The sequence below is a fragment of the Siphateles boraxobius genome, unplaced genomic scaffold, assembly GCF_051911475.1.
Source record: "Siphateles boraxobius isolate OS27281-9 unplaced genomic scaffold, OSU_SipBor_1 19, whole genome shotgun sequence".
Lineage (NCBI taxonomy): Eukaryota > Metazoa > Chordata > Actinopteri > Cypriniformes > Leuciscidae > Siphateles > Siphateles boraxobius.
In genome coordinates, this window is record NW_027508799.1 from 2,376,074 (window position 1) to 2,448,162 (window position 72,089).

Here is a 72,089-nt window from a genome sequence, read left to right on the forward strand (position 1 = left end):
GGACGTTTTTGAGTACTTTTATTTTTTTTTAATTTTGTGACATAAACAAATGTTTATCATACCAATGTTTGGTATCATTTTTTCAGCACAACATCACCTATATGACCAAACAATTAGTTTTTCACTTTGATGTACTGTATCAACATACTGGACCCAAAATTACACTTTTCTACTACAAAAAACACAAACGTGCTCAACGAAGCATTTTAAAAGGTTTAAAATGTAAACACAAGTTGTAAATGTCAACATATACAGGTACAATTCAGATATAATCAAGCTATATACAAAAAAAATATGATTTACAAAAAAAATGCGGGTGTAGCCATAGGCTTTTTTTCTTTCTTTTTAGCTTAGCCACTTTTTAAAAAATGTTGTGCACACAATTATACACAGAGCTATATTTAAGGCCTTGCATTCCCAGAGTATGAGGGTTCACAAATAGTGCAAATACAAAATAGTGCAAAAATAAAAAAATTAAAATTGAGATAAAATTAAACTATATACACCAAAAAGCAGATGTGTCAATAGGTGTTTTTTCTTTTCTTATTTGCTTAGAAACTCTACAAAACACTTCATGTACAATTACACAGATAGTTACATTACAGGGCTTTCATTCCTTGAGTAAGAGGGGTTCCTCAATAGTGCAAATATACCATACAAAAGGTAAAATGAACACTAAAGCAAACTATACATACAACTATTTACAACAAATATCAGGTGTTTTTTTTTTGTTTTTGTTTTTTTTATCTGTGCCACTCCTCAAAACAGTTTATCTAAATCTACTCCTAAACTACCTAAACTATCTACACTACTCCTAAACTACTCTCAAAATCTACTCAAACTCTTCCAAAAACTAGCAATAATATCTCTCTATATATACATATAACGTAAATGTCTCTCTTTGTCAACTCCGTAAATCCTCTGCCTTTCAATTTCGCTTCTTTGCTCAGTTGGCTCCTCCTCCATTCCCTAAAATGTGCAGCCTGAAGAGCAGAGTCAGCAGATTCACACATTTTTCTCTGTTTCGTTTTATGACAAAAACCGACAAAATTATTAGAATAAATGCAACGCCTGTCGCATCCCATCTGGCGTTCTTTTACGAACGCGTCAGTATTTTTTTACATAAAGTTTAAATGATCATATCTCCGTTTTCACTTGGTCTATCAACACAAAACAAAAAGTAAAGTAGAATTTCAAGCCAGCACTTTCGACAGAAATGGACGGCAGCTCTCAACGTGACTTTGTTTTTATGCTTCGACGTCTTAAACTGGTCATGTAACTTGATCACGCCGGCGTGATTGGCGACCCCGGAGAGTTAAAAGCAGAGCTATCCCCTTCTGAGAGCATCTCAGTCAGTGTACCGCAGCCGGTGGCGACTGACTGATCTAGCCCACATCCTCTTTGCTGCCTCCTGTTCCATTGCCTTACTAGACCCTGTGAAATTCTTTGCACAGTCAGTGTGCGTCTCCCTCCAGCTGTCAAATTCCTTCAGAGTAATCTTCCCCTCATTCTTGGCACTTTGCATTAGGACACAAGCATGACAGTAAGAGTATAAGACCTCAAAGTCAATGACCAGTCCTGTAAGAATGTCAATGCAAACACCAAGTGAAGCCTCTTTTTTGCCAGGTGCCATCAAAAGAGACACCAATGTTAATGACAGCATCAGCATCCTCCCTCAGCAACACTGCCAACTCTGGATCAACGTCTGCATAGGCCTGCCAGGTCTGCTCCATAGTCTTGTGCAGTAACTCCAATCCTCTTTCAATTTCCGCCACTAAAATTAAAATGCATGTTGTGTAAAGAACTGTGTCTTTTTTTGTTGAGTTTATTGAAACAGTACACTTGAGTGGCAAAACCCCAATTTCTTTTGGAAAGGACCAGGGAGTAGACCATGCACTCATAGCAGCCAATCGGACAAACAAACAGTAAATGACTATAAAGAATAAGGCCATCATATACTGTTATACCATTACAACAGATCCATAATTGTACGTGCGTGTGTGTGATGCAGCCTACTGTTAATGTGTGTGTGTGTCTGTGTGTGTGTGTGTGTGTGTGTGTGTGTGTGTGTGTGTGTGTGTGTGTGTGTGTGTGTGTGTGTGTGTGTGTGTGTGTGTCTCTCTCTCTCTCATTGAAAATATGTTTCTTCAATGTCCATAAGTTGATAAGGCTGCATTATTTCAATGTCTTTTGTTTTTGCCACTGAACTAATAACTCAAAAGTTGTACTGCAGAAGTAAAACTGACTAATACAACACAATGAATGAGATGACATTTAATTCTACTGTTACGAATCCATTCTAGTTCCATTCATGAAAATATGTTCACTGTTACAACAACACTATGATAAAATGTAACACTGTCATTAGACCTCCAAAATCAACATCCCTGTCCCATCCCTATTTCCAAAGCCTACCGGTCACTCTCTTGTCATGCCTCTGGTATGTTTTCAGGTGAAGGGAAGGGATCTCCAACACCTTGCTGACCTTCCTCAGTGCAGCATATCCCATCCCTAATTCAGGGGCCAAAAGCACCATGCGGACATTCACGTCAAAAGCGACGTCACCTCTCGTCTCGCTTTGCAGCCGTGTGGATGTGTTGACACTTCGCCTATACCCACTCTCTCCTTTGCAATTACTGCACTCTAGAAGCAGACTGCTACAAAATCCATGGTTCACTGGATCAATGTTAATAAATAGATCCGATGCAGTACAATTAGGGCACAAGAGATAATTTATTAATTCGTTCAGACGTGTGACATGCATAATCAGCCACTGCTGTGTCCCACAGTCAGCGGCACGTGATTGTCTCCTTTGGACAATCACGATTGGTTAATGATAGAAAGGAAATGACAATATATGGGTTACATAGCGTTGTGCATGAGACTCAGAGCTTTACAATACCGGTCATGACAGTCTTCAGTAAACAGAAGGAACTCGGCATGTCGCGTTAGAATACTAACTTTTTGGTAAATTCGGGAGAAATTTACTGCCGCAAGTAAACAAAATTTAATAAAATAAACATCTTAATGTATATTTTTAACGTTTTCTTTAGTGATGCACCGAAATGAAAATTCTGGGCCGAAAACGAAACCGAAAATTTAGGATGCACTTCGCCAAAACCGAAACTGAAGCGGCTTCTTTTAAAAACTTATACTAATATATATATATACAGTACAAAACCTAAAATATTTTTAACAATAAATTTAAATAATTATACCAAATAATTTATTCTTCAAGTTTTATGTTCCATCAAATAAAACAGTTTTGAACAGTTGTGCAAAAAGATCCACAATTATCTGAATAACTGCACACAAAATCACAGGATGGCAGTGGGCCTCTATTCTGCTGCTGCATGTAAACAATTTTTTACATTTTAAATTGCTGTGCAAAACAACAGTGCAAAAACAGCACTAGAACTTAATCCAAACTCAAACTGTAAACAACATGTAAGCCTATGTAGCCTTAGGAAACACAGTTGTGCAATGTTACGCAAATTTTAATATAACTGCTATACACACAGAAAATTGGACTGTGGGTCTAACATAGGCTTCATGTGGCACACTAGCACACACACGCAAGGTCTCTCGCTCTCCCTCTCCCTGTCTGGCGTGCGCGCGCTACACTGTTTGGAGCACGAGCTCTTGCTCGCTCGCTCTTGCTCGCTCGCTCTTCCGGGAGATTTGAACTAATTTGCGGGCATCAGTAAGCCGCTATCAATATGCGTTAGACATCCCTATCTTTGATAGGCAGACGCGTGATAACAGCTTGACCGTGAGTGAAACCTAAGCGCTTGTGCACGGATGGGAGGGGCGGGTGACATTCATTTTCGGTTTACATTTTCGTCTGTTTTTTTTTTTTTTTTCGGCCCGAAACCGATAATGCCATTTTCGGCCGAACATTTTCGGCGGCCGAAATTTCGGTGCACCCCTAGTTTTCTTTATAGCAGCTTGAAAGAACACATATTGAAGGAGTAAATTAGCCCAAAATCTCGAAACTGATCACTGCATGAAAAATCTATGTTTTTGCCTGCCTTGTCTCGCCTTAATTGACATTAGCCCCACTTAAGTTACAAAGTGGGTTAATTACTGCTGTTTTGTAAAATGTCCCTTTGCGTCACCTGACGGTCATTTCACAAATGACTTTGAAATGCGACTGGTTTATTTTTGTTGCGGAAGCTAGCACGGCGGTAATAGGCATTCTGGTTGACTACCTACTGTACATGGTACAGGTGCTGGTCATATAATTAGAATACCATCAAAAAGTTGAATTATTTCAGTAATTCCATTTAAAAAGTGAAATTTGGATATTATATTCATTCACTACACACAGACTGGTATATTTCAAGTGTTCATTCCTTTTAATTTCGATGATTATAACTGACAACTAATGAAAACCCCAAAATTGGTATCTCAGAAAATTAGAATATTGTAAAAAGTTTCAATATTGAAGACACCTGGTGCCACACTCTAATCAGCTAATTAACTCAAAACACCTTCAAAGGCCTTTAAATGGTCTCTCAGTCTCTTGACAGCTTTCCAAAAGACGACCATTGACATCTTGCACAAGGAGGGCAAGACACAAAAGGTCATTGCTAAAGAGGCTGGCTGTTCACAGAGCTCTGTGTCCAAGCACATTAATAGAGAGGCAAAGGGAAGGAAAAGATGTGGTAGAAAAAAATGTACAAGAAAATATTACAAGCTCTATGACCTAGGGTCAAAAAGAGGCAACATTGAGGTTGTGACAAAACTGTGTCGGATTAAGAGTGGCAAGAGACAACACGAAACAAAGTAATACGAAAGAAATATAATTTATTTTAACAGAAGTGAAATAATTATACGACAAAATGTAAAATAATAATAATAATAATAGTAGTGAATAAAAACAAAGAAAAAAATAAACAAAATATTTACATATAAAAAAGATGTCAGATAACTAGATCATCCAGGAGGAAATGGGACGTAACTAGTGAAGCCAAAGAAATAAAAAGAACAAAACAAAACTCAGTCTAACTTGTGGTCAAACCTCTAATCTAACTAATAAACAAAAGAAAAGAAAAGACATACATCTTCAGCGTCAAACGCCCTCACTAAATTACTCTGACTGACAAACAAAACATACAAAGGGTGGCATTCACTTGCTTACCTGGTGTCTCTATACATCGAGTTTCCTAGGTGTTGTTTTATGTAAGTCACGTGACATTTTTTTTTACTCTTTGTATCCTCAAACCACGCCATCAAAAGGGCAGAAAACAGTACTCTTTGTATCCTCAAACCACGCCATAAAAAGGGCAGAAAGAAAACAACCAGATAAAGGTAACAAAAAAACATAAGGAGCAAAAAACAGAGCGACAAAAAAACAAGGTGCCCTCGCGTTCCTTTCAGCGTCCTTTTAAATGCTGGCGGGAAACTTGTTTGGCTGCGAGGGAGGTGACATCACGCCATTGATGGAAACGGACAGCTCTCTCAGCCAACAGCAGATCAGCAGTGGAGCGGGCCTAAGAATATGAGAGAGAGAGAGAGAGAGAGAGAGGAGAGAGAGAGAGAGAGAGAGAGAGAGAGAGAGAGAGAGAGAGAGAGAGAGAGAGAGAGAGAGAGAGAAAAGATAAACATCCACGCACAACCACAGGGACGTAACAATAGGGATAACCGCACCCTGGACAGGATTGTGAAACAAAACCCATTCAAAAATGTGGGGGAGATTCACAAAGAGTGGACTGCAGCTGGAGTCAGTTCTTCAAGAACCACCACGCAGACGTATGCAAGACATGGGTTTCAGCTGTGCCAAGCGTCAACTGTGTCAAGCCACTCTTGAACAAGACACAGCGTCAGAAGAAGACAAAAAGGACTGGACTGCTGCTGAGTGGTCCAAACTTATGTCCTCTGATGAAAGTAAATTTTGCATTTCCTTTGGAAATCAAGGTCCCAGAGTCTGGAGGAAGAGAGGAAAGGCACAGAATCCACGTTGCTTGAAGTCCAGTGTAAAGTTTCCACATTCAGTGATGGTTTGGGGTGCCATGTCATCTGCTGGTTTTGGTCCACTGTGTTTTCTGAGGTCCAAGGTCAACGCAGCCGTCTACCAGGAAGTTTTAGAGCACTTCATGCTTTCTGCTGCTGACCAACTTTATGAAGATGCAGAATTCATTTTCAACAGGACTTGGGACCTGCACACAGTGCCAAAGCTACCAGTACCTGGTTTAAGGACCATGGTATCCCTGTTCTTAATTGGCCAGCAAACTCGCCTGACCTTAACCCTATAGAAAATCTATGGGCTATTGTGAAGAGGAAGATGCGATACGCCAGACCCAACAATGCAGAAGAGCTGAAGGCCACTATCAGAGCAACCTGGGCTCTCATAACACCTGAGCAGTGCCACAGACTGATCGACTCCATTCCACGCTGCATTGCTGCAGTAATTCAGGCAAAAGGCGCCCCAACTAAGTATTGAGTGCTGTACATGCTCATACTTTTCATGTTCATACTTTTCAGTTGGCCAACATTTAAAAAATCCTTTTTTTGTATTGGTCTTAAGTAATATTCAAATTTTCGGAGATACTGAATTTGGGATTTTCATTAGTTGTCAGTTTTAATCATCACAATTAAATAAACAGTGGTGGGCCGTCAGGGCCAGCAAGGCCTTCTCTGCTGGCCTAAACACTATCAGAATCACTGACTTGCACTTAAATATATTTTTTCCATGAATGAGCATTAAATTAAGTCCATTCTCTTAATCTCACAGCTTTTCTCTTTGTTGCGCTGCTTCCAGTATTGTATATTTATTTTAGCGCTTTTATCAAATATGTCAGCCATCATGTGTTGCCAGGGTAAAATAAATCTGCCTTGAGGCCTTCAGAATCGACAGTGCAAGCGCCTGTAGCTTAAAATGAATGGAAATGAAACCGTTGCTTTAAACAATCAGATAATCCGTCAGATTTAATCAGCCAATCAGATTTCGATTTGAATGGACCGTGGCCATCTAGCAGGCGTACAATAACATCGGCATTTTCACGTCCTTTGATTGGGTGGTCAGAGCGCATACTATTACTGGTAGTCAGAGGCTGAGCTAGCTTACCGCATCTGTAGCAAACTGCAGAAACTAAAATTCATTCCTGTAGATTTAATAGTTTTTCAACCCACAAATGAATTTTTCTTTCCCTCCTCGATCCCCAGCAGGTTGAATTCAACCGGAAAAAATCCCTTATTCAGCCTTAGCTTAACGCAGAGTCATGGAACTCTATTCGATACAGATAACCTGTACACCAGAGTAATTAAAGTCTTTTTGAGGAAAGAAATTAGGATGGATTTTGTGTAAAACATAATCAGTAGTTTTGGTGAGTATAATGCTTTTTTGCCCCCTTTTTTACGTGGAGAATAGGATTTTCTTCTTATTTTTTCTTGTAAATTTATGATCTAATGTTTTTTCAAACATTAAAACTATTGTAACGTCTGACAAGGGACTATTGTAACCCTTGTAGGACAAGACAAGGGAGGCTCCGTTTCTGAACTTATAATCGGAACGCAAGAACCACTGTATAATCCTACACTAACGCACACGCCGAACTCACTCTCTCGTTTGTCTCTACCGGCCTTTTCCATATTGCAAGATATTGCAAAATCTTCATATTTCCACAGCAAGATCAGCAGCGCCTCTAACACACGAACACTTTTCAAGACATTCAACTCTCTCCTCTGTCCACCTCCACCACCACCCACCTCCTCTTTAACTGCTGATGACTTTGCTAACTTCTTCACCAACAAAACAACCTCTATCAGCAGTAAGTTCTCAACTCCACACACACAGGAACCCAAACTATCCTCTCCCACTACCAGAAACCTTCTCTTTACCTTCTCTCCGCTAACCGAGGAAGAAGTATCTAAACTTCTCCTCTCCAGTCATCCTACCACCTGCCCTCTAGACCCCATCCCCTCACACCTTCTACAAGCCATCTCTCCCACACTTCTACCAGCACTCACACACATCATCAACTCATCCCTCCACACTGGCATTTTCCCTACAGCATTCAAGCAGGCTCGGGTAACTCCACTGCTTAAAAAAAAAAACATTAGACACATCACTTTTAGAGAATGCTCTAAAGATTTGCTTCCAAATCTTCAGTTCTCATTCTGCTGGATCTTTCTGCTGCCTTCGACACTGTGAATCATCAGATCCTGCTGTCCACCCTCTCATCACTGGGCATCAAAGGAACTTCCCTCCACTGGTTTGAGTCCTATCTCACAGGTAGTTCCTTCAGGGTTACATGGAGAGGCGAGGTATCCAAAGCACATCAACTGAACACAGGGGTTCCTCAGGGTTCAGTTCTTGGACCGCTCCTCTTCTCCATCTACACCACATCATTGGGACCCATCATACAGGCACATGGTTTCTCTTACCATTGCTATGCTGATGACACACAGCTCCACCTCTCATTTCAACCAGATGATCCCACAGTAGCTGCACGTATCTCAAGCTGTCTGGCGGACATCTCGGCATGGATGAAGGAACATCACCTGCAGCTCAACCTGGCAAAGACTGAGCTTCTCATTCTCCCTGCCAAACCGTCCCTACAGCACGACTTCACTATCCAGCTAGGTCATCCTCAATCACCCCATCAAGGTCGGTCAGAAATCTTGGAGTAATATTTGATGACCAGCTGACCTTCACAGACCACATTACAAAGACAGCTCGATCATGCAGGTTTGCAATTGCATCAGGAAGATCAGGCCTTTCCTAACTGAGCATGCAACACAACTTCTTGTCCAGGCCCTGGTTATTTCTAGGCTTGATTACTGCAATGCTCTTCTGGCTGGACTTCCATCATGTGTTACTAAACCTCTACAAATGATCCAGAATGCTGCAGCCCGCCTTGTCTTCAACGAGCCCAAAAGGGCTCACGTCACTCCTCTGTTCATCTCACTGCATTGGCTACCACTCGCTGCTCGCATCAAATTCAAAGCTTTGACGCTTGCTTACAGATCTACCACAGACTCAGCTCCGTCCTACTTTTACTCCCTACTACAAGTCTACGTCCCTACCAGAAGCCTACGATCGGCCAAAGAGCGACGGCTCGTGGTGCCATCACAGCGAGGCACTAAATCACTCTCCAGATCATTCTCATTTACGGTTCCATGCTGGTGGAATGATCTCCCCACCCTCGTCCGTAATGCAGAATCCCTGACAGCATTCAAAAGACAACTGAAAACTCATCTCTTCCGCGAGTACTTAACATGAAAAAAAAAAAAAAAATTCTTCTCTTTTAAATCTCTCCTTCCCTTTTAAATCTTCCCTTGTCTGGCTTTGGCTACTCTGAGCAATGCCTGAACTTTGTATTTTGAGCACTTCTTGCGTTGTTCTTCCCTCTTCACGATGACTCGCTTGCTTTAGTCCTCAGATGTAAGTCGCTTTGGATAAAAGCGTCTGCTAAATGACTAAATGTAAATATAAATGTAAATGTACCGGCCTTTTCCGAACTCACCGCATTAACCCTATAAATGCCGGTGCAAAATAAAAACAGCAATTTCACAACAATTATAGATAGTCTGTGCGCTGCCACGCTATTAAAAGTTATTAATTCACTGAAGGCCTAGGTGTGAAATGCACGGCCCACCACTGTAAATTAAATAAACATTTGAAATATATCATATATCATGTATATATGTCTGTGTAATGAATGAATATAATATCCAAATTTCACTTTTTGAATGGAATATAAATAAATCAATTTTTTGATGATATTCTAATTTTATGACCAGCACCTGGATAAGCTGAAGGCTTTCAATAAAGATTTGACTTTAAGTGAACTACACTTCTGTGTCTGCATCATTCTTGGTCCCTGATAACAGCGTCACTCTCTGTGTCTTTAATTTGATAGGAAAGATCCATAATTATTATCTAACAGCTAGTTTACAAATCAAAACAATATGCTACTATTTAAAATCATAATGGATTGCATTGTTGTATTAAACCGCAAATATTTTACTTATATACATAATATACATAATATATATAATGTCATTGTTGTTGTTTTTTATAATTTTGAAGTAGTTTCGATGTAGCTGGCTAGCTTGATAGTAACTTGTAGTGTAGCTTACTACTTTTTCAGAGGGCTAGCATGACAGTATCTTAAATACTTTAACATATGAGTAGCTTGTAGCTTGTAAAACTGCAGTTTCAGAGTAGCTTCCCCAACACTGGAAATAACTACATTAAAACTATGTTCAGTCGACTTGAACCTAAAACATTAGGCTATATGCTCTATAAAGCTTTGTTTAATTAATTTAAAATATAAAAACTTGCTTTACATAAAAAAATAAATATTTATGTAGTATCGTTTTAAGTTTTTTTTTTTAAATATAGAATATTGACATTTCTGAATATTTGTGTACACAATGTCATGGATGTGTTTAGGAACAAATACGGCTTTTTGTGACATACATTCTCTCTCTCTCTCTCTCTCTCTCTCTCTCTCTCTCTCTCTCTCTCACACACACACACACACACACACACACACACACACACACACACACACACACACACACACACACACACACACACACACACATATGTATAAGGACACCATTTAACAACAGTTCTATTTCACCAAGAATTCAACTTTGAATAGATCTGACATATTTTTATTTGTATGTTTTTGGATGTAAATTTCAGGACTTTTATTTTGAGCTGTCAATATGACATCATATTTCTGCGCCGCACTCCTGAATCTGCACCTGATATCTGATTCGGATGAACAGAGGTTGGTGATATTTTTTTTAGCGTTGTTGTGTTTTAATCGATACTAACCGTTCAATCTATGTCTTTTATGTGATGTAATTGAATTAATTATCAATGAATGTAACATCTTACTGCCATATCTAACATTAATGAACGTTATTTTGGTTAATAAAGCGCATCCACACATGAGTAATAGAAAAGGTGCGTCTCATTTCGCTCTCAATATTGTGAATAAGTTTATCATAAACACGAATTCAGTCACTGGCAAGTTATGATGAGAGAAACTGAAATTTTTGAAAATGCGATTCAACTGAATCAAGTACAAAATGATTCCCTTTCGAAAATGTACCATGTTTTAGTACATTAGCCAGGGTTTCACTATGAATTTACTAGTAAATTCAAAATACAGAAGTGGTTTTACTACTGCATTAGCAATAAACTATAGTAACTACAAAATTAGCCATGATTTTACTACAGCACCTATAACTTAACCATGGTTAACTATGGTTTTGTAGAATAACCATAATAGACACAAAATCAGTTTTGCTATAGTATGTTTACTGACTCATTTATACTGTGGGATAAATAGCATGATTTCATAATGAAAACATACATTATATGTGTGTGTATATATATATATATATTTTTTTTTTTTTTTTTTTTATAAAAAAATTCCCTGCAGACATTCTACTAACTTTGTAACTATAGGCTATGTCAACCAACTCTTATTACAGTATTAGTAGACTGTCTTCTGAGATGGCATCCACACTTCTGATGTCTGGTAAGTTGGTATTCCAGGGATGAGTCCTCATTCAAAATATTGACCACATCTTGGTACTCCACCTCAAAGTCATAATCAACATAATTACTTGACAAAAGTGCACTTTTCATATTTTTTTATAATCATGACTGTCGCTGAGGTTGAGCAGTCCTTCTACTTACTATAAGAAACTTTGCAGGTGCATGTCAATGTATTCTACTAACTCTAACCCCATATTCTACTAACTGTACCCCTAAAAGTCTACTAATACTCAACTAATATTCTAATGCAACGAAACTTAGTCAAAAGAATATCTAAAGGGCACCGTTAAAATAAAGTGTAACCAAAATTTCTTCAATTGTCTGAAATCATACAAATGATTATTAAGCTCAGCAATAAGATATGGTTTATACCGTCCCCTCTTTTTTGGAGGCACATGCATGGTCAATTTAATAAATATTTTGATAATTATGTATCCAGCTATATAAGTATTTCATCATAATAATTTTCTCAACTGCGAACATGCAAACTTAAAGGGACAGTTCATCCCTAATCATGTCATAATTTGCAGTACTTCAATATTTCTTTGTAAAATTGTAGTTCATTCTTCTGAATAATTTTGTAGCGTGAGAAAATGTTCTTACACATGTTACAGTTTATACTCTCATTCAAATGATGAAACTGCTTTAATAAAGTCTTATTGATAGAATAGTAATGTCATTCTGTTTTTATTTTGTAGATGTTTGTTGAAAACCATTTAAATGTAATACAAGGCAAGGCCCTTTAAAACCATGGGTCAACTATGGTGATACAACCATAGTTTGAGCTACATGAACCATGGTTTGCATAAAAAAAACATGGCTACTAAAGTTGTAGTTACTGCAATTTTACTGTAGTATTACCAAAATATTACTATAGTGAAACCATGGTGTCAAAAACACACAACGTATAATACATTTTTTACAAACCCACTGCAAATTTTTTCATGACAGTATAATCTAGTATGTAGGCGAATACACACATTAAATACCATATATAAATCATAACTATTAAGTCTAGAGATCGACGATTCATCGGTTTTGCCGATTAATCGGCACCGATAGGTTATCGGCAAAAATCCACACCGATAGTTTTTCCGTGTTGCGTCCGTTGCTGGAGCGGCTGAGAAGTGTGCGGAGTCATTACACAGTACGAGAGCGCTGAGAAGAGACTGCTGGCAATGGGGCGGTGCTAGGGGTGGGCTAAGGGGGCTGGAGCCCCGAATGTTTTCAGTAAAGCCCCGAATGTTTTTATTACCATGCATTGTATGCACCATCACTGAGTTTTCATGCGCATTAAAATAATTTTTATTAGTGATAATAATCAATATCACTGTCTATGGTCAATATACGCGTTACGTTGTCACATACCACAAGAACCACTCACTCAGGCTAGTGCTTCTGACTGACATGTAAACTGGCCAACCATCGATGAGAAGTTCAGCGTCTGTACGATCCAGCAGCCAATGAAATTAGATATTTTGGAGCCAGGCAGTTTGTTGATGTGTAAGTTAGTCAAATAGATATATCAAAATTCTTCTTCAAAAAAAAAAAAAAGGAAGTAAAACACGCCCAGCCAGCACTAAAACAAGATACAACAGCTTCAGCAGGTATCTGTAACTTTCGATCATAGTATTATATTTCTTATTCGGTTTTAAATTGTGTCTGATTTACATTTTGATCGTCTAACAGTTAATGGTTGCGCAGCACAGTCTATTGGACACACGCGCACACACACACACACATACACACTTTTTTTATATATATGTTTGGTTAGCATGGCCTGCCTGTGTCAGGGCAACAATTCAATAAAAAAGATAATAAAAGTAAAGAAAATATTTCGCTAATGAAAATGGTTTCAAACAAAGCATCACGGTGTTTACTGAATGAATTTGCTTGTAGACGATTCACTGACCCCGCTATTCAAAAAACATTTCTTACTTTTTTTCTAAATGAATCATCTGTTTTGAACGAATTGATTGAATAAACCGACTCACTAATTAAGGCAGTGGATTGCCGCCATCTAGTGGCAATGTACCATTCAAATTTTTTCAATATTTCATTTTTCTGTATTAAAAAATTTGATATTTGATACATTAGTCTCATACGATTATTTATGCAAATTGTAAGTGCTATGTAAAATGCATTTGCAAGTGCTCCTTCAAAAATATAAGTGTATGGAGCCATGTGTTTATAATTATACTTGGCGCTTGTGTGTGTATTATGTATGTGAGTGTATATGTATAATGTAAAAATAAGGTAGCCTATAAAATGTAATATGTGCATGAAGAATGGGTGATGAGGTCGGATTGATGTTTCAGTTTAACTCTGTGTGACACTGTGACTTTTAATTTGAAAAGCCACCTATGGTCCGATCTCCATGAAACTTTGCATGCTTCTTCACCATGTTATGACACATATGCTCATCAATTTTTGTGAAGTTTTGACTTTTCGTTTAGGATTTACAGGCTTTTGAGAGTATTTTGCCCCGCCCCTTTTTTAAATGACCCTGTTACAGCCACCCAAATGCAAAATTTCAACTTTTTTTCGATAATTATTGATCTAGAGAGTCCAGAGGATAGGCCTAGACTGGTTTGGTTCCGATCGGGCGAAAAACCAGGGACTAGTTCGCAAAATAGGTTTTGGACAAAATTCGACATAGTGGAAAAATTTTCTTGCCTAAATCGAAATTGGAGATATACATTTTGTTTGCTTGAGCCAAGGATCACAGTGGTGTAAAAAGCTAGGACCAACGGTCGAGGAGTTAACAGCAATTTAGTACTTTTGGTTGCTGTACTGCTGGGCCAATCGGGGTCATACTCTGATAGGTTGTCCCCAAATTGAGGCCTACCATCTGGCTGAGTTTCAAGTCTCTGGGCCTTACGGTTTGGGCTGCACGATGCGTTTTATGGGGATTTTTTTTTTTTTCAAATAGCAATTACAATAGGTTTTCATCTTGAACACCTAATAAAAAAATTTATTTAAAGGTTATTCCTTGTATCCTGACACATTATGGATTTCTCTGGGCTAAGCCTCGGATATCCACTCACCCTAGAACCGCCCCTGGCTGGCATTATACGGAGCGAGAGCGGCCTCTAGAGGACAAATAACAAACTATCACTGGCTGAGTTGTTTACGTTAGCACGTGAGGCTGCGCGCAGAAAGGAGAGAACATGCATCACAGACAGCGCTGACACTTCAGACGCGCATTTAAAACACCGACAGCGAAACGGTATGAATACATAACACTAACGTATATTGCCATATCATTATAAAGTAGATTAATTCGTTGACTAGATGCTGCATCAGCAGAGAAAGAACAGAAGTATGTTTGCCGTCGAGGCTGAGAGGACTCTAACATTAGTAACGTTACCTCAGTCAAGTGGTTTAAACAATGTGACAAAAACACACGCAGATCTGACCCAAATGTTTTATGTTGCAACTTTTACCGTCTATTTGCATTATTTAATATCCAGCTGGTCACTTGTATGCATTCATTAGCCGACGAAGTTGCATATTTAAAACTAGTGACGTGATTGCTTTCTCAACATTGATATGTTCATGTAAGTTAGCCGACAGACACATAAACAAATCAGAAACGCGGTTGATTTAAGTTCTTTTTTTTATCACTACAATACATCTTGTTATTTTGATTAGATAATCATCAAGTGTTCTAAAATAGAAGCACATCAAGTGAGAGACTATACACAGGCTATATTACGTATACGTAGGTCTTTATTATATTTTAATGGCCATCTTTAAGAATGACTCTTTGGAATTATATGAAATGGTAACACTTTACAATAAGATTCCATTTTTAGCATTAACTAAGGTTAATAAAAGTTGTAGAAGTATTATTCATTGTTAGTTTGTTAATTTCAACATTTATGCATTTGAAATGGAGTTTTAATTCTTATTTTATCTTTTATTACCTTAGTTAATGTACTATAAACTAACATGAATAATAAAGGTTCAATTGTATTGCTCATATTAATACATGCAGTAAAGACGTATATTGCATAATGCATATAGTTCATGAAAGCTACCTAATACATCGTTGTTAACAAATGCGACTTGCAAAGTGTTTCCTATGAAATTTACGTATGTTTCTATGTTATAGATAACAAAACTTGTAATATTTTAATATATTTATTTAATTTAGCACATTTCAGTTCAGCACTGTTTTACTTGTGATTTTTATGTTTGTTTTTAATCCAGTATCCATTGTAAAAAAATACAATAGTATTTACAATAGTAAAAAATACAAATAGTATCCATTTACGGTCAAACCTAAATATCGGTATCGGTAAAATCCACTATCGGTCGACCTCTAATTAAGTCTCTGTATATTTTGTATTAATTTGTAGCACTAGATTTGAGCTCTAATCAGGTGATTTAAGCCCATTAACTCTCACTCTGACTGAGTCTCTTACCAGTGCACTGAACTACTGAACTAGAGCGGATTGAGACACACACAGAGATTTAGTCTGGTTTTTTTTTTGGTTTCTGTTAATTATTCTCATCTTAATCATGACAGATTATCCAAACACACAGAAAAACCCCTGGTTGAAGCGACTGAGATCCACAAGATACACTAATATAAAGATGACGTTTATTAAAGAGGAGAGTGAAGAAATGAAGATTGAAGAAGCATTCAGTGTGAAACATGAAGATACTGAGGAACAAACAGGTTGGTTTCATTTTCAAAAGTGAACTGTCATTTGATCCCAATTAAAATGTCCAGCTCTACAGAAATTAATGATATTTTTGTAGAGTGTCATATTGAGTGTCCTAATTAAAGTGGTTTTATTTGACATGGAGCGGGTCGCCTCATGTGGAAAGAAATATTAAGATCACATAACCATACAAATACTAATGCTGCCTTCAAGTGAACCTGAGAAGATCCCATTTCCATGCTACTTTTTGTACAATTAACGTTGTCATATGTCTTGCACACACCCAATCTATTTTTCTTCATTAGTAATATCTGAGAGATTAATTTGGTGAAAGGCGGCAGCTCTTCACATGCAATTATACGGGCAGTGTTGAATTTCAATTTTAGCTCCTTCCATTCTTTCTCATCTAAACAACAGGTTAAAGTCTCTGTAAAGTCAAAATTAAGTATGTGTGAGTTTGTCACACCACAGAAAAATGTGTTATTAGCCACCCAGCCAAATTTGAATGATAAAAAAGTTTATAAAACTATCCCCTGTAAAATAATCACTACAGAGGCGGGTGTTTGCGGTGATCCTCAGCTCTCCATCAAGGTGTCTCTCACAAAATTAATCCACCTTGATGTGATCGTTTTTCAGAAATTTAAATAAGGATACCGGTCTGTTTTGTACGTGATTGCATCCAGGTAGTACGCATTTCCGTGACTAAGACAGTTAGCTAGCAAACTACGCTGTAGTAACTAATATGACAGTAACTTGCGATTGAGCAGCAAACTGATGTGAATGTGCTCTATAATATTTTTAGGGGAGGGGCCAGCCTCAGTGGCTCCAGTGCGTCATCAAGTAGGGGCTTGTCCAGGAGGTCAGGTGCTTCAGTGCATCATCGAGCCCCGTTTTAGCTCCGCCCAAAAAATCCGGAACTCAACAATGGTGAAAAACTGTTTAACGGTCTAACTCCACAATTCACAGTTCACAGTCTTTGCAATATGTTTTAGCAACACATTCCTCAGATTTATAATGTGTTTAGAAATTTTTTGAATTGCCTTTACAGGGACTTTAAGTAAAAATGTAAGGATTTTGTTATATAGTGCATGTATTTAGCAAAAGGTAATTCTTGTTATTCAGCTAGAAACATAACTATAGAATGGATATTCTATAGTTATGTTTCTAGCTGAATAATGAGTTCATGAGCATTGAATGGCTTTTCTGAGGTAAATTTGACGTTACGTGATACGATTGTTCTCCAGCTGTTTTATACAAGCTCTTTCCAAAGTCGAAATGCAAATTGAACAATCTGTCAGGCCACATAAAGAGCGCTAAAACGACATTTATTGCTTGTATTTTGTGATCAAATCAACAGACTTTGAAAGCTGAAATTTTGGTAACTCTTTCCTAAAATTAACAAACACATTAAAAGTGACATATTAAAGGTGAAAATTAAGGACAACTCTTACTGCGACTATGAATGGCTGCGCTTCAAATAATGTGAAGTTCAGGCAGTAACAGAAAATAGCAAAGATTAAAAGATATTGAGAATAAGAATCCATATCTGTTTCAATTAAAAACAAGGATTATTTACGATTAGTGGGCGTCCACATAGCTCACACATTTATCTGTTGTAGTTCATCTATGTTGTGAGCACGAAATAGACGCTGCCTTCCTGCCTTACAGTATTTTTCCGAATATAAGACAATGTTTTTTTTCTTGAAAATAGAATTTTCATAAAAAATACATGATTTAAAAATGTAAAATGGTACCCAGATTTCAACTACAATAAGATTTCACTTCTACTGTTAATACAATTTTCGAATGCTACATTGTTTTCACTATGAGATGGATAGCCTAATTGTTATATAATTCAGATGGGCTACAAGTAATTTTTATGATATGACAAAAAGTGTTTATTTTCAAATGTGATCGATGGTAAATTTTACCAGTATACTTTTAATACAAAAATTAAAATATGAAAAATATGCAGTATGAAAAATATTTTCAAATAATAGTATTTTTTTTATCTAAAAGCCTTTTTACAAAAGGTAGCTATACGTTGAAAAAGTGGGGGTCGTCTTATAATCAGGGTCATCTTATATTTGGAACAATACGGTATTTACAACATGTCAATATGTAGCCGGCGTGCTGGACTACTGCGTCTTCTGAACTATACCGTGCTGTCGTCTCCGCTGGTCTCAAACCATGTCTCCGTTTATAGGCTATTGTAATTTTCTGTTCGTCCGGCACTTTGCAACAACATAAACTAGTTTCTTAAGCGACTTACAGCATGTTTCTTATAATGACGTCTGAGATGTTTACATTTTAAGTGGCGTGACAAAATCTACAGATTCAAACTTATTTCCAGAAATGCTATTTGAATTGGATTTCAAACGATTTTTTGATGTTCACACAATATATACGATCGGATTGATTTGGATTTGGACTGAACGAGGCTAAAGTTCCCAAGCAAAATATTATCATTAACATACCTGAAATTAAATAGTCGAAATAGTAGTAAATGTTCATTGATACAATCAATAAATAAGTCATATGTCAAAAACACCAGCTTACTAACAAAATAATAAGTTTCAATAACTGACACAGCTTGATAGTTACTGCAAGCTGTCTACATTTGTTCTTCATTTAAAGAGCTTTGATGAGCAAAGAAAACAGCCAGTAGCCAGCAACATAATAGATGGTTTAAATCAAACTAATAATAATAGATAATTTAAATCAATGTTTGTGAGTGACACAAACAGTTCAAATCAAAAACGCAAATTGCACTCTAAATAAACATCTGTTGTAGGGCTAGGCAAAAAAAAAAAAATCATTTTTAAAATGTGGTCAGTTCAATTTCTATTCTCAAAAGCCACACATCTATCTTTTTTTCTATTTGGATTTGTTTCCGCAAACATTGACCATAATATCCGATTTACGTTAATCTCATTACTTGTCCACTGCACTAGATGTAATCCTTTTATTTACCTTGCACGATATTACAGCTGGGACCGTCATTCATTCAGTGCTTAACATGGTGGACACAGGTCACCTTTCAGCGTCAAAGACAATCCAGACAGTTGAAGGAATTGTCACTGTCCCGATCGGGCCAGTGCTGCATGATCACAAAAGTTGATCATTTGCATGCATTTTCAAGCCTTGCCAACTGAAGCATTCAAGTGCAAGAAGACGCAAAAGACAACTTACGCGCAGGGAGTGAAAAGTTTTGTGTGTGCACCCCTTTTGTGAGCGAACGCAAAGTTTCTTAGGACCACGCAAAGGTTTTGCGAGCAAATGCAAAGTTTTGGGGGGGGGGGGGCGCAAAACATTTGTAAGAGAATAAAAAAGCATTGACTTAAAAGCACGGATTATTTCATTTGTATCTTTGTTATATTTAATGTATTTATTTGTGTAATTGTAGTTTATTTATTCTTTTTTTTATTAATGACTGTTTACTTGTCTTTGATAATGTTTGAAATTTATATTTGTAGTTTTGACAGCTGTAATGTCAACTTTTTTGTATTAATTACAATAAAAAGATACATGGGTCAAAAACAATAACTATTTTATACATTTACTTTTGTGTTGGGGCCAGTGGAAATTAAATAATTGAATTCATTGAATCTAATCGAGAATCTAATCGAATTGAGATCTTGTGAAACGGAATCAAATCGGGACATCTGTATCGATATCCAGCGCTACTCGCGACGAAGAAGCTGTGCTCAAGCCTGGTTCTTTTCGCAACTGATAGGAGTCAGGCATCTGCATGGAGTCTCTGTTCATGGGGCACTAGTTGGAGCTGGCTGAAGAGCTTTAGATGGGTATCCCCCTTTCTCTTGCTGCTTCTCCAGACTCTTGTCTGGCAATTTCTTATGATCCAAACGAGGATCTCTTTTCAGCTGCCTCTGGTTTTGAGGAACTAGGCGGCAGCTTGGATGGTTCTCAAACTGCTCAAGGTGGTTACCCATGCGGTAGATAAACTCAGCTTAGAATGGCCAGATAAGAAAAAAAAGGAAAGGGAGTAAGCTAGATATACATTTCTCTTAAGCGGGTGGGGACATCAATGAGTGCCGTTCTGTCAGTTTCTCCCTCTCCGGAGCCAGAAGCTGGTGGCTTTTTTCGAACCAGCCCGACGTTCTCTACGGGAACGAGGGAGGAGATTAAGTCCCCCTCATCAAGACTAGGGTCCTGGGCATTTCACACAGCCACCCATAACAAGGACATATCTGAGGACTGTCATCAGGATTAAGCAGTAGGAAAAAGCAACCCTGGTGGGAATGACCTCAGGGTGTTTAGGGCATCCCCCTTTTTTGGGAGGAGAGCGAAGCACCTCAATGGAGACTCCACCTTGAGGTGGTAGAGTTAATTTTCCAGAGGTACAGCAGAGTGGAAGTGTACCTTTTTTACCTCAGAGGAGTCAACCCACTAACCCCTCTGGATTGCCCTTACATTTCCAGCTTCGTTAGGGCTGGATCCAATGGTACAGATGTGGCCAAGGCAGCATCTGTATGCCTTCCCCCCAAACGCTCTACTCCCCCAGAGTTTATTAGGACGGAGTTCACCTGTTGCTAGTAGCTCTTTTCTGGCAGGCCCAAGTATGGTTTCTGGATCTAATATCTCCCCTGGAAGGCACTCCTTGGGAAATTCCAATAGCTGGTACCTTTTGTCTCAAGCCCAGTGTTCTCAACCCCCGACCAAAAATTTGAAGGCTGCGTCTGGCCCCCAAGGGGTACCAGCTCATAGATTTCCAGTCTTTCAACCAAGGTTGTTGAGACCATTTTAAATGTTAGAGCTCCCTTCACTAACAAACTTTATGCCCTGAAATGGCATCTCTTTGATTCATGGTGCATGCAGCACCAAGCTGACCCAGTGTACTGCCCGACTGGTTCAGTGCTTGAGTTCAGGCGTGCCTTTCTTTGGGATTATCTCGTTGTGTTTAAGGTGTACCTTGTCGCTATTTCTGCTTGCTATGCCCACATTAATTGAGCCTCTGTGGGGAGGCTACCCCTAAAATTTTCCTTCCTTCATGATGCCTGCTTAGTTTTTGCCCCCAAAGGTGCCTTTTTCGACAGTTCTTTCGATCTTCTGCAAGCCTTCTCACTTATGCTGTTTGACTTGCTGGAGCAAGAGATGCGAGTTGCGCCTTTGTAAGAAGTTTGTGCTGCAGCAGAATGGTCCTCTCTGCACACATACCAGGGTTTCTGCGAGTCTTTAAAAAAAGTCTTAATTTGCCTTACACAAGTTAAGGCCTTAAAATGGTCTTCTCTTATCATTGATTGCTGAGTGCTCTCCACTCATGTTAATTATCTGAGCGTGCTCTTCCCGAACTTTGTTAATAAAACATAATTTACGGTGGAAGACTTACACCTGACTCGACGCAAAACGTAACGACGAACGCGGAAGCTCAGAGGAAAGAGCAAAACAAAACACTGGTCTTGAATTAACCATTTTGTAGCGAAATGTTGGAGGATTTCTATATAATAGAAGAGGAGATTCAGTTTGTTGCAAAACCCTATTTGTTTAAACTGCAAGAGGCGTCTCAACTTACGATACTCCTTCATCCTACATCATACATGTGCCATGTTACCCTTGTGGCGCAAGTTGACTTGCGTAGTATGCGATCGGTCATCTAGCAGAAGCTAGTTATTTTAGACTATAAATGTATCAATATGGGAATTTTTCTTACAAAAACCCATGGCTTTGCTTCAGAACACCTTTATTAACCTCCCGGAGCCGTTTAGAGTATTTTTTATCATGGATGGATGCACTTTTTTCGGCTTCAAATTTTTTTCAGCCATTCACTCCCATTATAAGGCTTGGAAGAGCCAGGACATTTTTAGTATAACTCCGATTGTATTTGTCTAAAGGAAGAATGTCATGTACACCTAGGATGACTTGAGTGTGAGTAAATCATGGGCTAATTTTAATTTTTGGCTGAACTAACCCTTTAACTCAAAATTGTTTTAGGACCACAAAAAGTTGTCTTAATCCATGTAAAAGAAGACAATGGCGTTATCTTGATTCTGATTGGCCTAAAGTTTTGAGGCACCGCACCAAAAATGTTTTATTGGGAAAAAGTTTGTGACAGCTTGAGAGACGTCTATGGTCTCACTCAGTCCAGTGTATGGGAAATTAGCCTCTAAAGTCTAAACAGCTCTCAAAACTGTGGTTAGAAGCATGTTTTCTTTTTAAAATGACATGTGGATCCACGTTTAAAATGGATCATGCTCTTTGGCACAATAAGCAAGCTAACATTCTGTACATTCTATATATTTCATCCCATTTAAATATACTGTAGTCAATATCTGGAGTGGATCAAAACCTTTCATCAAGCGTGTCAACAATCAGCTGCGTTTTTGAAGAATGCATATACATAAATGTGTAATAAAACCACTACTCCTTAATATAACAGAGTAAGTGAATCCGCGATGAATCACACACAAAAGAAAAAAAAAGTAGTTCTCAGATGCCACGTTTGTTACAGCTGCATTAGAGAAAATTGCTGACTGAATGAAATGTGTATATATAGCCTACAGGAGTAAAGGTGACAGACCACACATGACAAATAACTTGGGCCTTTTTTATTCTTCTAATAAAACTCAGCTTTTACCTTGTAAATTTTCTTTTTTACATTAGCCACTAAGACCAAATAAAGTGATTTATGAACTTCAAACATTTTCTCTTTTTTTTTAATTTTTTTATTCCCCAAATGAAAAAGTTAAAATGCTATATATATATATATATATATATATATATATATATATATATATACACACTAAAGAAACAAATAACAAAACCTTGTCTTTGATTTTACACAAAAGAAATCATCTTGGAGAAATGCTGATCTGTTCCGTAAAAAAAAAAAAAATTATTCAATCCGAAGAAAAACATTGAGTGTGTTGAAATAGGTTGCTCTGCTTTAGCGTTAACCATTTAGACTGACAGATGAACAAAACAAAAGGAATCCAAGAAAAGGGCAAATTCATACCAACCAGAGTGCGATTGAACACAGCTAACTTTAGGCATGTATCCAAACTCACCAACGGCAATAAAGTGAGGAAAAAGTAAAGTCCTTATGTCGAGCTTAAAGGGTCATGAAACCCTAAACCAAATTTTCTGAGATTTTAACAGAGGTATGTATGTTGAACACCATTCACAGTAGGGTGAAAATGGTTAAATTTTTGTTTTTCCCCACTATTTTCGTCTTCCGGGTTTAAAATCTTCATCGCAGGCTGTGACGTGGCAGAGCACAGTGTAGTGCGTTGATGACTCATCGGTCTCTCATAATTATTAATGAGACTGAGTTTTCATATCCTATGAGAAGACACTGTCTCTTAATCATTCATGACACCACGTGGATCTTTCCACAGACATGTCAAACTGTGATATCGCGTAGTAAAGGAGAGAGACAATCATGGGACACAAGTGTATATTTTTGGGTGCAAAAGTCAAAGTGGGTTGAATATATTTCCCCGCGGTGCTGCCAGGGCTGGACTCTGACTCTGGGCGGTTGGTTGGCCATCAACCACGGACACATCTTATACGTGTGCCGCAAACATTTTACCCGAGAGAGCTTGGAGAACTGGAGAATGGTGGACTTCGGCCTTGTCGATGACCAATGCATTACGTCTTGCGAGTAATGCGGTACCAAGTCCTGGGGACTTTTCTATCCCTTCAGAGGTATGTGTGTCTCTAAAATGTAACCCTGGTCATTTTACTTGCCTTTTGTTAAATAAGCGGTCGCTATGAACATTTTAGATATTTCGATAATATATCAATTGTATGCTTAATGCGGGAGACTTGTGAATGTGGTAGGTGAGCCTGCGAAATTTTTCGGGGTCAGAGAGAGAAGCGGTAGGATGTGTGTTTGGACGAACGACTGAAAACTCTGAAATTATTGTTCATTATTGATCGTAGATTGTACAGAGGTCAAAATTATTGTACAAATACGATAATTATCGTACATCTGGCAACACTGCTGGCTGATGACAGTTCCCCCTCTCCCCTGCCGTGCCACACCCACTCCCTCCCTTCTTCTCACAGCCATCCACTCCCATTTTAGTTGCATTTTTCAAAAAGATTGTGAGCTAGACTTGAGCTGGAAGAGGGGGATTTCATGACCCTTTAAAACCAAAGTTTCCCAACTAGGACTTTTTAGATAACCAGTTCACGGTAGCCATAAAGAAACTTGTGTTCCCTTTACCACAACTGAACTACTTCTTCAGGCAAGCACTCACCTTGTATACAAGCCATCTGAGTCTAACGTGCCTTGTAGTATTACTAGACATAGAATTTTTAATTCCATTCCTCTATGGATATGGAAAAACTGTGACTGATATTTCACTCTGTTACAAGCTACATCACAAATTCAAAACTGCAGCGGAGCCTACAAAAACACATTCAAACGTTCTATATAAAACACATTATTGACAAATAACAATAACGGTCTGTGATGTAACAATAACATCACAAACGGTGTGATGACACATTTCTCTCTAGTATCTTTTTTAATATGTGCAGGAAGAAGTGCTTTATCCTTGAAGGAGAGCTTATTTTGACCTGGGCGAACGGAGCAGATGCTCTATTATATAGAGCATCTGGAGGTGCCAGATTTGTGCCCGTTGTAAATCAACTACTTTTACATTAGGGCTGCTCGATTAGTTGTAATTTTCATGTAATCGCACTTAAACCGATTTGGCTTATCGCGATTTTGAAATCGGAAAAAGGCTGTGATAATTTTTTTTATGCACAGCTTGTCATTGATGTACACTGTAAGTTTGAGTCACTTATAACGTGCATTTGAAAAAGCAGCACGCGTCAAACATCTTTCCAAACATGAGAAGCATTCATGAACCTCTTGTCCAACAACAGACAACATTTAATACCTTTAAATAATGCTTCTACTCCAAACTCACTTCATAACGACAGTTGAGCATCCTTGTGTGAGATGATGTGACGTCTTATACAGAATAAGGCAGTTGTGTGTTTATTAGTCATGTTTAATCAAAGCGTTTCAATCTTCTGTTTATTAAGCTACAGATATAGACGGTGGGCCGAACGCGTTTTTCGTGTTGTTGATCGATCTCCATCGATAGAGTATACGCTTCTTTTATGTACGATATTAAGTCATTATATGTAGTCAAATAAAATTTGTTGGCAATTCTGTTTTGATCATATATTTTCACAAACGTATGTTTTGATTGTCAATCTTCTTAGGCAAATCGCGGGACAGCTCTAGTACCTGAACCAATCGGATTGTAGTTTTTAACTCATTAAAAATACTAACCAATCGCAGACGGCCAGACTAGGACCCCGAAATGGGCGGGAGTGACATAGCGGTAATGTTATTGTAGGCCTATATTTATATATCTAACATAAATAAGACACTTTATCTTGAATATGGAGTGTTGTGTGCATGTCACTAGCTGTACATCAACAAACATCATACCCTTTTCATTAACAAGTTGGATCAAGTTTGTACAATGTTCTTTAGAGTGGGTGAATTTAAATTCAAAAGAAAGCCAAATCGCCCAAAAAGCTGTGGAAAAATATAAAATCACAGGCGACCACATTCCAGATGTGCCAATTCATGTTGGTTACCATAGAGAATGCTACATGCAGTATGCTAACAAAAGAAATATTGAGAGAGCCAGCAAGAAGAAAGAAAAGACAGTACAGGAAGTTGAAGGTTTGTAAGGCAGCTTTATAGTGTAGCCTAGTTGTTTGACCTCAAATGTTTGGATAAATCATGGCATAAATGCTTAGAATCCTTTTTAACCCCAAACGTAAGCTATTGATATTTAAATCTCAGAAATAGTGAAATATATCTGAATACAGATATACCAATATATATTTTTTTTAACGTTAATTATACATTTATTCTTATAAAAGTTGAATATGTATTATCTTATCATGACTACCTTTATAACTAAATGCCAATTCAACTATTTGGCTTTAGTAGTATTACAGGCTTTAGTAGTATTACAGGCTTTAGTATTATTACATGGCAGTAATATATATAATGGTAGAACATTTAACAAACAACAATAAATAGATCCCTCCAAAACTATGCACACAAAAAATAAACTCTGCTCATGTAAACCATGCCAGGCCAGTCCATGGATGTATTAAGAGAAAGGCCAGACATAGCCCTGTGTATTGATAGGCATTTTTGCCGAGGTAAACTAATAAAAGGCTTCTATAGACACATTTTTCAACATGAAATGTGCTCCACCAATCAGATGAGCCATACATTAAAATGGTTTTATGATGAACCGTGAAAAACAAAAGGCATTTTCATTGTTTCAGCAGAATGTGTCAGGGCTTAGTCAGATCAGGTCAAGAAGATGTCTCACAGGAGGGCTGAGGATCTGGGATTACCTGGGGAAACAGATGAGCGGAGTTGTAAACAGTGTAGTAAAATTATTGGTTCACGGTCTAACAAAAGAGGATTTACATTTATGAGGCACTTTTAAAAAAAAGTGTAACTAGATGAGCCCAGATTAAAATGCATACAGTAATCACACCTTGTGTCAATATGAATAATAAAAGCATACCATTAGGGCTCAGCAGTAACTTGAAGTGGTTATCCAACTTGGTATCAGCTTGTAGTTGCTAAAACTCAAAATAAGGTTGACATTTCTAGAAAATTTATGTCATGAGTAATTAATACACTAAACAAAAGGGGAAAAAAAAGCTTTATTACAGTAAACGATATGTCCTTTGTTTTATTTGACAATTTAAAGAATTTGAATCTCAAGTTTTATCTGCTAATAAGTTGGAAGCATTACTACTACAATCCATGCAGTCATCACATTTTTCTGTTTTTCCCTCATCTTTTCCATTACAATATATTAGATGTAGAAACCTACACCACAAACACAAATGATAATACGCCAACAGAGGTTAGGATATCTGCGGTTGATGTAAACCTATTTAATACATGTTATCTCTTCCATGATAGCTAGTAACGTTAGGTTGTGTGTAGTTGATGTAATCATATGTAGCTAGCTACATTACATGTTATCTCTTCCATGACTAGCTATTAGTTGATGTAGTTAGTAGATGTAAACTTATATGATAAATGTTATCTTTTTCACTTTAATCTGTCTATTAATCGTCTTTCATATCCTAATTTACTTTTAATTTAAATAGATGATGTGCTACTACTGCATTTAAGCACTGCATCACACAAGTTGCAACTTACATCCGTGTCATTCTTTTTGGTGAAACCCACACACTAACTTACTTTTCTTTGCACGCTTCATCCTGTCGTCTGCCCTGGCTCTAACCTCGAGTGTTTTTGCGTTTGGTCCACTGTCTATAATTGCCTAAATTAGAGATCACTTTTTTTTAAACCGACTACCGACAACTTTGATCGGTTAACGTTGATACGGTCAACCATCGGTCAAACGGTCATCGGTTAACATCCCTACTCTCTTATCTCCTCAAAACAAATGTTTTCTTCTCTGTGATCTGTATGTCATTTCTAACAAGAGTAACGTTACCTGTAAATACAAACATAAAACGGAATAACGTTAAGTTATATGTTAACGGTTTACAGAGTTCATGCACTAAGCTAACATTAGCTAACGTTATAAGACAGATATAAACAGCTATATTCACCTGGAATCTTGGATGCCACTGTTAATGTTTCTCGACTTCGGATAGGATTCCTGCTGGAAAATGTTTGATTGTGTAGATTTCGTTAGAGAGGATTTTATGGTGTGAACTCATGGATGTTGCTGGCTTAGAGGACGCATGTGCTACGCTACAGTCGTGGTAATTTATTTTTAACGAATACTATTGGTAGACGTTAGTCACGTGACGATAGAATTCGTTTTTTGATTGTTTAGATGTATAGTACTCCCTCGCGTTTGCCTAATCCGTTTATTAAACGTAAATTTAGTTTTCAAAAAACTATGATCGACTCGACACTGCCAACAAACGGATACGTGTTCAGAAATTTATTTCGTTGATGAAAAAAGCAGCTACTCTATCCTCGAGGATCTATCATTTCAAAAACTAAAGCAGATAGCAGCGTTCGGCCCACCGTCTAATAGTATGATACCTGAAAAGGATTTCCTGGAATGATGTGTGTTATTGTACTTCTGCGGCTGGGCATATTTGGCGTGTCTGTGTGAGAGCGCCCCCTCTGGTGTTCAGATGGAGCAAGATTTACTACAGATCAGTCGTACTTCACTGACAAGCTGCACATAACATAATCACAGCCTTTGCCAAATCGCGTATGGTTTCATTGCGATTAATTGTGCAGCCCTATTTTACACATTTGTTGCAACTTACAAGTCCAATTATTTCCATTTTTAAGTAACAACTGACACATTTGTCCAAATTTCAGACTTACTCTGTTTTGGTTTTGTATTGTAAAAACTTGCTTTTTCTCACCTTAAATTGTTGACCCAATCCTTCTTGTTAAATACTAGGTTCTACCGTATATATTTTTTAAAAACATAAATAAATATATCCCCTGCGAGATTTGTATTGGGTCACAAGGGATCCCAATCCCAAAGCGGTCTACTGTGGGTTGTTGATGAGGGGTTTGATTGCTGCCAGTTTGAAAGTATATGAGACATGTCCTTAAGGAAAAAAATAAAAATATTGACAAGAGGTTCTGAGATTACAGGTTACACCTCTTTCAGTAGCTAGATCTAGCAAAGATCTAGAATACATGTTGTTGGATTTAATTTTTATGTCCATTGCTTTGTGCCATTGAACTGGGGTTAACTTATATTTGTCTTTTTCCGCTTTAGACCTGATAGTTCTGAAAGTTGAGAGTGAAGAACTGTATAATATGGAAGAAAAAGATCTTCATGATAAACATCATGAGTTCATGACTGGAGAAAAATCTTTTAGTGACTCACAGACCGAAAAGACTTCCTCAGAAAACAAAACTCAAAAAACAGGAACTAGAAACTTTAAAGTCCACATGAGAATTCACACTGAAGAGAGACGTTTCACCTGCCAACAGTGTGGGAAGAGTTTCTCACTGAAAGGAAATCTAAAAAAACACATGAAAATTCACACTGGAGAGAAGCCTTACACCTGCACTCAGTGTGGAAAGAGTTTTACCCAGAAGAAAAACCTTGATGCCCATATGAGAATTCACACGGGACAGACCCCTTATACCTGCAAACTGTGTGGAAAGAGTTTCTCACTAAAAGGAAATCTTAAAACTCACATGAGGATTCACACTGGAGAAAAGCCGTTCATATGCCCTCAGTGTGGAAAAGGTTTTAGACAGAAAAAAAATCTTGATGCCCACATGAGAATTCACACTGGACAGACTCCTTATACCTGCAAACTGTGTGGCAAGAGTTTCTCACTAAAAGGAAATCTTACAACTCACATGAGAATTCACACTGGGGCTAGCCCTTTCACCTGCCAACTGTGTGGGAAGAGTTTCTCACTAAAAGGAAATCTTAAAAAACATATGAAAATTCACACTGGTGAAAAGCCGTTCATATGCCCTCAGTGTGGAAAAAGTTTTAGACAGAAAAAAAACCTTAATGCCCACATGATAGTTCACACTGGACAGACCCCTTATACTTGCAAACTGTGTGGGAAGAGTTTCACACTAAAAGGAAATCTTAAAACTCACATGAGAATTCATACGGGAGAAAAGCCATTCATATGCCATCAGTGTGGAAAACGTTTTAGACAGAAAAACAACCTTAATGCCCATATGAGAAGCCACTCTGGAGAGAGTCCTTACACCTGCAAACTGTGTGGGAAGAGCTTCTCACGGAAAGAAAGTTTTAGGATTCACATGAGAATTCACACTGGAGAAAAGCCATGTGTATGTAGTCAGTGTGGAAAGAGTTTCAGATGTAAAGGTACCCTTAATCACCATATGAAGATTCACTCAAGAAAGGAATATTTTATATGTCATCAGTGTGGAAGGAGTTTCACAGACAGGAAACATCTTAAGAATCATGTAATAACTCACACTGGAGAGAAGCCTTTCATGTGCCATCACTGTGGAAAGACTTGCATAAACAAATCAAACCTTGAGGTTCACATAAGAATTCACACTGGAGAGAAGCCTTTCACCTGTCCTCACTGTGGAAGGAGTTTCACACGTAAAGGAAACCTTAACATCCATGTAAGAGTCCACAAAGGAGAGAGGCCTTACAAGTGTCTTCAGTGTGAGAAGAGTTTTACATTTCACACAATCCTGAAACGTCATTTGCAAACTCATTCTGTAAAGATAACGCAGTCTTCCTCAGTGTGACGAGGTTTAGAAAATGGAGCAATTTCAACAATCACATGCATATTCACTTTTGAAGGCAATTTGTGATCATAGTAATATTTTTAATTTCCCTTTGCCATCACACTTACAAATGCATGCAAAAAGTCATGCAAATGTGAGACCCTGTTTGTGTTCTTTGTGAAAGTATGGCACCAGAAAATACATGTCTGTGTGAAATTAAGACTGTTCAACTTCACACCACAGCTGAGTGTGGGCCACATCTGATTGAAAGCCCTTCATGACCACTTATTTTATAAGAATCCTTCATTGCTGCTTTTTCTTTTATTTTGTGCAAATGAACTTCACAGCAGACCATCTCTTTTGCTATGGTTTAAAATTGTGTCTTGGAGTGAAATGACAATGTACCTGAAAGATTATAAATAAAGGACATAAACTGAACAGAATAATGAACAATGCACTGCATTATTTGAATAATCTTTATTGAATGAATGCACCGGTAAACTTATGTTTTCAATCTGCACTTTAATATGGCTACTGTTTGGGCTCATCCAGTGGCACAGCTGGTTCCCACTGTGGGTTGTGTAAAAGTTGTGTTTTTTGCTTCTCATCTCCAGTCCCCAAGTTCACTTGCCAGCCATCCTCTGCAACCACATCAAGATAAGAACTGTTATCATTCAACCTAGATCAGGATTTTTTTTGCGGGCTGGACTATGCAACCCTCTTTGTGATGCCGCGAGGAGACCCATCCTGGACGCTCGAGAAATACATCAACTTCGCACTATAGATAGATGGGTCCTTATTCCTCATTGGCAGAGCGGAGGAATCGTCCACCATCATCGTCCAGCCTGCCTCACACCTGTCATGCAACCAGCCATTTCCTGGGCCCTGAAAAAAGGTGTCCTTCGATGCAGACCTGATGGCAAAATCAGCAGCCCCCTCCATCATTTCGGTCAGAAAGGCTCTTAGGATGTTCTTTATTCCTCAGCCCTCACATCCAAAATCCACCATTCCAGAACCCTTTTCAGTCCGTGAGTCCACGCCTGAGTCTTCAGGCAAGATGACCGTCGCCACAGAGTCTGTTCCCGTGAGAGCAGTTCATCAGTCTGTTCCCGTGAGGGAAATTTCTGAGCCCGTCCAGTAGTGTTGGGCGATATGCTCCATTTTCATATCGTCCTATCTTCAGCCTGTTAGATCGGCGATACACGATATTATCGTGAGGGGACGGGGCTTACTTATTTGATTATTAACTTGAGGATTTACTCATTAATTTGCTTGTTTTATTACTTCATTTTATACAAGAAATTTTTTTTTATTTTGCTAGCAAAGGTGGAGTGTTTATTACTAGGCTAGATCAGGTTATTTCCCGGTATAGTGAGGTCAAAAAAATCCTAATCATTTTTGTATCTGACTCGATTATTTCAACATGTCAGCGGGAAATTTACGGACACACATGATCCTCTCATGCCGTTACAGATGCAGCATTTTGACTGTACTTCTGCACGAGATGAAAACACGTTTTAATAATTTCTAAGGTCAAGAAAGAGTCAGAGTTTGCAATATATGTCCTCCCAGTGCTCTCTCTGTCTGGATGCACTTCACATATGCGCACTTCAAGAAGCCCAAAGAACGCGAGTTCTTGTGTTTTAAATGCCGGGAGAAATCGGAATAAGGGGCAGAAATCTGAGTCGATCGGTTTATACTTAAACTAATGACTTGCTCCGATAAAGGAAAACAGGTTAATGCGTTTACATGACCACATGGATTCAGTTTATTCAGAATAATCTGGTTAAGAACGTGCATGTAAACGCACTCATCTGTCGATGCATTAACGCCGCGTTCTCTCAGAGACGACGTTGGATATAACGGTATAGCGACTATCTTAATTCACTGGCTTAATATTTCTCTTGTGGACCTATATGATGACAGTGAAAAAATTAGAATATTTCTTGTTAAAATAAAGTGTTTGAAGCTGCTTTTGATTTTCACATATGGCAGAGTTGTGCTGTGTTCGTGAACTAAATACTGGCCTATATAATTTTAGTGATATTATTATTATAAATATTTAATTGTATTGTTTTTAGTGTTATTAGTGTCATTAAACATTTTGTTAATGTGCTATGGAAAAAAAATACTGACGAACAACGATGCCGTTTTCATCTTGGATCTGTATAAGATATGCGTGCGTCTGTTAAAACAAGCACTCTTGACAATTTGTGAATGGATCACCTTGCAATTTAATTTTGATGTGGGATGTAGGCCTAGTTTTTTTATTCTGTTTTAAAAACATTTTCTTAGAGGAGTCCTCATAAGCGCGTGTCGTTGTTGTCGCAAGTTTTAGGCTATGTGGTGATGTCGTTATGAATTTAGGAAAGGCAAGTTAATTGTAGTTTCTTATATTAATTTAATAACAATATTAGCTTTATAATAATAATACTACTAATAATAATTTCATACGTTCATGGTAAAACAAGCCAATTATCGTTTTGATATCATCTAAGGCATCTGCCATCGGCGAAATCTCAGACTATCGTCGATACACGATACTATCGTCTATCGGCACAACCCTACTGTCCAGTCCCTGTCCAGAGAGGGCTCCAGTCCGTGCCCAGAGATGGCTCCAGTCCCTGTCCGGAGTCCAGTGATGGCTCCAGTCCGTGTACCATGATAAATTATCAGACCTTCGGTTCTTCCTGCTTATTTGTCACTGTCACAGTGACAAGTCACCAGTCTCCTCGTCACGGCTACGGTGCCCGATGGAATCACATGTTCCCCTATCTCCAGTGTTTCATGGACCCCTGAGCACCGCCATGGCTTCCTGAAGTTTCTGCACCGCCATGGCTACCTGGGTTGCCGGTGCCGTCCTGGAGGTATCACCTGACACAGCTCCAGGACACCTACCTTGGATGAAATCCATTTTTGTGCGAGGTCACACTCTCCGGAGGGGGAAGTACTGTCAGAGTCTCCAGCTCAGTCACCCTCAGTACGACACTTCCCAGTATCCTTCCTGCTCACAACCTGCACACACTCAATCACCTGCGCCTGCAAGCCATCACCGTCGTTATCACTCATCAGCACTCCCTATATCAGATTCCTCACCATTGTTGTCTGGTCAGAGATGATCTTATATTAAGGAGATAAGATGGTATGTATCTCTTACCATTGGAGAAAGCGTAACGGCTAGCTTGGATCACATGAGGCACCTCAGCCTATCGTGTAATGGCAGTGACGTCAGTGCACGCAGTTAAAATGTTTATGACAGTCAGTTACAGCTTACGTTAATCAGTTTAATGTGGATTATTAGTGTAGTAGTATCCTTTTATTCAGACTCATGGTCCATCCATAGAAATAAAATACAATAATACAAATGCAAATACACAACACAGTTACAAATGACTCGTTTTTAAAAGACACTTATACCAGTGTTCCCAAAACTGAGACATGCAGCGTGTGGCACTGTACCTAACATTCACCAGCACCACAACAACTTGATTTACAGAATCATTCAATCGACAAATGAACCTGAACATTGCTTTTCGCAGGACAGACTGCAGTGTGTCCACTCTGGTGCTCACAAACAACTCACTTGCACAAGTTGATCTGGGCTTTTGTAGTAACATCCTCAGAGCGTCATTGAATGGTACTTGCAATTTCTGAAGACTAGCTTTTTTATAGTTCAGCCACAGATGTGCAGTGTACAAAGGCGAACAGTATGCTTTAAATAGGGTCAACTTGACTCCAGCAGTGCAGCAACCAAATTTGCTTACCAGAACATTTGCCCGCACATACAGCATACGGCACTGACGATTAATGTCATTGTCATCTGTAAGCTGATCTGTAATCAGATGACCAAGATATTTCACTTTACTGCAGATATTAAGAACATTACCTGCGAGCCTAAAAACAGGAAAAGTTAAATGTCTGTCTTCTGCGGTTCTGCAGATCATGATAACACTTTTGGAGTCATTGTACTTTACATCATGTTCTTCCCCAAACGCAGAACATATACTAAGAAGATGCTGCAGTCCAGCTGAGCTCGGGCTAAAAATCACACAATCATCTGCATACATAAGATGGTTTATCACTGTACTACCGACCATACAGCCAGTTTTACCTCGGTTTAATTTATATGATAAATCGTTCATGTAAAAATTGAATAAAAGGGGGATAAGATGCTCCCTTGTCTTACTCCATTACTGATAGGAAAGGGAGCCGACATACAGCTGTCCCATTTCACTTGCATGGTCTGTTGGGCATACCAATATGATAGAATTCTGACAATGTATTTAAGGATTCCTGTTGCATCCAATTTTTTAAATGATTTCCAATGATTCACCCGGTCGAATGCCTTAGATGCATCTAAAAAACATATAAAACAGTTGAGTTTTTTCTCTTATAGTTGCTTAGTAGTTCCTTCAGGACATATATGCACATATCCGTGCCATGCTTCGGTTTAAAACAAAATTGATTATCTGCAGAGGTAATTAATTCATTAATCCTCTCAAGGAGAATTAATTCCACAACTTTTGATAATATATTAGCTAAGGCGATGGGTCTATAGTTGTCGGAGGAACCCACTTTTCCTGCTTTATCCTTAATCACAGGAATTAACATCACAGACATCATTGAGTCTGGAAGAAAGCCATGGATCATGAAGGCAGTAAAGCCTAGTGCAAGAAGTGTATATAGTCCTATGCTTGCATTTTTTAGATGTTCAGCCGAGATAGAATCCAGGCCAGTTGATTTATTAACTGCTAAGTTCCTAATAACTTTACCGGCCCGTGGCATAGGCGGACTAGGCAAATGCTAGGGGCGCCACTCAATAGGGGCGCCAAAATGAGTGAACGAGTGAATTTTTTTTTTTGAATTTTTTTTTACTAATACTATTTTAAAAACATTAATTCAAAATACTACAAAATAAAGCAAAAAACTCCACAAAAACTTAACTAAGTCTCCGGTCCGGAGACTCCGACTCCCGACTCCGGTCCGGCACATCAGTCTTCCCCCGCCCAGCGAGTGCTTGAAGTGCGGTAGAAACAGAGCGCGCGCGATCAGTCTACTGTTGATAATTTGCTGTGTAGCGTCGCCACTCGCTGCATCCAATGTAGACAGCATTTCTTTCGTTTGAGGGCACTTAACACACTCAAGCACCCCGTAGAAACGGGCCTGGCAGCTCGCGCCAGGTTTAGACATGGTGAAAGTTACCTGATTGTGACGGATGGCCAAATTTGCATGACATGTTTAGATTAGCATTATAGTGTGCAATAGATACAGTGCCAAACGGAAGAGAAGAGGATAAAAGGGGATAAAGACAGAGGTAATGTAATGAATGAACAGTTTATCTAATTGCATAGTAGTAAGATATATAATTTAATGGCAGTTATTTTTACCTTAAACTTTAAGCTAACAGTTGTTCTGAGTTCTCCAGAAGCCTCAGACAGTGTGATTTGTAACAATCACGTCAGTTTTTTAGACGCATTCACTATCACTTTTATTAATTAATGTTTTACTCTAAAGTTGTGCAGTTTTGAGGGGGATATTTCATTTTTTAAATTTATTTGCCAAAATTATTAATGATATTTATATAGGCTACAGGTTTATTAAAAGTAGCAACGTTTTATGTACAATTAACATTAAAGAAGACATTTCGCAGTTTCATTCATGGTGAAAACATGAAACGTGCCATAGTTTAGTGGAAGATTGCTGCCATCAACTGCAAAACAAACACTTTTGCTAGCGCTCAATGAATAGTTTGTGCATGAATGACATTTGGACGATGACATCACTGTTTTATCCAGAGCGGCTATATATACTGAACAAAATTATAAACGCAACAAAACTGTAAAGCTGTAAATCTGCCTTGAAATAATCTATATTGTAAAAAGCGCTATAAAAATAAATGGGACTTGACTTGAATGCTAGGTGTAATGCTCTTGCTGTTTGTGTTTAGGCTGTAATGTGTGTGTGTGTGTGTGTGTGTATGTGTATATATATATAGATATATATAGATATATATAGATATATATATATATAAGATAAATAATCATGAACACAATGACAGGGCGAAATGGGCTGTTATGCATGGGGCACCAGGTAAAGTCTTGCCTAGGGCAGCAAATTGGCCAGGGCCGGCCCTGAGAGACCTCATGAAATTTGATTGTATCTACATTGTCAACATTATCTACTTTAAAACATTTAGTCTGTACACAATTAAACAATTTTCTATAATGCATTCGCCAGAGCTCAGCAATAGCATTTACACCAGGGACTCCATCAACTGAACATGGTAGTGAGGGTTTACAGTTATTTGTACGTTTCACCTCTTTCCAGAAATCATTATTTGTGTTGTCTAAAAGTTTTTTGGCCATAGCTTCTGCCCTCAGATGCTGCTCATTTTTACTAATGAAACGTATTGCATATTTACATTTTGCATTTGTGCTCTTCTTATATTCAAAAATTGGTCACTGTCTTGGTTTACCAGCCATTGCCCAAGATCTAGTAGCTTCACGAGCCTCAGCATAGAATTCAGCCACATATGCATTCCAGCCAGGCCGAGTTTTTCCTCCCTTTTTATGCTTAAGAAGAGACTTACTAGCTTAAAGTAAAGCAGAGACAATTGCAGTATACATAGCAGAGATATCTATGATATGTTCACTGTTTGTGCAATTACCATTTTTGCACATGAGTGTGCAAAAGTCTAAGAGTGTTTGTCTTGTGAATAAATGTTCTATATTTGGCGTTATATCGCTAGTAAAGGTATTTTTTACTTTCTTTAGACAATATACAATATCACTCAATATTACTATTAAATACAGTGGTTATGCCATAAATGAGTCCTGCCTGTCGTGACATTCTCTGCCTTCCCTTATAAAATAACCTTTTTTTTAACATAGTAAAATCTACATATCGTTCCCAACAAAAGTATTTTTTTAGCGTAAAACATCTTGAAGATTAGCGGACAGGCTGTCGATTACTTAAATGATAAGGTGTTTCCTCACAAAAGCGTTTTATTCAGTGTAGTCTCCTCTCTATTGACATCCATACATAAAAAAACGGCCTTTGCTCTCCTTCCCTGCATACCGGCGTTAGCATTAGCCATTATGCTTTTTTGGCTAAAGGTTGCAGGCTTGTCATCTGGTGGCTTTGGTCTGGTCTTGTCATTGTAACCTGAACACCTACCAGACTACCTACCTTTGGATACTTACCTGAACGTTCCAGTCTCAAAACTACCCTGTCTTCAGTCTTTTGTCTGCTTCTCATCTCCAGTCTCCCGGTTCACCTGCCAGCCATCCTCTGCAACCACTTCACGTTGTATCTTCCAACCAGTTACTCACCTGCCATCTTGATTCTTGTTTCTGAATATACTGAGTTTAGATATTACCTGTGTTCTCTTTCTGTACTGTGACAGATAGATTTTCTTAAAGTGATAGAGAATATAATTATATAATTGGTATATAATGAAATATGGTGTTCTGAGGAACCAATTGTAATACCTGAAATATGTGTATGTTTACGGATTGCTATAGCCAATGGTTAAATTGCTATGATGAAGAGCTAGGGAGAAAGTGGGCATTCCTGATGTGTTCCTCTGAGTCTGAAAGGGAAAGATATTCCATTTGTCATTATCTCTGCTGAAGGGTTAGCATACGGGATCTGTACCCATTTCATAAACCTCTCCTCAAAACCCATCCTTTTCAAGGTTCTGAGTATTGCCACTCAGTCCTGTTGAATGCTTTTTCAGTGCCTAATGAAAGGAGAGCATTATAAGTATTTGATTTCTCATACAGTATATTAAAGTGCCCCTATTATGCTATTTTTAAGTTTCCTAATTTTCCTAGTTTTGGAGTCTCAGTTTGAGGTACATTATGAGATATTGCAGCTGTAATTGGTCACCATCAGCATTAACAAGTGTATGTCCATCAACAAATCGATTATTTTACTTAAATTAATTTATTTACAGAGTATTTTTCTCATTTATTGCAGTGAACATGTGGGAACTGTATCAATCACAGTGCATATCATTAGCCGAGCTCTAGCGTGAATGACTGATGTAACGTTGGTAAAACAAATCTTGCTCCATGCTTAATCTTTACTCAAAGTAGTAAGAACGACAGACAATGTGCATTGATAGACAAAGTTTTAGGTAAAAGTGCCCCACAGCTGATTAGCATAAGTATTTCAGTAAGACAGTAATAACGTGAGGCAGCCAGTTAGCAGGAGACCTACACAATATACAACTCAAAATTATATTTTGAACACCAGTAGTAAATATATATACAATCAATAATTAGTCCAAATTAACTGGGTACTGACCTGTCATTCAAGAGCAAGTGTTTTCCGAATCCTGCTTTGAACTCCAAGATTTGAAAAGCGGCCGTCAGTAAAATGAACGAAGCACAACAAAAGTTTAGGATTATACTGCTCTGGTATCGTGGTAAAGATTAACTTTAATCACTGATCTTCACATGCTCATCCTTGGGCGGTAGAAAAAAAACTAGCTTTACCTTCACATTGTAGAGCACAGCGTCTTCTCGACATGATGCTATCCAGTATTCACAGGAATCAGCTGCAGTTTGATGAGGTTCAAGTATTCCCTCGTGTCTGCGTGTGCAATAAGTGGGCGGGGAATATGCTAATGTTTCGTCTTGACGTCACAACGAAGCGGCATAGGACTCATTTGAAAAACAATTCATTTCATTGACTCAGAGTCGACTCCTCTTACTATTGAGAGACAATAACTTTAGATTTAAAAGCACTTTCAGATTTAAAACATTGCAGGATGTTTTCATTCAATTAGAGCTAAGTTACACACTACATTAAAGGGTTAGTTCAACCAAAAATGAAAATTCTGTCAGTATTTACTCACCCTCATGTTGTTCCAACCCCGTAAGACCTTCGTTCATCTTCAGAACACGAATTAAGATATTTTTGATGAAATCTGAGAGCTGGATCACTCCTCCATAGGCTTCTTACGGATTGAAACTTGCCAGCCCCGAAAAGTCATTAAAGACATCGTTAAAATAGTCCAAGTGACTACAGTGGCTCAATCTTAAGATTATCAAACGACGAGAACGCTTTTTGTGCGCAAAAACCCCCCAAAATAACAACTTTATTTCAACTATTCATTTCCTTCTCTCTGGGCCTCGAGTCAGTTCACTAGTGTAATGGCGTAAGCTTCTGTTGTTGGACGTCACACGCATCACCCACATGACCAGCGTCGGCCAATAGTGAGCCTACGTGTGACGTAGCTCTACGCAATCCTACTAAGTTAACCGACTAGAGGCCAACAGAGAAGCATATTGAAACGCTTTATAAGTTGCAAAATTAAAATTAAAATGTATTACAGAAATGATTAGATATGTGTAACATGTTCAAGCAAAAACTGTGGTAAATGATCATTCAAATTTTATTTTTCTTAATTGCATTTACACTCACATACAAGACACTTGCAATTGCATTTTCATTAAAAAGACAATATTATAAAACACACAGAAGACAATATTCCTCCGCCCAGGCGAGCAACCACCAAGAAAAGGTGTTAACCAATTCTCGCCCAGGGCAACTGGAAGCTGCTAGGGACTGGAAAATGCTGGCTGATCTTGATCAACAGCTTATTTTTCCACCTGAGATTGCCACCACTAACCTCCGACTGTGTGGTCTGGATCAGCACGCATTGTTTAACTGATAGAGTTAACAGTGCCATGGGAGGATGCTGTAGATGAGGCATGTGAGAGGAAGAAACTGCGGTATGCTCAGCTGGTCACTGAAGCAGCACAGCGAGGATGGAGAGTCCGGGTTTATCCAGTGGAAGTGGGTTGTCGAGGATTTTTGGCACACTCTACAACCCGGTTCCTCAGAGACGTCGGATTCAGTGGCCAAGAGTTGAGTCGCACAATAAAGAACTTACCTGAAGCAGCAGAAAGGAGCAGCAACTGGCTGTGGTTGAGACGGAAAGATTCTGGCTGGCTGTGTACAGGCAGCCACGCTACGGTTTCGAAGAATTCTTGAAAAACTCGAAGAGTTTGTTGGTTTATTTGTATAGTTTGCATAGTAATTACAGTTATTACGTTCCTGTGTATTTTGGGTGAATGAGTATTGGTGGTGTTTGGACAGATATTGTGTTTTGCGGTAGTATGCCACACGGAACCGTTGCCACTGAACCAGCTTTAACGTCCGCAGTGGTACAAATCAGCATGAAGTTTTAACATCTACTCTCGTGTAATGGAAATCAAAGGTGCTCTAAGTAATGTCACACGTTTTTTAGGCCAAAAATTTTTTGTCACATACAGCCAACATCTCACTATCCCCTGGCTGCCTGTCCCCTGAACACACTGGGAAGAAACAAGGTCACTCTAGACCAAGGTTATAATCGTTAACGAAAACTAACGAAAAAACGAAAACTAGGTGGAAAAAAACATTGTCGTTAACTGAAATAAAAATAAAAACGAGGCATTACAAAAAAACGATAACTAACTAAAACTGTAACGTGTGTTTGGCAAAACTAACTAAAATAAAATAAAATTATAGAGTAAATGTCCTTAGTTTTCGTCTTTGTCAATGTCCTTAATTTTTTAACGCAATTTAAAACACGCAGTGTATTCGTTCAGCTGCATTTCCTTTCCCTGCTCTCCCTCCGTCTCTCTGTCACATGCACGCGCTCACACACACACACACACACATACACGCACACACAGCCCCTCCCCTCCGTGCAAACGGCGTCTCCATGAAAACGAGGGCTTTCGACATTGAAAGCAAGTTCGCGAAAGGTTGGTATCTCGTGAACACCTACACAATCACACATTAAATAGTGGTGTACAAATGTTTTAAATTCTGAATACAATTTTGTCAGTGTGTTAATGTCGACCGGAGAAGCGATTGCGCTTTCTTTAGAAAGTTAACTAACGTTAGTCGCAACTTTGAGGTAAAATGCACTTGGGTTGTCGATGTCAAAACACTATATAAGCTGTGATTCAAATATTAAATAATGTTATGCCATTATTTTACTCTGTGAATGTTTGCTGCTTCAATCCAGATGAGTATTGTATATGGTAAAGTAGGCCTAATGTTATAGGGTGTGACAATTGTACTGTTGTGGGATTTGAATAGGGTGTTTTTTATATTATATTATATTTTATATATTATATTTTATTATAATTTTATATTGAAGATGTGTAGATTTGGTATGGCGTGTGGATTTTGTAAGGTAAAGGAATTTCAATGTGGTGTGAATTTTGTATAGGGTGTTAAATGTGTAGATTTTGTATAAGTTGTGAATCATATTTAATATAATAAAGTTCTGTGTAACTAATTATTAACTATTAACCCATCCCCCCCCCCCAAGAAATTCCAACATTCCATGGCATCATGGCGGTACCGAAAGTTGGAAGACTTTTTATTTTAAGCTATATGACTGTGTGTCAGATAAAAGCAAGTGCCTTGCAGTGGAAGGTGGTAAAATATGTGGGCAATTTATGAAAGGGAAAAATCCTACGAATTTGAAAGTACATTTGAGAAGCGCGCACAAGGAGGCCAACCTAGCTTACCTCAACAAGGTAAAGGAGAACGCCGTGAACCCCTCCCCTGAAACAGAGCCTAACCCCGGTAACGTTTCAGGGCCAGGCAGCATGACGGAGACAACCGCAGGACAGAGAACACTACAGGAGTGCTTTCACCGGCGACCCGATAGCTGCTGGTTAGTTAATACGCAGGAACACCACAAGCGGGAGGAAGCATTGGTTAATCTGTTTATTGATACTGGGATGTCTACACGTCTGTGTGAGTCGATTGCCTTCAAAAAGTTTGCCAATGTACTCGGACCAAAGTTCAAAACACCTGGAGCTGCAAGAGTCAACAGCCTTATTGGGGCTAAGATGGATACGGCAAAGCAGAAATTAAAAGAGATCATTAAGAATGTGAGGAAGTTGACCTTATGTGTAGATGGTTGGAGCAAGAGAGGATTAACATCATCTTTCATGGGTGTGTCAGCTTGTTTTTACCATCCGCCCGGAGGCCAGGTTCACCATGCCCTGCTTAACCCGCACCACTTGGAGCACCCTCACACAGGGGAGGCCATTGCTCGCTGCATTGATCAGACATTAGATGCATGGGGTATAGGAGAAGATAAGGTGCTGCTCATTGTGACAGATAATGGCTCCAACATCGTCAAGGCTGTGCGGCTTCTCAGGGATAAAAAGCGAGAGCAGAGCCGTGAGTCAGATGGTGCTGTCTCTCAGGGGCAGCCAAGAGGTGTAGGAGACGAGCAGAATGAACTGTGGATGGAGTCGGAGGGGTCAGAGTCAGACGAGGTGGATGAGGATGAGGAGGAGACTGAGATTGGCGTTGGTGAGTGTGGTTATAGTGACAAATATATTTTTGAATGTTAAAAATGCAGTGTTTTTAGGGCGGTAAATTGGCAGTATTTCTCAGTCACTTTGGTGCATTTCTCAGATCAACTTCCACACCATGTAGTCACTTGAGCACATAATAAAAGCAATGTTCTTATTCTTTTTAACACATCAAATGCTTTTTGTTGTGATTAATAAATCATTGTACATAATCATTTGCATTTCTGATTCCTGCATTATCAGTTGCAGATAGATAGATAGATAGAGATCATGTTGATCATAATGTATTCTGCAACCGTGTGCATTTTTAAACATTTTCATTAAAATCTTAGTCATAGTTTATATCAGAAAATACTTATAAAACAAAATACAGTGTTACAAGTACAACATGCTGAACATATTGACTGTGTGTAAACAATGACACAAGGACTTGTCATTCTGATGCACTGACATGTTCACTGACATTCAGATTTACATTTGAGAGATACAGAAATGCACTTACTGCATTGCAAATGTTAATGATTCAAGAAATTTACTGAAGTAATTGAGAAAAAACGTTGTGTTTAACTGCTTAAGTGGGATTATTACAGAAATGTACGACTATTTTTTGTGAATTTTATATTTAATGCTTAAATTATCTAATTGTTTTCTCTTTTTGCTTTGCAAAGAACTTGACCTGCCAGAAGATGGGGAGAACAAGTTCCAGAGAATGCCATGCCTGGCCCACACCCTTCAGCTCACGCTTAAAGATGCCATGAAGCACACAAGTGTTCACTCAGTCATAACAAAAGCAAGAAAACTAGTACACAGTGTGAGAAAATCATCAGCGGCTAATGAAGAATTGATCAAAAGATGTGGCAAAAAGATGTGTCCGGGATTGTAGCACACGCTGGAACAGCACTTTTGATATGCTGAGAAGACTGCTGGAGACCAGAACAGAACTAAACCAACTACTTGAGAATTTTGGCATGGACACTCTTCTCACAAGTGATTGGGCTAAGCTAGAGAACCTTGTCAAGCTGCTTGAGCCCTTTGCGGTTCACACAGACCAGCTTCAGAGTGACAGTCAGTCACTCTCACAAGTAGTGCCATGCCTGCTCAACCTTGAGGCACACTTGCTGACGACTGCTGTTGGAAAGCAACTAGCTCAAGTACTGCTGAAGTCCTTGCGAGAACGTTTTGCTGGCATTCTTAGCCCTGATTCCATACATTTTGATGCAACACCAGCAGGAGCCTGCCTAATGGATCCAAGTGTTTCGCTGGTTCTTCAATCACCAGACACAGTGCCACTGAAGAGGGCAGCACAGTCCTTTGTGCAAAACCTGGCAGCTCAGTATCACCCAGCTGATTCTCAGTATATTGGTGCTACTGCAAGGGCCACTCAAACTCCAACAGGAGCCCCTCTTTCTGTCCTTGAGAAATACCGCTACCTTGCATCCCGTATAGAGGTCAACATGTCCTCCACAAATCAGCCTAATCTGATCGATGGTCTGTTGTTCGAAATGGAGAAGTATTTCTGCGAAGTCAAACAGGGAGTGTTTAATGAGACACCATTGCAGTTCTGGAGATCTAGAGAAGCTGTGTATCCAAAACTTGCCCCTGTGGCATTAGATCTCGTTAGTGCCCCTGCTTCACAAGCCTTTGTGGAGCGCATCTTCTCTTTGTGTGGACTGCTGTCATCTGGCCTGAGAAACAGAACCACCACATCTCTGGAGCAACGAGTTTTTCTCAAGATCAATAAGAAATTATTGCTTGACTGAAGTAAAGCCATCTCTCTCTTTCTAACCCATCCACACACTCACTCAGGCACACACCCACTAAAAAAAATTAAAAGCTGTATTTGAAACAGCTGATTCATTAATGCAAGGAACTTACATTCTTTTGTTTACCATGTTGGGACACAAGTTTATTTTTATTTTTCATGTTCTTTTTCTCAGATTGAGCTGCCTGACACTCTGACAGCAATGTCTTGTGTGGCTCAAAAATGGGTTTCTAAATGCTGTTCATGTATGTCTTCTTTAGTCTGTTGGCTATTTAGTTTTTTCCTGGCACACGTCACTTACACATTTTGCACTTACTGGAGTCTTGTGTAGACTGTTTACATATTTGTGCCCATATGTACATTTTATTGTTGAATAGATATTTCTAAAATTGTATGATGTTTTTGTTGAGTTATTTTTACACAATTCTTTTTCTGACCTATTTGAATCTTGCCCCTGACAAATAACCCAAATTACAACAACAAAAAACTAAAACTAACACTAAACAACACACAAAGGCCAATATGCCATATACATATAACGCAAAACCAGCAACAACACACAAAGACCAATATGCCATATACATATAACGCAAAACCAGCAACAACACACAAAGACCAATAAGCCATAGGCCTACATATAACGCAAATAGTGCGCAACGCTCGTGTGCCCAAAATGTCAACAATATTAAAGTTTATGTAGGAGGCAAATGCCTGCTGGCATTTTTCTTTAAGCAGTCATTTCTGGAATTTTCCAAATAATCACATTTCACCTCCTCAAATTACTGTTGCAAATCTCTTTACACCACTTTCTTATGTGCGTATACACACACAAATGAAATGTCCGCAAGCACATTATATCATCAGCAGGTTCAGCATCTTAAATAACGACTAAAGAGCAAATGAAGCTTAACTTACATTTCAGAAACACGCACGGCAGGCCTTCATCGCAGCAAAGGTCTTAACTGCATCCTCTATTTCGATTCTCCGTCACATATGAAACAGCCAGCCACCGCTGTCAGCGAGCCGAGCCGCCGTATTCAAGCACTGAGGGCGCGCGCGCTGCGCCCATACCTCCGGTTCAGTTTCCCGAGCCCACGAAGTGCGGCGAAAACATTTTCGGTGTAACTGCCAGACGGTTCATCTCGTCTGCGACAATCTTTGCGGCATCCATCTTCATTGAATTTTGATATCAGAGAGAGCCGGCCAGAGCACAGCATAATAAGTAGCCATGTGGTTGACTTGGAGGGTGGGGGCAAAAGCGCCGGGTTATTCAGTATGGAAATACACACAGACAATGACACGCCACGCCCCTACTGCATGCTAGAATCTCCGAAAACAAGCCGATTTCAACCTCAAAATGTAAGCTTTTAAATATACCAATACTGCTATCTCAAACATGGAGAGGCTTCTTCGTGATTTCAATTAACAGATTCTCCAAAAAATTGAAAATCACCAATTTTGAAAAAAAACTCTTCTTTCTCATTTTGCTCGAAAGTTGTGCTGCCGACTTGTGTCCCTGGTTTCTGTGACGGGTCACAAATATGTTGAAATAAAATGTCTGTATAAGCAACAAACTGCAAATTAACATTTATATGCTTGTATCATAAACATGATGGGCCCTATCTTGCACCCGGCGCAAATGACTTTGTACACTGACGCATGTATCATTCCTATTTTGCACCTGCGCAAAGCGGGCTTTTCCCTCCACAGACGCACGGTAAACTAGGAAATGAACTTGCGCTCCCTGGGCGGGTCGGCGCAAAAAGGAGGCGTGTTTCGCTGCAAACATTCCCTAGTGTTATTTTGCAGTTCCAGAAAACAATTACGCCACTGACCAGAAAAAACCTAGTCTAAAGTCAGTTGCGCGTTGTTCATAATGCTATTTTAAGCGCGCATGCTTGGCCAAATCTGAAGACTGCGAAATCATCTTTACCATAGTGTAAGTACATTAAAATCCTTACTCTTTAACTTACCAGTTAAGTTGAGCTTTCTCATATTTTTTTCTATTGCACAGTGAGATGGAGTATGTCTTGGGACAGAGAATTAGACGCCGGAGCGAGAGGGTCTACCGGCCCAGACAGACCTATCTCTCCCTCAGTGAGGAGGAATGTATGCGTAAGTTACGCCAGACCCGCTAGGCTGTGACAGACATCTGCCATCTCCTGGCAGATGAGCTGGGGACTGATGCACCCTGTCCCTATGCCTGCCCCGTTGCAGTGAGAGTTACAGCGGCATTGCATTTCTATGCATCTGGGTCGTTCCAGCACCTCCTTAGCTCCATTGGAGGCATTTCACAATCTGCCATAAGTTCGTCTATACGTGCAGTTACATCAGGTCTAGTCCGACATGCTGGGGAATACATCCAATTCCCCGTCACACCTGACAGTCAGGAAAGAGCGAAGCATGCGTTTGCAAATTATCCAGGCTCGAGACACGACTCATTTATACTAGCAAACTCTGCCATTCCTGCCATCTTTGAGGGGAATCCCCCATTGGATGGGTGGCTATTACGGGACAACAAGTATCCGTTAACTTAACCAAAATGCCTCAGCAGCAGCACGGGACAGGAGAGCTTATTTGGCAGAAGAGCTGCTGCGTCATCTATAGTGAGGTACAGCAAATTAATCTCGGTCTAATGTTCGACTACATTTCAAAAATATAACCATGCAAATATTCGTGAATCAGAGAGAACGAGTCCAAAAAATCCAAAAGTATTTATTTGTGACATTTCTTCAGACCCGTCGCTATGGGCGGGCCATAGGGGGCCGGGCCCGCCCCAAAAAATGCTTGTGCCCCCCCACTTGAGGCACAGATAATTTAATTTTAATATTATCATAGTTGCTAATTTTGTTTTGCATTCTTTATCATTAAAACGTTAAACATAAAAGAAACAATGGTGTGATTTTATTTGATTGATGGGAATCTTCATCAATTTGATGAAGATTCCCAAATCTTCATCAAATGATGAAGCCTATCATCAGCCTATCACGGCCTTACTAAAAATAACGTTAGGCTACGTACGTGACGTACAACTAAGCCGCTCAACAGTTACCGCGCATTTTTGAAAGCTGTTTCAAAACGAGGTTTCCCCGGCATACTCGCTTCAGTTCCTTCCGAGTGGAAGAATACTTCGATGAGGAGGTTCTGCTCAGAGAAACGCCGCCTCCCGCTGTACTGACAGGAGGGATTGGAGAGAGGACAGGGCTTCCTCCACTCAAAGTACCGGTAGATTCAAAGTCTCTGTGCGAGTGTATGTGCGTGCGTGTGTATGTCTCATGGCAATGCATATCTCTCTGTTGACTGCTTTAAAATGCAATGTTTGAGAGATGCTTCTGGTGTTACATCTAATATGTTGTATAGTCAAGTTTTTTATGGATATTCATAACATTGCTTCTATGTAATGTGGTGTAGGCTAGCCTATAGGTGACCTGGTCATATTGCGGTTGGTTATATGTTTAAAAGTGATGATTACGTGCTGCGCGACTAGAGTTGATTATTATAAATATACGTAGGCTGTAGGCTAATAATAATTGTGCCCCCCCATGCATTTCACATGCCCCCCTTAAGACTGAGGTCTGGCGACCGGTCTGCATTTCTTTATTTACATTTGTCAAAATATAAAAACAATATCAAACAGTAATTGATAATAAAAAAAATACAAACGGAAAATTAGGTTGAAAAGATTTAAACAGAATAAATTTAATTATTTTTCCCTCCTCTGATAGTAATGCAACACACACCACGGCGGGATTGGACACTTGAGGGTCCGGGAGTGGCATTACGCGATGTGCTCCTGGTGGAACGGGTGGACGGAGATGGAGTGGGGCAAAGAGGAAGGGGTACAACAGGAGGAGGAAGAGGCACAACAGGAGCAGGTTGTGCGTTTGTAGGGCCATGCTCCATGGCGGCAGCAATCCTCTCCAAACTTGAGGAGATGCTTGCATTTTAATAATCCAACTCATAATCAGAATTTAAGTTGCATATGTCTTTTATATTGTATCTTTGTTCTAGACAAATACTGCACTCCACAGGATTTTTAACAGATGTGTATTTCAGTAAATGCACATCTGTTTAGCTGTGCATTTACTGAATGAGCACTGTGCCACTGTTCGTCCGACTGTTTGCACTGTATTTTATTTTGTTTTAATTACTCTGATTTCATTTGATTATTTCTGTATTTTATCTTTTATTCTAAACTGTTCTAATTATTCTGATTTCTTTTGATTATTTTAATTTCTTCTATGTAAAGCACTTTGAATTACCATTGTGTATGAAATGTGCTATATAAATAAACTTGCCTTGCCTTGCCTTTTCAGACCATCTTTTTCAGCATTTCCCCATCTTGAAAGAGTGTGGATCCAGCTCTTGCGATCCAGAGGATCAACACGTTCAAAAATATTAGACACAATACCCTGTCGATGGCTATTGCCCTTAGTACCTCTTAAGTGAGTCTGTCATGATTGGGCAGGCTGTCATATATATCAGGCCACTCCAGAAAGATATTAGGCTTGTTTGAGATGAGCAAAATCTGCGCAGAACCGATCACTGTTGATCAGCGTGTAATGCATGTATTACGTAATGGACACATTAGAAATGTGTCCGAGAGCGGTCTGCCTTGCTCTGATGTCATGCTGACGTGTGTCAAAAAACTCTCGCGAGCGCAAGGCGCACATGTCGGATTCTGCAGTCGCGTGCAGTTGCTCTCCACCGACTGCGCTGATCAAAAGCATGATGGGAAACGACTTGCTGACGACACAGCTTAATGTTGATTGGTTTAAACGTTCTCTTTTAAAATGTTTGATTTTAAAACTCGGATATCATGTTTTATGTGTATATGTTATGTGTGAATATTCCCAGACTCTCGGACAGTGGAATCTCTATGGGTTATGCAATGTCATTTTATTATAAAAAAAAAGAACACAAAAAAACAAACAAACATATAGCCAATGTATTAAAAAAAAAAGATTGATAAACACTTATTTGGAATGGAATTAAATAACAAATACTTTGGGTGTCTTGTTCATTATATTTATTTTCATTTAAAAGCAACAGAACTTAAAATACATCCAGTTTATTAGCCACACTGTGCACGAGCGTGAATCCCGTAAACGGTGATATCCATCATTGATCTCGCAGGTGTCAGATCCACTGCGAGAAGAGAGAACTGTCCGGCTTCCCTGCACTTTTTTCACTCCTCTCACTGCATCTGCCTACTCTCGCCTATATTTCAGGCGAGGCAAGGTGCATCTCAAACAAGCCTATTGTCAGGATTCCACCAGCTTCACTCACTCCTCCCACTCATTCACTCACTCCTCCCACTCGTTCATTGTCTCCCGAGTACTGATCACCATCACCTGCACCTCATCATTCCACCTCCTTTATATTCGACTCCCCTTCACCCACTCTTTGTTTGGTCTTGTCTCTACATGACACACAGACTCACTCATGCTACTAACCTGCTACTTACCTGAGAGCCATTGGACAACCTTCATCACCCCTGTCATCATGTGCCCTCTTTAGTAGTGATGGCAAAATGAGGCTTCCTGAATCAATGAGACCTCGCAACCCATTGCTTCACCCAAAGGTTCATTACTCGAAGCTTCATTCAGCATTGCTACCTAGTGACACCTAGCTACTGTACAAAGGAGTAGCAGACAAATAAATACATTATGAACCAATGACCTGAGCAGACTTATGATATCCGTATAGCCCCCCACCCCCCTTCTGTTTTATTTATTTATTTATTTTCTTCTCACTGTTAATGTCTGTAACCTTTCATTTACAATAATAAAAAGACCTGGGGGTGGGAAAAGTCTGGGGTGGGAAAAGTTAAGAATTGTTTCTGGGGAGTTTTGTGCAGTGAACTGTTACTAGTTTTAGTGCAGTGTTGTGCTTATGGGACTGGGGATTTAGAGGAGCAAACTGCCACACTGCAGTTTGGGGTGGGTGAAGGAAGGATTACAATAGATTTTTATTGAGAAACAGAATTTTTTCAAGTGTGTTGGGGTTTAGATGATTCCTCTTCTTGGACAGAACCTCTCCGGCCTTGGAAAAGATCCTTTCACAAGGAACAGAGGATGCAGGGGAACATAAAAGAGCCAGTGCCAGCTAGTATGAGGATACTGATGCTTCTGTTGAGGCCAGACAGGGGAAGGATCTCCTCTTTCTTGATTACCAGGAAAAAAGGAAGAGTCGCAAAAAGCAAACAAATCCAAAAGGGCAATCCAAAACAAAAAGCAGTCCAGTCCAGATCCAAAAATCCAAAGCAATCCAATAATCTTATCTAATTAATATAACAAGAATATAATATAGCTACTATAATTAATAATAACAATATACTATAAGTATTCTAACCTGATATAATGTAATAATATACAGCCCTAACACATATATGATATGTTAGGGCTATAATGACACACAATAACGACAATGACAATGATAGTTCTCGGACTCTTTGACTCTGACACTACAACACCTGATTCTACTACTCCTGACAACACCCACAAGGTGGCGCGAGTTTCGAACCCCCTTTATCCGGAAGCGACACTCAGACCGAACCGATGACGTATCCACACAAACCGAGGCCTCGTTTGTCATTAGTCATTGATTTTTACGTTAACAACACAAGCCTCGGATCGCGGCTTCATCTGGCACCCCCATTTTTTCTCGACACAAGCTCCGACGCCTTGGTTAAAATGTCACATCACTACTCACTACTTAGTCTTCAGCCTTCCATCTTCAGGCCCTTCCATGTGACTCTCCATCAGCATCTGAAACAGAGACTCTGATTATCCTTCAGCTAAGTTCCTATCTGATTATCAACTGTTTGAAAACTCACCATATATCCGTCTGGTTCTGCAATCCTGTAAATAAACACTATTTCACTTACCACCTGTCTGACTCCTGTTCCATCCGTGACAGATATAGATGTGCAGGTAGGTTTTTTTTAAAAAAAGTTAAGAACTGTGCTTAGTAATATTCTAGAAGTTGGGGAAAAGTTTAAACTACCAACTTTAAGTTATAAGCTACTTTTAAATAAGGTCGTTTAGGATTTTCCCTAAAATTAATATTTCTTTCTATTTAAAGATAACCCTACTATCTGCTAATGTTTAGGTCTTTTTTTTTGTGGTTCAGATTCTTGAGAGTGACCAGCCTATATCCACTGGACCACTGACAGAATGCTTGTACTGCAATGAAAAGTATAGCCTGTCAGAAATACAAGAGTGTAGCGAATTAGCTCTATGAAATATTAATAACCAATTATAACTTTATTAAATTGATTATCAATATTTGTGTCAGTTCATCGGGTTAACTTGATGTAGCTACATTAACATTACAACCAATTACTCAGTTCATTCTGTGAACCCTCAATATTGGTAATTAATAGAAATGTACATTTCCGGGGCATCGGAAATGTTTTTCTTACTAAGTACTACTAAGAGCAAGTAGTCAAGATTGTTATGATTAGTGACTTCAAGATATGAGCTTGAGACACGGACAACTTTACGTGTGATATGAACCAGACTTTATTAACTAGACTAAACATTTAAACTACTTTAACATACACATGCATACAGTTTACCAAGGGAAAGAGAGCTGAAGAATACAGGAAAGCAAGAAGTTATAGCATTGTTTGAAATTCAGCAGATCAACTTGAGCAAACCATCAGTTTAGTTCTAACACGTCCTTTAAAAGGTGTAAGGATATTTAATGTATCGAATAATGAGACTAAGTTACACTTGGGCTGATATCTGGGGCCCACCTGGGACCCAGCTAATTTGGTCCTCAGTTTCCATGGAGGCCCCACATGGGTTAGCCCAGATGGGTTGATGATGGGCTCTTGATGGGCTCTATATCGGGCCCATATGGGTAACCCAAGTAGCTCCCATGTAGGGCCTACAGGAGTCTGCCCAGATGGGTTGTTGATGGGACCCAGATAGGTCTTATCTAGGGCTATTATGGGCCACAACGGGTATATATATGGGCTACCATATTTGTCTGTTTGGGTTACCTTATTTTACAGTAACCCCTAAATACAAACATTACATGTAATCCACTAAACTACGCCAAAATGTTTAAGGTATTCAATGAACAAAAACCAGTAGTTCATGCTTTACTTTATTAGAAATTAGACATGTACAACTTTATTAACAGACAAATATAAAAAAAAGAAGAAAAAAAGTTAAAGCTTCTAACAAACTTTATTTGGCATAACTTGTATTGTTTAAATATGCATTTCTGAAAACTCTGAAATGAAGCATTTCACGAACAAAACAACAACAGTGCAGCTTCTCACTCCTCTGTTGTCGCTCTCCCAACAGCCCTTTGAAAAGAGAAAATAAATGAATAAACCATTATGCAACTTTTTAAAATTACTTTTCAGTTCAAACAGATGTCAGGTTAGCCTTTTGGTGCCCCACATTAAGTTTATCTAGATAAGGGGTTTGCCAACCTGTCCTGGAAAATACTGCACATATTGGAGGCACAATATGTACCAAATTTTACCACTTTTTAAGTCATTTCTAGATTAGTATTGTAGTAATTAATATATTCACTTTGTTGTCACCAATGCTCTCTCTCCTTTGTTGTAGATCATTAAACCGTTGTGCTGCTTCCCATTTATGGAACTCACTTCCTGTTGAAGTTTGCAATAGTTCAAGTCTTCCCGTTTTTAAATGTTGTCTTAAAACGTATCTACTTAGGCATGTGACTTTTTTGTAATCTTTATGTGATTTTAATGTCTGTTACTGAACTGGCTTTATTATTTAATGCTATTTTTTATGGTTTTTATGGATTTTGTAAGGTGTCCTTGAGTGCCATGAAAGGCACCTATAAATAAAATGTATTATTATTATTATTAATGTTAACCTGATAAATGTGCGCTATTATTAGACGCATATCTGTGTGCGTTTACTCCATGACTACAGGCACCGGCGAGATCACTTGCATTTATCTTAAAATACTCTGTCATTTTAGTCATACAGATAAGAGTAATGCAAACTATAAAGGGTCTACTTTTATTTCTGTAAACTCTTGTAAACTTTTGCTTTTGTAAAACAATGAAAACAATCAGGATGTGCTTCCGTCTCTGTCTCGGTGAACTTGATCACGTCACAAATATGAACCGAAACTCAGCGTACACTCCCCTCACAGACATGAGACATATATCTATAGAAAGCTTGACATGTCTGCTTTTAAACTAACCGATTCAAGTGGAAAATAAATATTCTCAGATTATGTAATCCGTATGAAACGTGCATATAGGCTTGTCCACTGCAGGGATGACGAGTCAGCATCGTCGACTTAAATTCTGCAGCCGAATACACAGAAAACATTATCAATAAATTATTAAATGTTTAGACAGTCTCCTGTTTTTTCACGACACTCATAATCATTATGTTTGCAGGTGTGCAGTGGCAAGCTTTATGCGTGCGTTTGAGCGCGGATTACTCTATGAATTTGCATCGATTTGCACTATCATTCTTGTCTTTTTTAGAGTTTGTATTTTCACATAAAAATAAGCATATCTTAAGACTTTTACCTATCTTGCTCTCCACCACGTGCCAGTACGGTTTCCTCCCCTGTCCCTGGCACCGATTAGCCACTTTGAAACTGCCTTTTCAGCCTCTCTTCTGTTAATTTGGTTAGTAAGTGGATTTTTTTTCAAGCTTCCTGTAAAATACAAAGAGCATTAGAGTGAGATTAAATTCCAAATTTGAGCCCTTGCAACAAAGCAGATATCTCCACCTTGATATTTTTCAGGAAATACAAAAATGGTATCGGATATAATATTCTGTCATACACAACATTTTTGCTGGTTTATTAAACAAACAATGGAGCCGAGCAATATTTCACGAGTTCACACTTACATACAATTAGAGGGGGTAAAAATGAATGCATATTGGCGTGCTGTTCAGGGGAAGGGCTTCAAGCTCCGAGTTCGTCCCGAACCCAGAGTAATCCCTCCATTTCTGTACTTGAATACTACTGTTAGACCTAACTTAATTTGTAACTTTTGTTCTATTTTATTTAGCCTATCTATGCTTATAACTTGTGTATTTTTACTTTTTTTATTTGTAGTACTTCACTTGTATTACCTCACTTGTCTTTAATAATGTTTGAACTGTATTATTTATTATAAACCATGAGTTGTGTGATTGCTACAACAACAGTTACTTATCACTGAATTGGCAGTATACTTGGTCCATATCGTCATATTTCAGGGTATTCTGTCCAAGTATGGACAATTATATGCATACAATCAAATTGATTTATGAAGAACTCAACTCTACAGAATAACCTGTTTGCACATTAATATGTTAAACAGCAAGTAAACATACCATACACAGCCTCAAACAGTTTGAGCCCCCCAAACTCTCGCTTTCCATGGCGACCAACAAAATTGTACTGTCTTGATAGAGGGTGGTCTAAAAGGAAGGCCATCATCCTTCGTGTGGCTTCATCCCCAGTTCTCCCTCCAATTTCTGCCACCACGCCAACCTAAGGAAAAACAAGATTATCATAATGGAGGAGACAACACAAAATGTTAACCTGAATAATCGCAATTAAATTTCCCCCCAAATCGTGCAGCCATAGGTTAATCGATGGCACGCTGCTATTTTTGCTATCGGAAGTAGTAATCTACTGTGTGTATTGTGTTTCGAGTCCATAAATACAACTCTATTTTTCACAATTCCCAGGGAACACTCCCATAATACATATGCAGTTACCTCTCTAACAGATGTTTTATACTTGTACTTGAGTTATAATTGAGTTGCCTGTTCTACAAAAATTCTACCTCTGAAGCAAAAACGCTACAGTACTGTGCAAACGTCTAATGACACCATTATTTTTGTTTTAGAAATGGTTTAATGACCATATATAATTTCTCGGGCTTTTTTATAGAATACAGCCAGAACATGGAAATGAATAACAGCTTTTACATATAGGCTAAAGTGGCAAGTATTTAGTGTGACCTCCCCTTACACTTGAACAATAGCACACCAGCTTTTGGGCTGCGTTTCTGCCAGTGGTGTTGGCAATATTGTCGAATTGATGGGATCATGAATGTTTAAAAGTACAGACAGGTTTTAATTCATAATGCCCTTCTTTTTGGAAAGTGCCATACTGGGAATGTTTTATTTTTCAGCATGATAACGATTCCAAGCACACTGCTAATACAGTGAAATCATATTTGGAGAGAAAAACAGCTAACAAAACATTATCCAGACCTGAATTTATAGAGGCAGTATGGGCTCACTTAGACAGAAATAAAAAAAATACGGCCTAAATCTAAAGATGAACTCTGGGAAGTGCAGAAAGCAGCCTAGGTATAATATGCCAGACGATTACTTCAGAAAACTTAAGGACAGTCTCCCCAAAAGAGGTATGAGATGTGCTCAGTGCAAATAGATATTACACAAACTACTGACTTTTGCCTGAAGAATCCTTTTTGTTCTTATTTTGTGTACATATTTCCTGTACTTTCTGTTTATATCTTAATAAAGAAACCGAAAAATAAATTTTGGTGGTAACTAAAACTTTGCTAAAACAACAAAGCTGGTGGTAGCCTAAGACTTTTGTACAGTACTGTACGTGCAAAAACGTTAATGATCAGCCCTGTGAATCTGCTAAATGGTCATATTAGAACATACCACTTGTCTGTGAAAGGTGGGGTCTGCCAATTTTTGCTCCATTGCATCAACATCCGAGACCGTCCTCAGGGGGAAAACAATATCTTCTGGAAGTGCTGCAACTGTACTTGCATCCCGTTGTGTGAGGAGTGATTGTATCATCCTCCCATGAACCCTCTGTGTCTCCTTGATTTCCTCCAGAACGGTTAGGAGACGTGCAAACATGGCATCTCTAAATGCAGAACTGGCACCCTGCAGAACTCTACTGGGGTGGTCTGGTGTTACAGCCGTTAAAGGTGTTGAAGGTGGAGAGGGCTGAATAAATGGACGGGTCCCGTGCAAGTGGGGTTCCTCCGGTTGAGGGTTCTCTGGCTCTGGGGGAGGTAAATGCAGATCTCTAAATGCAGAACTGGCATCTTGCAGAACTCTACTGGGGCGTTCTGGAGCAACGGCCGTTAAAGGAATTGAAGGCGGTTGAATAAATGGACGGGTCTTGAGTGAGTGGGGAGCCTGTGGTTGGAGGTTCTCTGGAACTGGTGGAGGTAAAGGCACACTGGATGGATGATCATGCCCAGCACCACCGATTTCATCATCAGAGCTTGACAGACACACTGGCCTTGAAATGCACAAAATGTAGAGCATAATTAAGTAGTTGTACAAGTTTTAAATTAGAGCTGTATATGTGCAATAGAATATGTGCAAAAATAGGATAATGAATAATTATGATTAATGAAATAAACAGTGCTTTAAACTTTTGAGCTACAGTATGTGTATTTAACAGTGGCATTAAAGAAGCACTACATTTGACTTCACTGTATGAATTAAATATACATTGATTCTTATTAAAGCTACTGAAGTTATTCAGTCGAGCAGAAAGTTATATTTTCTTTGACTTGTTTGATTAACATTAATGACAGAAGCGACAGTATAACTGATACTAATACTGCTACCGATGTCTCTATGAAACTGATTTCTTTTTAAACATTAATTATGAACATTCAACATTACAGTGTAATTGAAAGCTATCAATTTCAACATTTATTAGGCTTTTAAAAATTACTTAATTTATGACAACTTAAAACAATCTTCACATAAACCTATTATAGTAATGTCATATTTACCTGTAGCCTTCCTGTGTAATAGGAAATATACAGAAATAGAATAAATTTATCAAATACTTTATAGTCTTAACTGCATAAATGATAAATTACATTTAGATTTATCCTTATTAAAGCTAACATTTTCTGTTACCTTTGTTTTTTGATTAACATAAATGACAGACATCACAGCATCTTGATTGATTGATCTGTTACCTTAAATTATATGTTTATCTATGTAAAGCTGCTTTGAAACGATCTACATTGTTAAAAGCGCTATATAAATGAAGATGACTTGACTTGATTGATGTCACTTTAAGATCTGCCGCAAGTGACACGGATCTGACGCATCTCATTTCCTCACAACTCTTTACAGTCATTTAAAATGTTATTTAACTTATTTAAGACTGCTCTTGACAAATGGACATTTTGGTGAAATTCTGTGTTAATGTTTATTCAAGAGCGAAAGAGAACTCAATTCTGGCGCGCGGTGAATGGCTTAAAATAACGAATCCTTTTCAAGAACAATTGTTGTTTTCAAAATCTATGTATGCAAGAAATATAGTCTTACCTTCTTTTGCACTTCCCTTTTCCCACCCGTCTTCCAGAATCTGACACCGTCTGCAAGTCTGAGGTCGCCTCAGACTTCAAAAGCTTTGCTGTTGCGCCGGGCATAGTTTCCTGTAGGTGATAGACATTTACCAATAAATATTAGTAACTACTATTTCAGAAGCACGCCTTACTTGTGTTATTAGATACATAAATATTATTATTACTAGTCACCATTCAAAAATAGTCACATTACCTGCTTTTCCCAGGACGCGCACTTTAAACTGCAGCCAGGTAGGGTTTGGAACAAGTTCCTCCTTTACTGCCTTGTTGATGTTGACTCGTCCTGGTGGCCAGTAACAAGCATCTTCCTCTGGTCCCGTAAACCACTTGCAGGGTACGATAGCTACACCTCCACCATCCAAAAAATCCACAACCGCAAATGGTAACATGCTGGAAAAATGCAAAACAAGCAGGCTAATGCAGCTGTGGGAATGCCACAAATCCAGATTTAAATGGCAAGAGCACTATTTTTCTCCTTAATTCCTCAACCGATATCACATGCATGTCTTTGGATAAGTTTGAAACAAAGTGAATTCCAAGGCATGCCGAGTCAATTGGGTAGCTGAAGAAAGATTCATAGTTTTTAAAGAAGTGACAGAGAACCTTGACAGTTTCACAAGAAGAAAGCAAAATATTTCTCACAATGAGAATCCTTCCCCCTAAGGAAAAACAGTTATCGCCTTTACAGCAAGAAATGAATGTCTGTCCATCATTGTACTGCCTGTATTGCTGGCATGTTCCAAGATCATCAGTCACTGGTCCAGAGAAATGGAGCTGTTTTAGAGGAGAGGAAATTGATATCTTCTTCTGTTTTGCCACTCTCTGCTTCTCGTGTATGCGCCTGACAATTTGCTGCACAGGATTTTGGGGCCTCAGTACAATCTTTTTAAGTTGACCTAAATAAGTTTCGAATGGGAAGCAGGAAATGCCATCCAAAGGACCAAAGTTCCGTGCATCTTGGGCAATGTGAATCAAAGAATGGATGTTGTATCCAATGAATTCAAGGCCATAAATAATGCCAAAATCTTGTACAAAATGTTTCAAAATATCTTCAGCATAGTCACAGTTTTCAGTGCACAAATCAGGGCTAAGAAGAATTCTTATCGATACAGACAAAAGTATAAAGTTTCTATACATTGTCTCGGGTATATTTTTAAGTAGGACAACAGGACCAGTGTAAAGTAAAAACTGCCTTAATTCAGTTCCTTTCCACATACTAATTTCTAGAAGAGACCTTGGTTTCCTAGCAAAATTCCTCGGTAAATACTGCCTGAGAGAAGCCATGAATGCAGAAATAGTAGTGAGATTTTTAACAGACTGTCTGCATTTCAGAGGCCCTTTTAACCAAAGATAAATTAACTGGCGCATCGCCCCCAAACACACAAGGTGCATATAATCAAGCACAAAACTTGAGACTAACCCCACACCTAACTCAGACAGGGGTGAAACTCCTCCTTGGTGCTCTTCATAACCCATTTCCCTAAATGTCTGATCAGTCCTTAGCTCTGCAGACAACTCTGGAAAAGACATTCTCCTATTTACATTGACACCTTTTTGAGTGCACCGCTCACATGCGTAATACCCGTTGTGACCCTTCACACATTTGAGGAATGCACGTGCTGGAGTATCACATATGAATGCATCAGGAGCAGCAACTGTGAAATGCACATCCTTATACTGAATACCCTCCTGTACAACAACTTTAACATCTTGAATAAATTCATTTAAATACTCATGCACATTTGATGGTTTTGTCACACCTGAGTATAAGCCAATCACAAAAACATTTTAATTTGGGATCTCCTTAATCCTACCCAAAATAGGCCACAAACTGACATTGTTGCTGCGGAATAAAGGTAGACCATCAATATTAACTCTAAGCGTGAGAGTGTCTGTCAGATTTCTCAGATCAAAATCTAAAGATGCCAGTTCTGCCAGAACTGAATTTTTAATTCCAAAATGATAGTATGACCCTCCTGCTACATTTTTTGGCATCACACTTGCGGTCTGTGGACATTAGGGTTCTAGCATCCAATGGCACATCAAGGCCTTTATGTCTGAGAATTTTCAGAAGAGCAGACAATGCATTTTGAGAGATATTGTATTCTGCAGCCCACTCTGCAAGACCATTTGTGTCATCTTGTGTCTGAAGCCGCATGTTCTGAATCAGAACATTCAGAGTCCAGGTCAAAGTCACTGGTATTGTCAGCCATCCCATTTTCAAAACCATCATAAAATATGTCATTGTCCAGAGCATCATAAAAAACGTCTGTGGGATATTCATTTTGTACATTCTCTGTTACATCCTCAACACAATCATGATAAGCCGAATCCTCCAATGGCTCATTATAGGCTGATTCCACATTAAAATGCTGTTCTTCAAATTCATTCTGTTGTGAAACAAGACGAAAATGTTCAGCAACTTTTGCAGCTATTTTCCTTCTCTTTGTTCTCTGAGAATGCTCCATTGCTTTCTGTAAGAAAAAAAGCTTATGACTTTCAAACAGTTAAAATTCTAATTGAGGCAAAATCATTTGTATAATCATAACAACTATTTGTTTGGGTAACACCCAAATACAAACTGATTTACATAAGGCAGAAACACCTGTTGCATAATAAATATACCACACCTTGATGAAAACAGACAAATCACATTGTTACATACACAGGTGAAACTCGAAAAATTAGAATATCGTGCAAAAGTTAATTTATTTCAGTAATTCAACTAAAAGGTGAAACTAATATATTATATAGACTCATTACATGCAAAGTGAGATATTTCAAGCCTTTATTTGTTATAATTTTGATGATTATGGCTTACAGCTTATGAAAACCCCAAATTCAAAATCTCAGAAAATTAGAATATTACATGAAATCAATTTAAAAAATGCAGAAGAGCTGAAGGCCGCTATTGAAGCAACACCCTTAGCAGTGACACAGGCTGATCGCATGGATGCCAAGTCGCATTGAGGCAGTAATTCATGCAAAAGGGGCCCAAACCAAGTACATACGCATTATTATACTTTTCAGAGGGCTGACATTTCTGTATTTTAAATCCTTTTTTTATTGATTTCATGTAATATTCAAAATTTTCTGAGATTTTGAATCTTCTCTGTCATCCATAAGCCATAATTGACATCATCGTTGTAATCTTCCTGTTTCGTGAGCACACAGCCCAGTTCCAAAAATGTTATACAGTTTAAGTAGACTAAGACTATAGACTGTTGAAAAGCATTGAATAATTGTAATTCATATAGATAGATTTGTACTTGTTTGGAGAAAATACCCCTATATAGCATGTATACCCCCTATTTTAATACTATTCTAATTTTTATTATTAATATTTTGAGTAATGACTCTTCCGTCATTAATGAATAACTACACAGGAACAGATGAGTAACACACTATTAACATTCTATTAACTACTATTAACTAACAAGGAACTCTGATCAATGAAATAGTAAGTAATAGCAGCACTCAGTTGAATGTGGTAACTGTAAGGGGTATACAGTTAAAGACCCAGAACCAGATATGAAGAATGAAGACCCAGAGTCAGAATTATAAAAAATTAAAGAAAATATTTACTGAAGATAGTTTGCAGTTTCATCAGCAGAAGTCAGCTTCAATACTGCACAGGAGTTCGTAGGCCGCCCCGCTTACAGTTACAAAGATCACAGCAGTTATACGATTTCCAAGGTCTAAGCTACGTCATTGCTTACAGGACGAATGATTCTCATTGGCTATGAAATAGATAAACACAGTAATTTTCCAAATATATACAGATAGACGGAAGCATATCTCCATCGATTATGCAGCTGAAGTTAGGCACGTCATGACCTTCCAAGTCGCAGATTTGGGTTGCTGGGCGCCAGCATGTCCAGAACAACAACTCAGTCAATCTCCAATAATGCCAGTGGTTCCTTAACCTGTAACCAAGAAGACTAACACACACACCGACACACAGCTTTTCCAAGGTTGGATTTGGCCAGGCTCTCACTATAAACAGGAGAGTCTTCTCAAAACATCAAGATAATGCGTTCTTTCTCTCAAGGATAGCTAAACTTTAGTCTAACTGGAAAGAAAGGCTTTAACAAAGAAATGGCCCCTTAAACTATTGGCTTCAATGACCCCTATATGTTTTAACACATTGAAGACCTTTCTCAAACACAAAACAAGTCCCTATTTCATTTCTGGAAGCTGGGTTAAATAAGCAAGCACTGCATTCAGATATCAAATACAGACATTAAAGAATACATGAAAAGAACATTTCAGTAATCACACTGGTAACTTACATAAATAAAGTAAAATCTCCAGAGAAGTCATTCAACTCATTTGATATTTAGAAGGAAAAATATTGATTAATACCTTAATTATAATCAATCATTACATATACATTGAAGCAGCAGTGGATTCCAATCCACCCCCTTCAGTCCCCCGTTTTAGACCAATGTGGAGTCCTAAACACCACATCAGGTCTATCCATAAAGAGGCTGCTTCAAAATGTTCGGTTTCTGACCCATGCTCCTCTGTCAGGTTAATTTTTATAAAACAAACAAACAATATCTTTTTCCTTCAATGACTTAATATCAACAAAATATCCCACATACTACAATATTGATCTCCAGAACCTTTGGACCTAGATGTCTTTACATGTCTTACACAGCTATTATTCATCTTGGCTAATTTGGTTTCATCATCAAATTAACTGATACAAAACAAGTACATATTTATTCTCTGGAAGCCGGGCTAAATAAGCAAGCACTGTTGCTGTATTCCTAGCATGGGCTAAACCCGCAGTCACTACTCAGATCCCAAATACAGACATTGTCTATAATCATAAATACCAGGGTATATGCACTAGTTTTTATAATTTCCAATTCATTTTATAATAAACTAAGAAGAATAGTTAATCCATTCTTTTCACTACTCCCCTTTATAGAGCCAAAAGGTTCAAAACACTGGTTGAAAACACAAAGGTTGTCAAACTGAAAATAAACAACATAAAAAAAAAATAAGACCCATAATAATCCACTTTAAGTCTCTCCATGAATTCATCCTTCAGTTTACAGTCACCATCTTAATTATATAACATCTTATACTTTTTTTTTACTCTTTTCAAAAATAGAAATAAAATAAAACAAATTCAAATCATCATTTCAATCATTATTTTACCCCTAAAATATAGAATTGTTCCCCATTCTGCTAAATAAAACTTTTGTTCATTCCTTATCTTTATATCACGTTAATCCCTGTTAATCATACTCAATGCCTTTATTATTATTATATTTTTTTTATCTGAAACTCATTTTTCATACCATTTCAACTTGATTTGACTTAACAGGTGTTACTAAATAGTTCCATAAATTCTATCAGAAATTTTATTTTCATAACATACATTTATCTACTATATTTCTTCTCCTATTTCCATATTGCCCTACATACCAGTTCCTTCTGCATCACTTTCCTTTCTTTTCTTTGCCTCATCTAACCAGTACGATTGTTTGCTCACAATCCACACAAACATCTCTCACACAACAACCTTTTTGTTTTTCACTTCCCTCTTCCATTGAGTCTCTCACCACTGTCAGCCTAGTGACACTTAAAGTTCCCTCGTTAACTACTTCTCACAGTATTGCTCTATCAAATGGTTAGTCTGACGATCCAAAAAATATAATCAGTATTGTCTCAGTCCCACTTATCTTTACAGTTTTACAGAAACCAAAATATCAAGTTACTCAGATCTCAACCCCTAAGACAGCCATATACTGTAGCTGATTTCACTTTTAACCTTTATGTAACTAAATTGTAGTTTTCTTAGACATCTAATGTCATATATCCATTTAATGGATTGAGAAATAAAACTTTAGAAGTTATATTCACTCCTCCTTTGTTTGCCCACCGGCCTTTCATAAAAATGAGGGAGCTCACTCTGGATAATTTGGATAGTGACTTAGCCAATGTGTCACTTTGTCTCTCTGCCGTCAAATCTATTATTTTTACGTTTACCATTATGATCCCACCTAGTTGTCTATTTAAATTTAGACCCTCAGTTGAATTTAGACAAGAGCTTTTACCCCATAATGGACGGCAATCTTCAACTTCACAATTCCAATTTATATAAAATACTAATCCAGAGAGTAATTCAAATCAACATCATACATGACAAAAGTATTCATAATTACCAGTAGCAGACAGAGCTGGAAAACCAATTCAATTAAAGCTTGTCCCATGTTCTGTATTGTCTTTTCATCTTCTTTAAAGTTTGTCGTTTCACTTAAAGGTTGTATCAGTGATTTCTGGCCCAAAAATAAATGTCTAATCTTTCCTAACGATCCGCTAGCTGCCCGCCCCATAAGCATGCCGTCCAAAAACCGCGTCTCTGTAGGCAGCCTAGGCTCTGAGATCTGCACACAAAAACAAATGTGTACAACCACCACTCAAAACCAAAATAAACAGTGTTCCAACCAATCACTGACAGGGGCGGGTGTTGCTCCGATTTCGCGTCCAGCCGTGCACGAGCGCAAAACCTCACAACACCCGCCCCTGTCAGTGATTGGTTGGTTGATTGATTGATCGTGCAGTTACATCAGGTCTAGTCCGACATGCTGGGGAATACATCCAATTCCCCGTCACACCTGACAGTCAGGAAAGAGCGAAGCATGCGTTTGCAAATTATCCAGGCTCGAGACACGACTCATTTATACTAGCAAACTCTGCCATTCCTGCCATCTTTGAGGGGAATCCCCCATTGGATGGGTGGCTATTACGGGACAACAAGTATCCGTTAACTTAACCAAAATGCCTCAGCAGCAGCACGGGACAGGAGAGCTTATTTGGCAGAAGAGCTGCTGCGTCATCTATAGTGAGGTACAGCAAATTAATCTCGGTCTAATGTTCGACTACATTTCAAAAATATAACCATGCAAATATTCGTGAATCAGAGAGAACGAGTCCAAAAAATCCAAAAGTATTTATTTGTGACATTTCTTCAGACCCGTCGCTATGGGCGGGCCATAGGGGGCCGGGCCCGCCCCAAAAAATGCTTGTGCCCCCCCACTTGAGGCACAGATAATTTAATTTTAATATTATCATAGTTGCTAATTTTGTTTTGCATTCTTTATCATTAAAACGTTAAACATAAAAGAAACAATGGTGTGATTTTATTTGATTGATGGGAATCTTCATCAATTTGATGAAGATTCCCAAATCTTCATCAAATGATGAAGCCTATCATCAGCCTATCACGGCCTTACTAAAAATAACGTTAGGCTACGTACGTGACGTACAACTAAGCCGCTCAACAGTTACCGCGCATTTTTGAAAGCTGTTTCAAAACGAGGTTTCCCCGGCATACTCGCTTCAGTTCCTTCCGAGTGGAAGAATACTTCGATGAGGAGGTTCTGCTCAGAGAAACGCCGCCTCCCGCTGTACTGACAGGAGGGATTGGAGAGAGGACAGGGCTTCCTCCACTCAAAGTACCGGTAGATTCAAAGTCTCTGTGCGAGTGTATGTGCGTGCGTGTGTATGTCTCATGGCAATGCATATCTCTCTGTTGACTGCTTTAAAATGCAATGTTTGAGAGATGCTTCTGGTGTTACATCTAATATGTTGTATAGTCAAGTTTTTTATGGATATTCATAACATTGCTTCTATGTAATGTGGTGTAGGCTAGCCTATAGGTGACCTGGTCATATTGCGGTTGGTTATATGTTTAAAAGTGATGATTACGTGCTGCGCGACTAGAGTTGATTATTATAAATATACGTAGGCTGTAGGCTAATAATAATTGTGCCCCCCCATGCATTTCACATGCCCCCCTTAAGACTGAGGTCTGGCGACCGGTCTGCATTTCTTTATTTACATTTGTCAAAATATAAAAACAATATCAAACAGTAATTGATAATAAAAAAAATACAAACGGAAAATTAGGTTGAAAAGATTTAAACAGAATAAATTTAATTATTTTTCCCTCCTCTGATAGTAATGCAACACACACCACGGCGGGATTGGACACTTGAGGGTCCGGGAGTGGCATTACGCGATGTGCTCCTGGTGGAACGGGTGGACGGAGATGGAGTGGGGCAAAGAGGAAGGGGTACAACAGGAGGAGGAAGAGGCACAACAGGAGCAGGTTGTGCGTTTGTAGGGCCATGCTCCATGGCGGCAGCAATCCTCTCCAAACTTGAGGAGATGCTTGCATTTTAATAATCCAACTCATAATCAGAATTTAAGTTGCATATGTCTTTTATATTGTATCTTTGTTCTAGACAAATACTGCACTCCACAGGATTTTTAACAGATGTGTATTTCAGTAAATGCACATCTGTTTAGCTGTGCATTTACTGAATGAGCACTGTGCCACTGTTCGTCCGACTGTTTGCACTGTATTTTATTTTGTTTTAATTACTCTGATTTCATTTGATTATTTCTGTATTTTATCTTTTATTCTAAACTGTTCTAATTATTCTGATTTCTTTTGATTATTTTAATTTCTTCTATGTAAAGCACTTTGAATTACCATTGTGTATGAAATGTGCTATATAAATAAACTTGCCTTGCCTTGCCTTTTCAGACCATCTTTTTCAGCATTTCCCCATCTTGAAAGAGTGTGGATCCAGCTCTTGCGATCCAGAGGATCAACACGTTCAAAAATATTAGACACAATACCCTGTCGATGGCTATTGCCCTTAGTACCTCTTAAGTGAGTCTGTCATGATTGGGCAGGCTGTCATATATATCAGGCCACTCCAGAAAGATATTAGGCTTGTTTGAGATGAGCAAAATCTGCGCAGAACCGATCACTGTTGATCAGCGTGTAATGCATGTATTACGTAATGGACACATTAGAAATGTGTCCGAGAGCGGTCTGCCTTGCTCTGATGTCATGCTGACGTGTGTCAAAAAACTCTCGCGAGCGCAAGGCGCACATGTCGGATTCTGCAGTCGCGTGCAGTTGCTCTCCACCGACTGCGCTGATCAAAAGCATGATGGGAAACGACTTGCTGACGACACAGCTTAATGTTGATTGGTTTAAACGTTCTCTTTTAAAATGTTTGATTTTAAAACTCGGATATCATGTTTTATGTGTATATGTTATGTGTGAATATTCCCAGACTCTCGGACAGTGGAATCTCTATGGGTTATGCAATGTCATTTTATTATAAAAAAAAAGAACACAAAAAAACAAACAAACATATAGCCAATGTATTAAAAAAAAAAGATTGATAAACACTTATTTGGAATGGAATTAAATAACAAATACTTTGGGTGTCTTGTTCATTATATTTATTTTCATTTAAAAGCAACAGAACTTAAAATACATCCAGTTTATTAGCCACACTGTGCACGAGCGTGAATCCCGTAAACGGTGATATCCATCATTGATCTCGCAGGTGTCAGATCCACTGCGAGAAGAGAGAACTGTCCGGCTTCCCTGCACTTTTTTCACTCCTCTCACTGCATCTGCCTACTCTCGCCTATATTTCAGGCGAGGCAAGGTGCATCTCAAACAAGCCTATTGTCAGGATTCCACCAGCTTCACTCACTCCTCCCACTCATTCACTCACTCCTCCCACTCGTTCATTGTCTCCCGAGTACTGATCACCATCACCTGCACCTCATCATTCCACCTCCTTTATATTCGACTCCCCTTCACCCACTCTTTGTTTGGTCTTGTCTCTACATGACACACAGACTCACTCATGCTACTAACCTGCTACTTACCTGAGAGCCATTGGACAACCTTCATCACCCCTGTCATCATGTGCCCTCTTTAGTAGTGATGGCAAAATGAGGCTTCCTGAATCAATGAGACCTCGCAACCCATTGCTTCACCCAAAGGTTCATTACTCGAAGCTTCATTCAGCATTGCTACCTAGTGACACCTAGCTACTGTACAAAGGAGTAGCAGACAAATAAATACATTATGAACCAATGACCTGAGCAGACTTATGATATCCGTATAGCCCCCCACCCCCCTTCTGTTTTATTTATTTATTTATTTTCTTCTCACTGTTAATGTCTGTAACCTTTCATTTACAATAATAAAAAGACCTGGGGGTGGGAAAAGTCTGGGGTGGGAAAAGTTAAGAATTGTTTCTGGGGAGTTTTGTGCAGTGAACTGTTACTAGTTTTAGTGCAGTGTTGTGCTTATGGGACTGGGGATTTAGAGGAGCAAACTGCCACACTGCAGTTTGGGGTGGGTGAAGGAAGGATTACAATAGATTTTTATTGAGAAACAGAATTTTTTCAAGTGTGTTGGGGTTTAGATGATTCCTCTTCTTGGACAGAACCTCTCCGGCCTTGGAAAAGATCCTTTCACAAGGAACAGAGGATGCAGGGGAACATAAAAGAGCCAGTGCCAGCTAGTATGAGGATACTGATGCTTCTGTTGAGGCCAGACAGGGGAAGGATCTCCTCTTTCTTGATTACCAGGAAAAAAGGAAGAGTCGCAAAAAGCAAACAAATCCAAAAGGGCAATCCAAAACAAAAAGCAGTCCAGTCCAGATCCAAAAATCCAAAGCAATCCAATAATCTTATCTAATTAATATAACAAGAATATAATATAGCTACTATAATTAATAATAACAATATACTATAAGTATTCTAACCTGATATAATGTAATAATATACAGCCCTAACACATATATGATATGTTAGGGCTATAATGACACACAATAACGACAATGACAATGATAGTTCTCGGACTCTTTGACTCTGACACTACAACACCTGATTCTACTACTCCTGACAACACCCACAAGGTGGCGCGAGTTTCGAACCCCCTTTATCCGGAAGCGACACTCAGACCGAACCGATGACGTATCCACACAAACCGAGGCCTCGTTTGTCATTAGTCATTGATTTTTACGTTAACAACACAAGCCTCGGATCGCGGCTTCATCTGGCACCCCCATTTTTTCTCGACACAAGCTCCGACGCCTTGGTTAAAATGTCACATCACTACTCACTACTTAGTCTTCAGCCTTCCATCTTCAGGCCCTTCCATGTGACTCTCCATCAGCATCTGAAACAGAGACTCTGATTATCCTTCAGCTAAGTTCCTATCTGATTATCAACTGTTTGAAAACTCACCATATATCCGTCTGGTTCTGCAATCCTGTAAATAAACACTATTTCACTTACCACCTGTCTGACTCCTGTTCCATCCGTGACAGATATAGATGTGCAGGTAGGTTTTTTTTAAAAAAAGTTAAGAACTGTGCTTAGTAATATTCTAGAAGTTGGGGAAAAGTTTAAACTACCAACTTTAAGTTATAAGCTACTTTTAAATAAGGTCGTTTAGGATTTTCCCTAAAATTAATATTTCTTTCTATTTAAAGATAACCCTACTATCTGCTAATGTTTAGGTCTTTTTTTTTGTGGTTCAGATTCTTGAGAGTGACCAGCCTATATCCACTGGACCACTGACAGAATGCTTGTACTGCAATGAAAAGTATAGCCTGTCAGAAATACAAGAGTGTAGCGAATTAGCTCTATGAAATATTAATAACCAATTATAACTTTATTAAATTGATTATCAATATTTGTGTCAGTTCATCGGGTTAACTTGATGTAGCTACATTAACATTACAACCAATTACTCAGTTCATTCTGTGAACCCTCAATATTGGTAATTAATAGAAATGTACATTTCCGGGGCATCGGAAATGTTTTTCTTACTAAGTACTACTAAGAGCAAGTAGTCAAGATTGTTATGATTAGTGACTTCAAGATATGAGCTTGAGACACGGACAACTTTACGTGTGATATGAACCAGACTTTATTAACTAGACTAAACATTTAAACTACTTTAACATACACATGCATACAGTTTACCAAGGGAAAGAGAGCTGAAGAATACAGGAAAGCAAGAAGTTATAGCATTGTTTGAAATTCAGCAGATCAACTTGAGCAAACCATCAGTTTAGTTCTAACACGTCCTTTAAAAGGTGTAAGGATATTTAATGTATCGAATAATGAGACTAAGTTACACTTGGGCTGATATCTGGGGCCCACCTGGGACCCAGCTAATTTGGTCCTCAGTTTCCATGGAGGCCCCACATGGGTTAGCCCAGATGGGTTGATGATGGGCTCTTGATGGGCTCTATATCGGGCCCATATGGGTAACCCAAGTAGCTCCCATGTAGGGCCTACAGGAGTCTGCCCAGATGGGTTGTTGATGGGACCCAGATAGGTCTTATCTAGGGCTATTATGGGCCACAACGGGTATATATATGGGCTACCATATTTGTCTGTTTGGGTTACCTTATTTTACAGTAACCCCTAAATACAAACATTACATGTAATCCACTAAACTACGCCAAAATGTTTAAGGTATTCAATGAACAAAAACCAGTAGTTCATGCTTTACTTTATTAGAAATTAGACATGTACAACTTTATTAACAGACAAATATAAAAAAAAGAAGAAAAAAAGTTAAAGCTTCTAACAAACTTTATTTGGCATAACTTGTATTGTTTAAATATGCATTTCTGAAAACTCTGAAATGAAGCATTTCACGAACAAAACAACAACAGTGCAGCTTCTCACTCCTCTGTTGTCGCTCTCCCAACAGCCCTTTGAAAAGAGAAAATAAATGAATAAACCATTATGCAACTTTTTAAAATTACTTTTCAGTTCAAACAGATGTCAGGTTAGCCTTTTGGTGCCCCACATTAAGTTTATCTAGATAAGGGGTTTGCCAACCTGTCCTGGAAAATACTGCACATATTGGAGGCACAATATGTACCAAATTTTACCACTTTTTAAGTCATTTCTAGATTAGTATTGTAGTAATTAATATATTCACTTTGTTGTCACCAATGCTCTCTCTCCTTTGTTGTAGATCATTAAACCGTTGTGCTGCTTCCCATTTATGGAACTCACTTCCTGTTGAAGTTTGCAATAGTTCAAGTCTTCCCGTTTTTAAATGTTGTCTTAAAACGTATCTACTTAGGCATGTGACTTTTTTGTAATCTTTATGTGATTTTAATGTCTGTTACTGAACTGGCTTTATTATTTAATGCTATTTTTTATGGTTTTTATGGATTTTGTAAGGTGTCCTTGAGTGCCATGAAAGGCACCTATAAATAAAATGTATTATTATTATTATTAATGTTAACCTGATAAATGTGCGCTATTATTAGACGCATATCTGTGTGCGTTTACTCCATGACTACAGGCACCGGCGAGATCACTTGCATTTATCTTAAAATACTCTGTCATTTTAGTCATACAGATAAGAGTAATGCAAACTATAAAGGGTCTACTTTTATTTCTGTAAACTCTTGTAAACTTTTGCTTTTGTAAAACAATGAAAACAATCAGGATGTGCTTCCGTCTCTGTCTCGGTGAACTTGATCACGTCACAAATATGAACCGAAACTCAGCGTACACTCCCCTCACAGACATGAGACATATATCTATAGAAAGCTTGACATGTCTGCTTTTAAACTAACCGATTCAAGTGGAAAATAAATATTCTCAGATTATGTAATCCGTATGAAACGTGCATATAGGCTTGTCCACTGCAGGGATGACGAGTCAGCATCGTCGACTTAAATTCTGCAGCCGAATACACAGAAAACATTATCAATAAATTATTAAATGTTTAGACAGTCTCCTGTTTTTTCACGACACTCATAATCATTATGTTTGCAGGTGTGCAGTGGCAAGCTTTATGCGTGCGTTTGAGCGCGGATTACTCTATGAATTTGCATCGATTTGCACTATCATTCTTGTCTTTTTTAGAGTTTGTATTTTCACATAAAAATAAGCATATCTTAAGACTTTTACCTATCTTGCTCTCCACCACGTGCCAGTACGGTTTCCTCCCCTGTCCCTGGCACCGATTAGCCACTTTGAAACTGCCTTTTCAGCCTCTCTTCTGTTAATTTGGTTAGTAAGTGGATTTTTTTTCAAGCTTCCTGTAAAATACAAAGAGCATTAGAGTGAGATTAAATTCCAAATTTGAGCCCTTGCAACAAAGCAGATATCTCCACCTTGATATTTTTCAGGAAATACAAAAATGGTATCGGATATAATATTCTGTCATACACAACATTTTTGCTGGTTTATTAAACAAACAATGGAGCCGAGCAATATTTCACGAGTTCACACTTACATACAATTAGAGGGGGTAAAAATGAATGCATATTGGCGTGCTGTTCAGGGGAAGGGCTTCAAGCTCCGAGTTCGTCCCGAACCCAGAGTAATCCCTCCATTTCT

At 38.6% G+C, this 72,089-nt stretch overlaps 1 protein-coding gene across 2 annotated transcripts; it reads left to right on the plus strand.

The window, feature by feature from the left end:
• The first annotated feature begins 10,663 nt into the window (after positions 1-10,663).
• On the plus strand, positions 10,664-30,858 carry LOC143741585 (uncharacterized). Of its 2 annotated transcripts, none has more exons than XM_077233851.1 (3): positions 10,664-10,748; positions 16,062-16,214; positions 28,956-30,858. In XM_077233851.1, the coding sequence occupies exons 1-3, from the start codon at positions 10,739-10,741 to the stop codon at positions 30,434-30,436; spliced, it is 1,644 nt and encodes a 547-aa protein (XP_077089966.1). In that variant the 5' UTR covers positions 10,664-10,738; the 3' UTR covers positions 30,437-30,858. The 2 variants fall into 2 exon arrangements, with proteins under 2 accessions (XP_077089966.1, XP_077089967.1); XM_077233852.1 differs by lacking the exon at positions 10,664-10,748 and adding an exon at positions 14,658-14,756.
• Positions 30,859-72,089: the final 41,231 nt, after the last annotated feature.

Coding starts and splice junctions, on each gene's coding strand:
- LOC143741585 (XM_077233851.1), top strand. Junction 16,215..28,955: donor AGATACTGAGGAACAAACAG/GTTGGTTTCATT, acceptor TTTCCGCTTTAG/ACCTGATAGTTCTGAAAGTT.